Source organism: Porites lutea, chromosome 5 (genome assembly GCF_958299795.1).
Source record: "Porites lutea chromosome 5, jaPorLute2.1, whole genome shotgun sequence".
Lineage (NCBI taxonomy): Eukaryota > Metazoa > Cnidaria > Anthozoa > Scleractinia > Poritidae > Porites > Porites lutea.
In genome coordinates, this window is record NC_133205.1 from 7495470 (window position 1) to 7556417 (window position 60948).

The 60948-nt window shown below is 40.6% G+C and overlaps 3 protein-coding genes across 3 annotated transcripts in view; 1 reads left to right on the top strand and 2 right to left on the bottom strand.

Moving 5' to 3' along the window:
* LOC140938815 (uncharacterized) overlaps positions 1-11131 on the top strand; it is a 12079-nt gene extending 948 nt beyond the window's left edge. The window contains exons 2-16 of the mRNA XM_073388343.1: positions 83-216; positions 1126-1267; positions 1705-1794; positions 1876-2184; positions 2789-2952; positions 3587-3734; positions 4130-4576; positions 5324-5409; positions 5754-5774; positions 5901-5976; positions 6597-6901; positions 7768-7945; positions 8582-8718; positions 9854-10154; positions 10626-11131. Coding sequence (XP_073244444.1) covers positions 83-216; positions 1126-1267; positions 1705-1794; positions 1876-2184; positions 2789-2952; positions 3587-3734; positions 4130-4576; positions 5324-5409; positions 5754-5774; positions 5901-5976; positions 6597-6901; positions 7768-7945; positions 8582-8718; positions 9854-10154; positions 10626-10876 — 2789 coding nt within the window. The 3' untranslated portion in view covers positions 10877-11131. The remainder of the gene's footprint in view (positions 1-82; positions 217-1125; positions 1268-1704; positions 1795-1875; positions 2185-2788; positions 2953-3586; positions 3735-4129; positions 4577-5323; positions 5410-5753; positions 5775-5900; positions 5977-6596; positions 6902-7767; positions 7946-8581; positions 8719-9853; positions 10155-10625) is intronic.
* Positions 11132-16777: 5646 nt separating this feature from the next.
* On the bottom strand, positions 16778-40534 carry LOC140938681 (uncharacterized). The gene is made up of 9 exons (XM_073388180.1): positions 40271-40534; positions 38729-38818; positions 37376-38278; positions 35039-35296; positions 31711-32070; positions 30054-30314; positions 22644-23033; positions 20592-20633; positions 16778-19002 (listed from the first exon to the last, which is right to left on the bottom strand). The coding sequence occupies exons 1-9, from the start codon at positions 40383-40385 to the stop codon at positions 17192-17194; spliced, it is 4230 nt and encodes a 1409-aa protein (XP_073244281.1). The 5' UTR covers positions 40386-40534; the 3' UTR covers positions 16778-17191.
* Positions 40535-44184: 3650 nt separating this feature from the next.
* LOC140937832 (uncharacterized) lies at positions 44185-60664 on the bottom strand. The gene is made up of 17 exons (XM_073387407.1): positions 60580-60664; positions 59353-59418; positions 57985-58203; positions 57196-57307; positions 56252-56436; positions 55623-55873; positions 54457-54760; positions 52567-52685; positions 51701-51845; positions 50945-51268; positions 49972-50171; positions 49321-49534; positions 48156-49076; positions 47169-47498; positions 46180-46340; positions 45018-45528; positions 44185-44363 (listed from the first exon to the last, which is right to left on the bottom strand). The coding sequence occupies exons 1-17, from the start codon at positions 60662-60664 to the stop codon at positions 44185-44187; spliced, it is 4326 nt and encodes a 1441-aa protein (XP_073243508.1).
* Positions 60665-60948: the final 284 nt, after the last annotated feature.

The following is a 60948-nucleotide window of genomic DNA, read 5'->3' on the forward strand; positions in this document are numbered from 1 at the left end:
CCAACACAGCTTTGTACTGTGTATGAACTCCTATAGGATTCTCCAGTGGTTCTTTTAGCTTAATTGTCATTATATTTTAAAGGTATCACAAGACTGGTCAGCGGTGTCATTACACAAGGTGCGCGACATACGCCTGACTATGTAGCTCAATATCGCGTCAGCTACAGTCTTGATGGTCAGCGTTGGACTGTCTATAAAGAGAATGGCACAGAAAGGGTAATACAATTTATTATATGGAGGAGAGTGTTTTACTGGGAACTAAACCACTCGTAGATTCCATACGCCACTTCATCCGGGACCCGAGTGGCGTATTTTCTGTATGTCACCTTTGTGAGTGTCGTATCGTTCAATGACGTCACGATTCCCGCCTTTTGCTTTTGTTGAATTGGTTTCTCCATATAATAAAAAGAACATTACACGTTGGCTCGAAGATATGAATTTTATGTTCTCGTGGCAAGAACAATATCAAATTCATATCTTCTCGCCACCGTGTAATATCCTCTATATATGTACATGTGTCAATTGTGATCATATTACTTTAATGGGTGGATTGACTCTGGACCGCCCTGAATACTACCTCCCCAACCTTCCAGACGGATTATCTCATGAAGACCTGATGATCATTGATAAACTGCCCCCTCAACAGGCTTCACAAGGTTTAGCTGAGGAGCACGGAACAAGCAAGAAGCGCGAGAGGGGGATGATGGGAACTAGCGTAGAACGTGAGCGTGGAATGATGGGAAGGAAAAGAGAGAAAGACCTACGGATTTTCTGCCCTCCTCATTTTACCCCCGCTTTCCTTAATAATTAACTCAAATCCCCCCTCCTCGCCAAATGATCACGAGTGACTGAGGATGAGGCAGATTGTTAAATGTGTACTCAAATTACGATAACAGGGTTTCCGAATTCTTTATCATATATTTGCGGAACTATTGTTGACTAGTTCCGCGTGTTCAGCTTGTGGGGACGGGGCGAAGAGATGTGAGCAGGAAAAATAGCCAAGGAGCAGGGTAGCGAGCGAGAGCGAAGGATCCCTCCTTTCCCTCTACTCTCCTCAACTATCTAAACGCCTGAAACAGTCTATATTGATGTTTTTTATTTGACGGACATCTTCACTTTCATCAGCTTTTTCAAGGTTTCTACTATCAGTTCACAAATCACTTCCGTTACCGTGTGGCAGCAAGATACATAAGAATTCTTCCCCAGGCTTTTCGTGGTTATCTATTGTGCATGAGAGCAGAAGTAATTGGTTGTTCATTTAGTCAAGGTAAGGCAATCCTAACAAAAATTAATGATAACCTTTTTCAAGCTGACTAGTTTTGGCTTTTCAAACTCCACTTAAGTGGGGCGCGTCTATTAGACAGAGGGCGTTTATTGGAGAGGGGTGTCTAATACAAATTTTACATCGCAGGGAAGGCGTTTATTTGAGCGAGGACGTCAATTAGACCATTTACGGTACACCAAAGTTACTTTTCGCGTAATTAACACTCTTAATCTCTTTTTTTCCTGAAGCATCCCTAATATCCAAGCTAGAAAGTATTTTCTTGTAATTTATCAGACTGTGATGGCTAGGGGAATTGCTGGTTTTAACCACGTGACAGGATAACCATACCGGTTAACAAAACAACAAACGTTTTTTTTTTCTCGTCCCCCATCAAGCATTATGGGCTCTCTAACTAATTTTGTTTCGTTCGCCATGTTTAGTTAATCTGGCATTTAACCAGACAGCCCAGCAGTCAACCACGCAGGGGGACGCTGTAGCCTTGAAAGCCATTGATGGAAACTTCAAGGGTGGTAAGAGTTATATTCAGGATCTAAGAAACCCTAAGTTTCAAAGTTCTTACCGAGTATCATAACCGCTTTTTTCTCCTCTAGATTCCTGCTCCCTGACCCAGACTCAAGACAAGCCTTGGTGGCGCGTGGACCTGGGATACAGCACGACGATAAGAGAGCTCTATATCGCTGGCCCTCCAAATGGCACCGAATTAAAAGAATTTGAGATCAGGATTGGTGAAAGTTTAGAAGATAATGGAAATAAAAATTCAAAATGTGGCGAAAAGCACAGCGTAAGGCCTGGTGAGATTAAAACCATCAGCTGTAATTTGACTGGACAGTACATTTACATCCAGGTGCCTGAGAGTGGAAAGGCTTTGTCTCTTTGCGAGGTGGTGCCTTACGGGATGGGTAAGTGATATATCAAACAATAGACACAGTGTTTCATCCTTTTTCAAACACTGAAAACAGAGTTAAAAATAAGACGCACAGCGGAGTGATTTTGACGAACTTCTATTATTGTTTGAAATTTTAATGAAGCACTAGATCTCTCGTTTGATATGACGTTTCAATCAACGTGATTTTCAAAGAGACATTGAGGATGAAAAAGCAAGCGCTTTTCATAAGATATCCTGCAAGTAATGGCATTGTTTTCCTATTGGTTTTGTTTTATGAACTTCAACTCGAACTTGGATTCCAATTTGAATATTCAAACTCAAAATCAATTTTTATCTGTGCTGGAAGTGTAGAACTTTAACTCAAACTCAATTTCAAACTCAAAATCTAATAGTATACTCACTCAAAGTCGATCTCGATTGCGAATTGCAACCGTCGAAGTCAATGTAAACAAAATGCTGTAACACTAAGTCATCTCGAACTCAAAGTGAAACTCAAAATCAGTTAAGGTCGTTTTGTCTTCAGTGAACCTTATCGGTTGGATTTTTCTTTAATAATGGATTTCCTCAAATGACAACAAAAAATGTGTGCTGATAGTAAAAGTAAACGTTTTTTGCAGATCCAAAGACGGTTAACTTCAATCCTTACATAGTTCTGCAATACGTAAACTATGTTCGAGCTCAAAAGTATATGCAACAGCTTCGACTACAGCAAGAAAAATTACGAAACGCAACCTTAGAGGCCCAGAAAAAAGGTCAACAAGTCTTACAGCAAGGACAACAAGTAAGCTAAGCCCCTTAAGTTGGGTTTTGTGATTAGCTTCATCTAACCGAATTAATTGACCATCAAATGTCTGAAGGCAGGTTTGAAAAATGTAGCCATAGTTTGTAAACATAACCTGGGAAAGATTGGTAAAACAGCATTGTGAATTCCACGATTCTACAGCATTCCCAGCCCAACCAACTAAAATGAGGCTTATTAGATCAGATTATATCTCTGCCAGTACGTTTGCCGGTTTAAGTAAAGAAGTCATTTCATAAATAGGTTGAGCGTAATCGTCCGGGTGAGCGTAGTACTTAACAGGACTGTTGTTTGCAGTGAACGACGTTTGACGACCTATGCGGTAGTAATCTTTAGGGTCAAAGTGAGTTGTATCAAGTCCGTTGATGGTAATAAACTCTGGTTATTGACCTGATTGCTGAATAATGTTGCGATGTCATTGGTCGTCGGTCACTTAAACCTTGATGTTATTGGCAATGAAGACTCTAAATAAATGTGATTGATGCCGGCTTTTCGACCCGATTTTTGTCACAGTCTGACGGTCGTCAGGATATTGTTAGTCAAATTGTCTGTCGTTCAGTCATTCTATCGTTGTTAGTTTTTCTTGAGTACGTCAATAAGTTCTTTTCGGTTTAAGGCGATTGGTGGAGCTCAACAACAGGGACAGCAAGCCATCAACCAAGGACAGCAGTTGGCTGGTCAGGGTCAAGCTGCCATTGGTGGAGCCCAGCAACAGGGCCAGCAACTACTTGGGCAGGGCCAAGCCGCTCTTGGCGGATTTCGGAGTAAGTCATTAAGTACCACAGTCATTACATAGTTGAATTCTGTTCTGACGACGATATAGTATATAACTGAACAAATGACTTATGAAACTCACACACGCAACTGAACATCACCAACAACAAGAAAAATCAAGGAAACAACGTAAAAAAATCTCATATTTTGTTTGAAAAGTAAAGAATTGCTTGACAAAAAGTATATTGCTTTAGGTTACCTTATCTATTACCCACATTTTGCTGAACAGAGAACCGCTCGGATTTATTATTATTTTTTGCTATGCTTTTCCCTTTAAAGAACGAATGAAACCTTTCGATACTATTTTTAATTAATGGAAATGTAGATTATGTGTGTTAAACTTCATCTGAAATAAAAAGTCCTTAGTGGAAGTCTCTTGTTGTAGATCAAGGCCAGCAAGTCTGGGGACAAGCGCAAGGGGCACTTGGTAATGTCCAAGGTCAAGGTCAGCAGGCCTTTAACCAATTACAAAGTCAAGGTGCAGGCATGGCAAACCAGTTTCAAAACGAGTTTAACCAGTTCCAGAATCAGGGCGCTGGAATGTTGAACCAGTATCAGAATCAAATGAAGCAATTGCAAGGTCAAGGAATGGGTATGGTAAACCAGTTCCAAGGGCAGTTTCAAAACCAGTTTAATCAGTTACAAGGGGCAGGAATACTTGGCCAAGCACAGAACCAAATGAACCAGTTTCAAGGTCAGGGGATGGCATTGGCCAACCAGCTTCAAGGGCAAGGACAACAACTGGCCAATCAGTTACAGGGACAGGGAATGGGATTGGCCAATCAAATTCAAGGTCAAGGCATGGGTGCTGTGAACCAGTTACAAGGGCAAGGTGACTAAAAATGCTAACATAAAAAGTGAGATAGTGTAAAATCCTGCACGTTTATGTTTACTATTGTTTTCGGCTTGCTTAGGGGCCAGGGGCACGTTTCTCGAAAGTCCCGGTAACTTTTCGGGCCCGAAATCAAATATTCAAATCGAAATATAAAGAATAAGAGCGCGGGTCCTGGCTAGCAAACTACTCCATTTCGTTTCATTAACTGACAGTTTTATCATGTTAGATGCAAAACTATTGAAACCTCGATCTTTAATGTAAACGGCAACTGCTTACCGGGCCCGTTAATTATCAGGACTTTCGAGAAACGGGCCCCAGGGGATTAGGGACCAAAGTTTGTCTGGCAGAACGAGTGGGAATAGCCTCCTTAGCTTAGCAGGCGCTTGAAAGTTATGAAACAAGAAAGAAAGGGGTGTGCGAGGGAGATGCGGCACATTAGTTTGCACAAGCGCCTGCTAAGCAGGCTAGACTGGGAATATAGCCGGATTATAGACCCCGTTCATTTTTTACTTACCTCGTGTTCGAACCAAACGTTTTTAAAAATGTACTTTTATCAATGGATGCCTGTTTATCTTTAATTGAATTATAATTAGCACTCTTTTTAACTTTTTGATAGCTGATCAGTGTAAACCTCAGCTTGCACGTTTGCCTTAACTGATCAACAAACCGTATGCTAGCCAGGTGTTGTCTAGTCATTACCGTCTTGGTCCTTTATGCTAGCATGACATTAAAATTTTATTCCAGGTATGAATGCATTTAACCAGCTCCAGGGACAAGGGCTGGGAGTGGCAAAAGACTTAACAAAAACTACAGATGGTCTGACTGAAAAGGTAAAAACTGCATAGCTCATCATGATACACAAGTTGATAAGCCTACTCAAAATTTCTTACGAAATTTTATAAACCCAGGGGCTTAAACGGGGTTTATAACTTGAATTTTATAGCAGGGATCTTTTGTGAACCGATGAACCATTGGCCTTAGAGCCTCATTTTGACCAGCAGGTCAGCTGGGGGAATAATTGCTCTTGCTCTTTCTTCCAAAAGTGAGAAATACTACACTTGACGAAGGTTGAAGACTTTTACATTGGTATCATTACAGTGATTATTGTAAAGGCCGTATAATTTCCTTGAGATTAACTCTCACGACTGATAGAATTTTTTGGTTCTCTGCACAGGCTAAAGACTTTTACAAAAAGGTAGGTTTGAGTTTTTGATTAACATTGAGAATTAATTTTATAAAAGTATTTGTGATGTGTTAAATCAACTTTCATATACGATATATTTCTCATTTTGACACAACTGTTTCTACAATTAATCTATAGTTAAAGCCCTGGGTTACGAAGGCGGAGGACTTTTACAATGACAAAATCAAGGGACATTATTTTGACATGGCAAAACGTAAGTGCTTTAAGAATTTCAAAGCATTGTACACAATGATTGAGTCAGCATGTCCTAAAAGCAATGACAAACGGAAACAACTATTTAGTTTTATCAGACGCTGAATAATTCCTACTTGCAAGGTGAAATACTTAATGATTGTACAACTATTAAAATTCACTGTAAATAGAGAAAGTCGTTACGTCACGTTGCCACGGTAGCGAAATTTCTGGATGAAAACAAACTAAAAAAGTCACTTCAAAAGTAAATTCGCACTGTTTCAAACTTCATCAGTCTTATTCAGTTTCATTTAATTTGTTAAATGTTGGCAAAATTCTCTGGGGCTGAATCCGAACGGACCGTATCTGAGTGTAGAAAAACAAAAAGAAAATTTTTGTGCTGTGTTCACCAGGGAGCGGGTGCGTGAAATTAGGAAGTTCCATGTCGCAGTCGTGGAACGACGGCTAAGAAATGTACAAAAAAGCGTGATGGACTTAGGACGGGATTCTGATGCTGAAATATTTTGCACCAAGCATTTTTCACGCTAACTGTAAACCATAGTATGCAACTCCCGGTTTTGAATTCTTGCCGTGCCTTTGCACAAATACTTCTGAGTTCTTTGACACTTTTTTAAAACACAGAGTGGTTCGATCGTGGCAAAGAATATGGTTTGAAAGCTTTGAAAGTCTTTGAAGAAGCGGTCTTGTCGGAGTTTAAAGGACTGATCGGTGATGTTGGAGGAGAACTTTCGTCAATTACAAAATACGATACGGCCGATATTAAAGGCTTGTTGGTTAATGTGGATAAAGAGAAAATTAAAAAGCTTGTGGAGAGAGTCAGACCCCTTATTCCGGAATATTATGACAAAGCGAAGAGTATGGCTACAGATATTTTTGAACAGGGAAAAGAAGAGTTCGATAAAATCAGAGAGCAAGTCGAACAGGAGGTAGGATAAATTTTAAAATTATTTTACTGTTAGTAGGAGCGCAAAAAGGCCGTCGAATCACTGATAAGACATTTGCGGTAGCGATTACATTGTACTGCTCTTCACTATGTACGAAACTTTATGTTGTTAGCTTGGCTTACAATCCAGCCAAATTCCCCAAAAAACCGTCCAAGACAACATTTTTTGGAAAAAAAAATCCGGAGATAGCTGAGGGGATTAAAACAATAGGTTGAGAGGTTTGATATAATTTTTTGTTTTACTTTTTTAGTCATTTCGGAGTAGAATATAACTTATTTCCCTTCCCCTGAAGATTTAAGAAGGACATTCAACCATAAGCATTTTGGGGTTTTTAACATTGCATACTATAAACAGATTTTTCAGAGAGAGAGCTGGCTGTGCAATGTATTATAAATAGTATAAACATTTTTGCAATAGTGTTAGAATTTGAAAAGTCTAATTTAATGAGAAAAAAATGTTAACAAAGCCCGTGGCTACGTAAGGGAAGTTCGTATGGAGATGTGCCGCCGAGGTTTTCAAAGCGTTTCTTTCGTTACCCTGTTTGAGACAAACGATATTTTTTCATGAGCCAGATTCGTTTCGTTTTGCAAAACCTGACACCACATGCAGACCAGCTGTGCACAGCCAAGGTGTAAACTCTGTTCAAGGGCTCTGGTATAGAAAGACATCCTGTTCAAGACGCTAAATAGCGAAATTGTACACCCTGCTTAAGATTTGAAACCGGAAAAAACCGTTCTCTGTTCAGCGGCACATACCCATTTAGGCGAAATAAGGGAGCTTCTCCCGGGAAACAAAATTACCATTTTTTGTTAATAACTCTGATCGCTTTGAGTGCGCTCTGTTTATAGGTTGGTAATGCCCAGAGAATGGGCGAGGGCCTATCACAAGAGGCCATGGGTTTAGGAGGCGAACTTCAACAGCAAGGCATGAGCGCAGTTGGACAAGCACAGCAAGCAGGAATGGGTGCACTAGAAAATGCCAGGCAAACAGGGCAAGGACTTGTCCAACAGGGGCAACAGAGTTTCAGTGAGTAACGATTAATTTTGCAGTTTCGTAAGATCGCCGCCTCTGTGCTTTAAAGACATACCCATCGCCGTCTTCAGACCTTTCCCAAAGGAAATTTCCAAAGGATAACCCGGGAACGATGTTAACACGCACTACTTGCATTTATATGGGTCAGCTGAAGTTATAAAGGTCCGAATTATAGTACAAAGGTTCCATCAAACACTTGACTGACGATTAAGGTGCCAAAATTCGGAAAATCTAGCAAATGCTTTGTTCATTAAAGCAAAGTGAATTCTTTTTCGTGCGATCGTCCGAATAGCAAACAAAGCACGGAACGGAAGTACAACCATGAAATACATGTTAAGTACGTTTTTACAAAAGATTTACAATGTTCATCATCATTCGCCGCTACCGGTCGGTTATGTCTTATATTAACGCATAACCCTAAGCCTTGTGAAACTTTGCAGTTAACTTTTGCAGTAGTCGTCGTCCTAAATCATATCAATTACCTCTTTTTGTACTTAGGATAAACTTTTACTTCAAGCAAACCCCAACTGCAACACGGCACTTTTGTTCATCATAACGTTTTATTGAAAATTCTCTTACTTATCAAGTTTTATTTGTTCTTCCTTAAATTAACGTTTCCTTAATCGATAGATCAATTACAGCAACAAGGAATGGGAATATACGGTCAAGTTCGTCAAACAGGTATGGGCGCTTTTAACCAGATGAGGCAGCAAGGAATGGGAGCCTTGAGACAAGTGCAGAGTATGGGCCAGCAAGGATTACAGCAGGTACGTTTGCAAATGTGGCAGTCAGTTTAACGTAGGTAAAAGGTTAAGGCTTACATGAGCCAAAGGCCCAAACGGCCATAGGTTATCCCGGTTTCCTTAACATGAAGCATGCCTAGGAGTATTCCTACTCTCCCTGGACGGGATGCTAGTCCATCGCAGGGTTACCCCCAGCCGTATGTCGCCGGGGCGAAGGGAGACAAAGTGGAGTAAGGTTCCTTGTCTAAGGAAACAACGCGACTGGCGAAAACTTGAACTCCGGACCTCCAGATCTGCAGTTTGAAGTGCTCGAGTTCGGCCACACACGCCTTTATTTCAACGTGCTCTACCGTAAACTTCCGCTTATGAGCAACAGCCTCCCCAGTTACAGTCCTATCTACCTGTTTACCAAAAATACATCCAAAGCCCCCCTCTAGCTTGTATTGAAATGAATTTGTTTTTTTTTTTTTTTACCACGTTTTGAAGCTTAAAAAAGCGGCTAAATTCAAAAAGCGTTTTGATCAGCACTGCTATGTCGCTTTTGTTTTGTAGCCTGTTTTGAAACGCTTTTTTAATTAGGTTATAAGCTCCCCCCCTTCCCCGTTTATAATCCTCCGACACCCTACAAAGTCGTTAAGCCTATGGCTCATAAGCAGAAGTTAACGGTATTGTAGTAGAGAAGCCGGCCCTTCATTCTGTAATCCACCCTTTGCCAGGATCCGATTCACATTAATTGATCGCTGGGCGAACCCCTTTCTATAAAACCCACCAAACTAGTATATTTTGCCTTTTTTCAGGTTTATAAGAAGGTGCGTGTCCGTTCCTCGATCTGCATATGTATGGAAAACCAATAAACGCCTTCTTAAAAAAAAGGAAGCGAGAGCAGCGTACCATTTTAACTGCTTCATTCTGTTAGCTTCTATTGCTGCCGTTTAACCTTATGAAAAACCGTTTTAATGTTATGACACGCTAGTCTGTTGTGCAAAAATAGCTAAAAAATTTCCTCTCCCTTTAATTTCTCTGTTTCACTATAGTGGACTTGGGGAACTGTATACCGAACTTTTACCATTTCATGTTCACTCCTGTTAATAGTTGTTTCTTGAAAGGGAACTCCGCTTTCTGCAGTAGAGAAAATATCTTCAATCTTCCAATTTTATAGGCTCAAAATCTTCAAGGCCAACTAATGCAAACAGGACAGGGTTTGTATGGTCAAGCACAGAACATGGGACAGGGGCTTCAAGGGCAACTCATGCAGGCAGGGCAAGGTTTATACGGGCAGGCCCAGAGCATGGGATCTGGTCTACAAAACCAACTACTGCAGACTGGGCAGGGGCTGTATGGTCAGGCACGGAGCATGGGTCAGAGTGCCTTCCAACAAGGAAGGTCGCTCGGGAGTCAGCTGCAGCAACAGGGGCAAAACGCTTTCCAACAAGGAGCAGGAATGGCTCAAGGTTTTCAAGGTGAGAGTTGAATATAAAACACCATAATCCACAATATTCTTTCTGCATCGCATGTCACTTAAATTAAAACAAGCTGTATAGATGACTGGTATCAACCCCTTTGTCAAGTTTTAAAGCAACATGTACGAATAGTTTTAATACTGAGGTGATTTGAGACGAGCTATGAGAAGAATTCGACAAAGATCGACATTGCAAAACTATGTATGGTGGATAGTGGTCAGTTCACAGTTGTTTTTACTGAGCTTTTTAGCGCAGACGAGCAGGGAGGTCGTCACTGTAATATCGAGTGATCGCCTTTCTAAGAATTTAATCAGATTTATGATTTATATCTCAGGATACCTTTCTGCAATGTCGCATACACTTTTAAGCCTTCATAATCTTTTCCTTTTATGACGGATTTTGTACGAGGACAAAAAGTTGAGGCAGTCAAAGTCAATGAAGGCTCTAATGTAAATTTCCAACTTTTTGCAGGGATGGGTCAAAACTATCTTAGGCAAGCAATAAATATGGGTAACGCCTATCAGCAGCAAGGTATGAATCTAATGAATCAAGGGAGACAAATGTCGCAGCAAATGGCTGGCCAGGTACCAAGCCCCCAGCAACAATGGCAGCAGCTCTTAAGCATGGGACAGAATCTTCAGCAGCAAGGCGCACAGCTGCGGAGTCAGGGGGAGGCAATCAAGAAACAAGGAGAGGAGGCAGCTGGTGGTGGAGCTGTCTAAAAGGAGCGGAAGGGGAAAATATGAACATTTCTTCCTCCCCCGGGGATATACCAATTTAGGATAGGGGTGTGCCCCGCTGATGTTTAAAACATTTTCCTCTTCAGCCAAAGAGCACGAAAGGATCTTTCACGTGCGTACCCTCAGGATATTTCTCCGTCTTTTGCTTTTGTTTCGAGGTGTTGATGGTTTTGATAAAAATGTTTTGTTGTCGTTGCTGTATTTTATTTTTTGCCTGCTGACAAAGTGAAAAGTTGTTATCGCATTCTAACGGAAGAACCAATGAGCACTGGAAAGAAGAGCAAACAAGGAATGAAAACATAATTTTGTAAAGTATAGTTCTTGTTATTGCTAAGTAATTGACACATTAAAGTTACTTTTGCTTGTTTTGTACCTCTTTTTATCAGCATTCTTTCCTTATAAGAAAACCAAACGATAACATTTGGTCTAGCTTACAATGGTTTGTAGAAATATCAATGTCGCTTTTAATTTTATTTCAAACATTTTCCTTCCAGCTACCGTAAAAATGTGCTCAATGTCAGTTACCTGAAAATTTGTGTACTTTGTTGGAGTGACTCGTCAACACGTACGATTGCTTTCTAGAAACCCTAAAATTGAACAATTCAAGAATTCATATCCCTGCACCCTCTTGTTAGATCTTTGCAAAATAAAACATGGCATAGGGACACTAAGATTGGCATCTTGCATGCAAGTTCACTCTGGTCCCTGTAAATTTAGTTGGGAATAAAATAAAACAGTAAGTCGAATAACCAAGCTTAACTCTAATAACAGACTCACTCGTAAGCGGAAAGCTAACGGTGGCTTTTACTTCAAAACTACTTTTCATTTCTTAAATAAAGTCTGTATATCCACATTCCCGTGAGCAGCCGAAGCCGACACCTTTGAGAGATACGATTCAAGCCTTCTGTTTCTAAGTTCCCTTAACTGAAAAGTCACAACAAATAAAAAATCCTAATGTTTTTTTGCCGTATCAGTCACTTATTATACAGTAAGGGTTTTTTTGGTTTTGATCGGTCTCGAAATAACGAGGAAAGAACACCGTGATTAGTGTGAGTGAAGCCAGCCCCCACGGAATGTTTCGCCTTATCCCCTGAGTACGTACAACTCAGAAAGCCCTCTGTTGCATCTTTAATAGACAGTCATGTAAAATGTGGTTATTATGGCTTCACCACTATTCTTTATTTCGATATTACATCATGTCTATTTTTATACACACGTACTGCCTTAGTTTTATGACTATATAGCTGTCAACATTTTTTTTTCAACTATACAGTGAAAAAGACGTTACATTTTCCTAACTCTTACGTTCTCTTAGCTATGTAAAAAGACAAGGTGTAAAATTTCACCTGCTTCCTCCAAACACTACGTAGAGTGGAGTTAATTTGATTCAGTCTCGATCACTGTTTTCACTTGTCCTTCTTCCGACGGCCGCCCCGTCAGTACCTGAAACTAAGATGGTTTTCCGTTATAGTAAGCACAAGTCGTTACGATCTTACGAAAATAAGGAGACTCTTAAGATTCAACTTAACAATAAATGGTCGGTTTACGCAAATTCTGCCTGGTATTTTTCATTGTTATACTGTAGAAGCAAGACACGTTACTCTGGGACTATTTGAAGTCAAATCGAACTAATTGAAACAAAAGGATGTCAACCTTAGGAAAGACATGTTATACAAAAGTTTCATTACATCACTTGTCAACTATGGTAATATAACAGTAAAAGTAGTACAATTGTACACGAAACTACAAATACAAAAAGTTCAGTCAATGTTCTTTATGTTCTTTTGATACAAAACATAAACTTTCATTGCTTCTATTCATTATGTTGTAGTTAGAGTATTGTAGAATATCGATGAATCTGGTGATACTATTGCTTAAGAATCAATGCCAAGTGACCAAGCACCTGGTTTTCTACTTTGAAGTAATTCTTCTTATTGACTGAGCTCTATCTTATCGAAATGTGGTGATTAGATTCCCACGGACCGCTCGGAACAGCATTCCTGCGTGCAAATTTTCGTGCAATGTCTGGAGCAGATGGCTGGACACGAGGAAGTGGCGGTTACAGTAGCTTTAAGAAGGGGTGGCCCATGATGATAACCTTGACTGCCTGGAGTGGATGGTGTCTCCGACTTTTTCACGTGATGATCCCGAGCGCTTGCTAAGCGTCTTAGATTGTCAAGCACACTACTTTGACAACAGTGGATTGGACATGAGCCGATGCACTTCGTCCTACATACGACAGGACAAGAGGTAGGCCACGGTTGTTGTTGTGGCTGGAAGTAGCCCTGGGGCTGTTGCGAGTAGTATGGAGGTGGAGGAACTCCAGTGGGGGAAATGTACACCCTTCGTGTTGCTGGAATTAGCTTTGTGCAACAGGCAACTGGGCAAGACCCCATGCATACAGTGCCACACACCGCTGGACACGATGGGGGTGGTGGTAGCGCCATTGAGTAATTTGGTGGTGGAGCTGGTACAATATATGAAGGTGGAGGGGAAGATGGGTAGGGAGCCTGAATGATCATTGGCGGAGAAGGTGGTGGGAGTGGTGGAAGTGGAAGTGGGGGAGGGGGTGGTGGTGGTGGCGGTGGAGGAGGAGGGGGTGGTGGTGGTGGTTTAACATTGTGAATGACAGGCAAAGGTAGGGTGCAACATTCATCAGGACAAGTTGGTTTGCAGGAATGCGCACAGTAGGTGGGACAGGAACTTGTAGTGGTGCAGCAGTGACCAGGGCAGAAGTCATCACAGTTTGATTCACAGTGGCCGGGACAGGGCTGGTTCACGTGGAAATGAAGAATTTTTGACTGAGGTGCAGATCGAACTGTAAAAAATGGTACATTTGGGTAAATTATTGCAGTCAGGCCTTCTTTTCTTGCTATAACTTACTTAACTAAAAAGGTTCATTTGGGCAAGCGGATTGTCGATGAGAGGGCGAATGAATATTTTATATTGCCTCCAGCAGTTCAAAATGTAGTTAAGTGCTCAATACCCTATACTGTCGTTGTCATCTAAGCTTGGCAGGTGAATCACTGTCTTAATAAAGAGGAGAAGTCGTTTCGTTACTTTGCCATACTAGCAAAATTTCTGGATCTCCACAAACTGTGGTCCATTAAATATAGCAGGAAATAAAAAAGGGAGAAATTGATATTTATGACTTTCCTGTGCTTGATTGCACTCAGGAACAAAATGGTAGCCCATACTTTTCTTCCATCATTTCGACAATGCAAATAGCCGTCTCTGTCAAGTAAGATTGTTGAGTTCCAGAAATTTTGTCATCATGGTATCGTAACGTCACACTTCTCTCTTTCTAGTATCAAACAACTCTTTCTGTTCTAAAATACTTGAAACATATGGAGCTCAACTAACCTCTGGATTTGCAATAGCCCCAATGTCCGTCCGTGTCGTAGTTGTAAGTGGTACTGCACCATGGTCTTGCCTGGTTTCCATGTATACAATGGTGATAAATCATATTGTTGTAGGTGAATGGGAACTGACAGCATGATCCACCGGAGTTTCCACCGTGTGTCGGATGACAATCTGGAGACAAGTAAAGGAATACAGCACATCTAAAAACCTAAACACCCAAGCAGGAAGATACTCTGGGAAGTGGAAATAGGTGGTTCGTTCATGTGGGAGGTTGATACAGATGGCTGCAAAGCCGTGTTTAAGCTCATATTTTACTTTTAAGGATTTTAAATGTTGCATTGTCTTCTCTTGTGGGTCCAGTTTGATCAGTTTTACTCAGTTGCGGTCCAGTTGGACTCCAGAGTCTAGTTATACTACTGGACCACTGCTTTTGCCGTTCAACTCTAGCCCTTTTTTGCACTCAATATAAGCCTAGTTAAACTGTTTTGTCCATTTGCCGCCTACTTAGTGAACTTTGGTTGGTGCTGTTGTGGTCAAGTTGTAGTTTGCAGCCTACTTTTTGCCAATGTGAGCTGATTTTGATCTAGTGTTAGTCACGTTGTAACTTTATTGGTAGGTGTCTATTTGTAGTCAGGGTGAGGTCTAGGAAGACTTCACCCGAGTTACTTTAAAAACCGTAATACTTTTTTGTCTACACAGAATTAATTGAGTCCCAGTTTTGTCCAGCTGGACATCCCTAAGTTTAAGTCAGAGTGGGCTTTTTTCTGAATCTAATGTTATTGCATGGGGCTTAAACCACATTCACAATTCCCTTTCCACCAATATTGGCTGAGAGAAACACAAGTAGCCTGTAAAAGGCTGCGTCTGATGTCTGTTATAGCAATTAACTGAAATTAAGTAACACAACTCACTTTGACAGTATCCCCATTTTTGATCGGCGTTGTAGTCTCTCGTGGTTGAACACCACAGCTTCCTGCTGTTAACATCGGTACAACTGTTGTACTGTTCTCCATTGTACGTATAGGGGAACATACAACAGGCTCCTTCAGAGTTTCCACCGTGAGTTGGGGAACATCCCAGCACTAAGAGACAACACGTATAAAAAGCAAGGAGAAACTTGCATTGAACTATAATTGTTACGTTCGAGTTTATGGAGCTAAGATCTCGTTCAGAATAGGTGTGTACCACGAGGATTCTAAGGCCCTGGTTATTGGGAGCAGTTTGTAGTCCCCTTTAATTTTGTTAATATATATATATTTTTAATCGATATGGTAATACAGTTTGGTACCAATGAAGTTGTTGGCCCTAACCTTAAAAAATGAAAAAAAAAAAAAAAATGGAGAGGGAATACCACTTTTACTGTCAAACTCGAAAGAACCATGAGCACCGGATTGTTTATTATGTCGTGACCAGTTACAACGGAGGTAAAGCAATTTGGTCGACTTTGGCCTACACAAAAAATGGCCTACATGGAAAATGGTCGTCCATAGAAAATAATGTAGCAGATAGAATTTGACCGTGATTTGGAAAAAGTGAAAGGAGCCATTGAAATTGAGTGAAAAGAGAATTTTATTACAATCACCTTTCTAATGCCTTTTTAAATTCAAACGCGGCAATTTATAGAGCAGGGATATAGGTTTTAACAATGTAAGGCGAAATTGTCCTTTTAAGAGGGCGTGGCCCATGTAAAGACGTACAAAATTCATGTGAATCTGAATGAAAAATATGAAACTCGAACTTTAACTCTAAGTCCAATTTGCTGTCCAAATGAAGGTCTAACTCGAACTCGAATCCAAACTCGATGTTTCCGGACTTCTCTTCAAAACAAAGATCAGAAACCACCAACAAGCCACGAACCACACACTAATTACCGTAGATGCTGGTGGTTTAGTTTTCCGATGCCTAATTGGCTTTTTTCTCTCAACAAAATAGCAACCCTGACATAGTTGTGGTGCTCACAGTTCTGTGAGTTTTACAGTATAAGGACTAAATTAAAAAATGGCACCATCTTAAGAAGAAAACCTGCACACAGAATGTATTGATCATGTCGTCTTTATTTGACTATCTTTCCTTTAGAACGATATTTGCTCAACACTTTGACGGGTACAGAGGACAGAGGATAACAGAGGTACAGGTCTTACCATTTAGCCGATACAATAAAGCCAAGAAATTATTGAAGGTACTCTGATGATTTCAAAAACTGCGTAGCGAAATAGGGTAAAGCTAAACACGTCATTGAGAAGCTTTGAAAGGGTTCACAGCTACCAAGAGCCATTGTTGATAACCTTAATTCGATATTGGAATCTGCTTTTTATTGTGACCAACGTCAACCCTCTAATACAACCGCAGGCATCATGTTCACTTATGCTTTTGTGGCGTTTACGACTGCTTAAGTCTGGAATCTGGCTGGTAATTTGACATTAAAGTGGATATTTTATTTAAGTTCCTCAATGCTTTGCAGTTGTGGACCAGACCTTACCTTAATTATGCCACAATAAGGCTTGAGACCAAGGTAAAAACATTATAATTGAACCGCTGGCCACAAATTTTCATAGACGCCTATTTCATCAGACTTCTGCAGATGTATGAAATTTACATCTACACTATGAATGTTCATTTTAGGCTTTTAATCATTTAATAACAAAACCTAACAGCAGCTTGACAGTTGACAGTAGCACTTTAGCATATTCAGTAAAACTTGCCCTTGTCTCAGTGATCCGAATCATTGATGCATGGACGTACAGAAAATACCCGAAACTAGAGGCATTCGATTACAATTATGACTTTGCGTCGTTATGGCATCGCTATTTTTATTCGTTGTCTATTATTGTGAACAGCGTGGTATTCATGCCAAGTTGGCCTACAATTGCTGGTCATTGATTGGAGCTACTGTGGTGAAATATACTTGAAGAGTCAAATTCCACCTTCATAGCCTTAAACACGGTTTTCCGTGTTATGTGTCAAGTCTCTAGGTTTGTCTTTTATCTCTTTTGTCGTTTTCTCTGAGTCAGTGATCAGATCATTTGGATGCAGGGTCTTCTTTTCCATCACCGCATAACCTGGCGCAATACCTTCCTCATCGTCGCCTTTTTCTAACAAAAAAGCACCTTCATTATCATCTTCGCTTACCGACCTATCAGCACTGTCTCTTCCGAGCAATGAATTTTGTAACCCTTGATCATTTAGGTCACTGCGATCAATTTCCACGGGGATATCAGCGTCTTTTGCATAAACCGAATTTTCATTTCTCCGATTTGACTGGCCTTCCTGAGAGTTTTGGAAAAACACGTATTGTTCATTATCATTGGCATTGCCTTCCTGGGAATTTTCATCGTTTTTGAACATGAGCCTCGAGAGCAGCCGTTGTAACTGGCCTAAATAAGTCAAGGGCGGAACTGACTCCTCGTTCGATGCTTCCGGTGCCTCTGGGGATAATTTGTTCTCATAATCTGACTGTGTTTCAGGGACTTTCGTAGCAGCATTAGCTGCAGCAGCGGTGGAAGCAGCACCTAGGGTTTGTTGTAGAACAAGCTGAATAATTGCTTTAGCTTGCTCGTAAATAGCCTGTTCCTCCTTTAACTGGTCAGCCAGCTGAACTTGCTGTTGGGAGAGGGTGACTTGTTGTTGTCGAATCTCTTCTATCTGCTTTTTGATGTTTTCAATTTCACTTAACGTTTGCTGGTTGATAGCCACATTTGCCGGAGCCGTTGTTGTGGGAGGAGCTTGGGTTGCGTTAGAGGTGGTTATTGAAATATTGACATCATCTTTGTGCAGATGGTGCTGCTCAGTTTTTGCTAAGCCGGGAGTGGCAACCTTTTCATGAATACTGCCTTTCGTTGTTAGCACATCTTCTTGTTTGGTTAGTAAATCTTCTAAGTGTTGCTGCTGATTAGATAGGTCCTCTTGCTCCTGCTCTATTAGACGCAAAGTTTTCTCTTTTTGACGAAAATACTGGTAGTTTTTCAGCATTTTGCTGATAAAACTAACGCGTTGATCTCTTAATGGTTTATTTTTGCTAGTGTGTTCTTCATTTTTCTCTCCTCTCTGGACACCGGCATTATATTCCCTTATCCATTTTGTAAACAAATGCTTTATTTTCTCCATTTCTTTTGAACCAATGTGAGGACGAGAAAAAGCTTTTCTTTTTTTTTGGGAATCTACATGATCGGAGATTTTGTCTTGTTCTAAAGTTGTGGAGTTCTCGTCGGGATGACACGTACATTTTTCGTGGCATTTTTGGTTGTCTTCGTCCAATACGGCTCCATCACAATCCATGAGGCAACTGCAGCTCTGCCGAATGACCTTTGATCTGTCCTCGACCGGTGTTACCTCTATATTCGAACGCTTTGCAGACTCAGTGGAGAGCACCTGTCTGTTTGGAACTTTCACAGACTCAGTGAAAGACATCAGTGTTGTTTTTATTTTTGAACGCTTTTCTGTCTTAGTGGAGGATACTGGCTTTGTCTCAATGTGTGAACGCTTCACAGAGTCAATGGAAGGTACGGGTATTGCCTTTCGGTGCTTTTGAGACTTAGTGAAAGGTATCGACGCTGCCTTTGTGAGTTTTTTGTTTGAACGCTTTTGAGACTTAGTGGGTGGTGCCAATGCTGACTTTGTGTTTGAACGCTTCACAGACTCGATGGAAGTTGTCTCGAATCTTTTATTGCAGCATGCAATAGGGCAAGGTGGAAGACATGGTGACTGAATTTTGTTACACACGAGTGGACAGATGCTACCGATATGGCCTGCAAAAAAATTAAATAGAATCAGAGATTGCAGAACTTCTTTAAAGCTACAAATCCAAGCAAAATAAATTGAATTAAGGTTTGCCATACAGTTAACGAACATCTTACCTTGCATTCTTTGCCTCCAAAACCATTCTGTGGAAACTGCTCGATGCAACCGCGAAATCCAGCTCTACTAATCAAGTTTCTTCATTTGTGAAAATATTTCGTTGTATAAAACAACTCAGTTTTTTTGGATTATCACCATTAATTTTAAGCCTCATAGAGTCTCGTGCTGTTCGGATTCGCGACATTGTATAGGCATTGATCAAAATATCCCAGAAGAGCTATTTCGCAGCTGAGCCGGTCAGTTTCCAACAAATCTTATATTGATTAATTTTTTGCTTCCCACGCGGTTTTTAGATGCATAGCACCACAGTAGGTGACGCAAGCCCCTCACAAAGTCACGTGCCTACAACACGAGATTCCACTTAGTCATACTAAAAATTGTATATTAGGCCTCACTTAATTTATTCCGTAATACAAAAAGTGTATCTTCGGTAAGTTATATCAATGTTTGATTCTTTTATCCTCTAATTATGGGTTGTTTTTTGTAACCGCTTGCTTTTGTTTTGATTAATAGCCCATTTTACAGTTACAGATGGAAACGAGACTGGAGTTGACCTTGTTTTGATAACTGGAGTTGACCTTGTTTTCTCTCTTTGTTATGTAAATCACAATGTTTTTCTTTGCAGCAAACTAGTATTTTTTAGGCATAGGGCGCTTTCCATTCAACCAAAACGTCCGCTTTGAATTTTCAGCAACTTCAATTAGCGAATAGAATAACATTTTCCAAAATTTCCAAAAAGGGGACAACCTCGCGAGGTATACCCCAATTTTCGAAACAATTTTCCCGGATGTTTTCCTTCCATTCCACTTTGCTCCTGGAATTTCTCGAATTTTTGGTTAAATGCTTCGCGTTTCGGAAATTCAACAGTTCTCGGAATTTCTTGAACCTTTTCCGGAAATTTCTGTACCATTTTGCCGCTGTTTCCATATTTTTCGAAAGTTTTGGTTGAATGGAAAGCGTCCATAATTTCCATAAGAATAGGAAGGAGGTTTGTACCAAAAGAAGGGCTATCCCATTTACATGGGCATACGGGTTGGTTCACGGTTTGGGTAAATGGTAAGCAAAATCCAGGACTGGTGAATTTCGTCCCGGAATGGCGTTTACCATTAATTTGTACCAATCATTTCCTTTCTCAAAAAACGGCAGCGAAAACCCCGAAAATGGTATCAAAGGTGGCCTTGAAGAAATGGAACACGAAATCCATTTGAAACATTCCGTCCAGAAAAAGAGGACTACCTTTTCAGATATTCCGTTGCTCCTGGAAATTTTCCGCTCGAACGACCCAAAAGGTTATGTTCCATTGACTCTTCAACCCATTTACGGGAACTAATTGTAAATGGTAAACAACCAGGGTCAACCTCAGCCTCCGTTCCCTCAAAGGCTAGGATACTAAGCCCGAAACTGTAAATTAACCGATTTGTTTCTAGATGCTGCGGATGTGAGTATAAACGCTCCATTCAATCGTAAATATTAGTCTTACCGTCAGGATGGTAGTGAATATGATAGTGTATTTCTTTTCCACCTAGAGAACGATAAAAAATACATTAGTATAGTTTGACTGTCCAAATAGAAAATAGCGACCCTCAGAGACGCGTCCATGACGTGATAAATATGAGATCTTTCAGTTTGTTATGATTCAGGTCGATTTAAAGCGACGGTACGTAAACAGGCAACAAAAACTCGCAACTTGTTTGGCAAAATTGCTGCAAAACGTGTTGAACAGCGATGTTGCACGTTTTAGTACCCACGAATCAAACCTGTCTTGCAGCAACTCAGCTTATCATCAGGTTACACTTTACGAAAAAGTGTTGCAGAAAGTAGAGAGTAGTTTTTTTTTACATCAAAATCTGTACATATCGTGCGTTTACCGGCCCAAGACAGACGTTTTCTATAACAAGTGTCGTACCTCCTGTGCACAGCGTGATTCCCGCGTAATTGTGTCCAATCAGATGCCAGCAATCAAGCAGCTTTCCGAACAACTTGATTTGTTGCCAGAGGTTTGAATCGAAGATGTTGTAAAACGAGCAACTTTGCGTTTTAACTCGTTTTGCAGCAATGTTGCAAAACAAGCTAAAGTTTTTGTTGCCCGTATTGACCACTCCAAAAAATACCATAACATACCATAATGCTCTTTGTTTGTCAACCCAAATTTTGCATAAGCATTGTTATCAGTTTCTCTTGGCGCCATTTTAGCTCCCAAGAGAAACTGAAGACAATGCTTATGCAAAATTTTGGAGTGAAAAACAAAGATCATTATGGTATGTTATGGTATTTCTGGGGTGGTCAATTACCGTAGCTTAAGACGCTATGGTATTAGTCATGTTGAGGTTGCATGTACGACCGGGGGGTACTGCCAAAAATGGGCTATATAGGTATGTGCCGCTGTGAAGGGTATGGTTTTCAAACAGTGTACTCTGGGATAGAGTATATAAATCAGAGAGTTTGGGTTTAGAATAGGGTATCATTTTCCAGGAAACTGATCAATTGGTTGAAGATTTTAGTCTAGACTAGGGAAACCGGGAATTGGCCCTCCAAAATATAAAGAAAAGTTAAATTGGAAAGTTTAAATTTACGCAACTCAGCCTAAAAGCTACTCTAGGATAGAGGGATTTGGGGAATTTAGTGTAGTATAGGGTAACAAAATTCAGCTGAACTTGCTCTGGTATAGGCTAAGGGTTCCAGGGTTTCCAGCGGCACATCCCCACCCAAAAATTCCTAAAGTATTCCCCTCCCGGGCATGTAAGACCGGAGCGGCGTTGCACAATGAGACTGTTTTGGGGACGCTATCGCTTCATCAACCAAAACACTCCATTATCCATTATGCAATGAGACACAACACCGACTTTGTTTCATACTCGTCGTCAAACCCTTACTCTTAAATGAAAGGCAGAATCACGCAGTGCCATAACTGAGATTAGTTAATCTGTTAGACTTTAGCCAATCAGTAATGCGTCAGAGGTGAATGGAGTTAAAAAAAAATCAATCCCAATCTTACCACAATCCAGCTAGCGCAATTCTCAGTTAAATATTAATCGTAAAACTATTTCTTACCCTGTGATGTCGTGCCTCCAGGTGGAGGGGGTGCTGTAAGAAATAATATATGACTTAGCCAATTTAACCCTGACACTAGCGAGAATTATATTATCCTTCCAGTTTCCCTTACCGTGGTGAAGAGAATTCGTGAGGCAATTGTTCGATCATTTTCTTTATCCCGTTATTGCCTTTATAAGCTTATTTAATAACTTAATGTTGATTAACGCGAACTTAGATGTTGATCACTCTCTGATTTCTGGTGGTATAGTTTCAGGCTTGTATGCATTTAACGAAACAAAAAAATTAAACTTTATGAAAGACTTAACGACACTTACGGAGGATTGTTAGGATTCGCACCTGAGAAAACGGTACAACAACCTTTGCTCATTTTTATTTACTGCCACACTAGCCATCACAGAAAAACTATCACTTATTTCTAGTGTATTCCTTTTGTTATAGATTTTCAGTCTCGTAAAGAATTAGAATTAGATTTGCTTACGTGTTACAGGAGGTAACGTCTGTGGTGGTGGGACACCAGGTGCTGGTGGGGCAGCGGTGGGAGGCTTAGCAGGAACCGGTGGCGGTGCTTGAGGCTGTGGTACGGGAGGTGGTGGTGCTGGTACTGGTGGGGCTAGGCCTGGTGGCAGTGGTGGGGGTGGAGATGGTGGAGGAGGAGGCGGAGGAGGTGGAGGAGGTGGAGGAGGTGGAGGAGGTGTAGGAGGTGGAGGAGGTGGAGGAGGAGCCGGGGGAGGTGGAGGCGGTGGTGGTGGAGGAGGAGGAGGAGGTGGTGCCGCCGGTGCCGGTGTGGCCGGTGGTACAGGTGGAACCCCTGCTGGTGCTGTCGTGGTCTGGGCAACTGGAGGTTGCACTGTAGGAGGAGGAGGAGGCTCTAAAAAATAATGAAAAGAAAAATGGGGAGAAAATTGATGGATTTTTATAGTTATAAAGCAGTACCGAGCTGTCAAGTTAGATGATACTGATTATTCTTCTTTTATTACAGTATCTGTAAAGACAGTGAAATTTTTGAAGAAACAATAAAAACTTCAAGTCATACTTAACAAATATCCAATGAGGCTGAGTATCATCTGAAAAATTATATGAGGTCGATGAGGGGAGGCCTCGGCGGATAACATCCTCGATCTCCATAATTCTTCAGATGATACGAAAGCAGAATTCAATAATTGTGCATGTTTTATTATTCATTCAAAATAATTCCCAGTTTGAGTACAAGCTAAAACATACTTACCCGCATCGATGTTAAGTTTATGTTCGATAATGCATGTTTATCGGCAAGTTTAGGAGATAGAGGGTTGTTTAGTTCTGTATATGTTCTCCAATTAGTAGATGTCCGTCAAGTTGTCTTCTTACTGTTCTTGCTATGGTTTTAGCCAATAGTTCGCATATTTCTCCTCGTGAAACGAGTGAAATGTTCCTCCATTTTGTACTCAATACCAAAACAAGTCAACCTCACCCCAGGTCTTCTCGGTTAACTGTTCAATAAACTGGCAATTGTGCTGCACGATTGACGTCATTTTTCTCATATGACATAATTCGTCCAAATTTCAGGGGCACCCAACGACAGTTTTCGGAAAATTATCTGTTCGGAAGAAGATTTGAGGTCTAGAATTTTCGGATCATTTTCTGACAAATTTCTTGCTTGCCTGCCTCTCCTAGGATTTTCGAACTTCAAAAAAATCGTAAAATTGCCCATTTTTAACAGATTTTTACCCTAAAAAGGTCACCTAGAATTTTCGGGAGCCTTTTTCTGGCTGAAATTTTCGAAAAGGTAAATTTTGATCCCTATAATTTTCTGATCACTATACTTTCAGCTAGGAAATCCGAACAGATGAAAAATTTTTAGGGGATAAAAATAAGCGTTTATCTACCGTTTAAATACTAAAGTACGTTCAACAATGCTATGTTTATGTGGTTTTGAACTATAGTCTCGTTGGGTGCCCCTGAAATTTAGTCGCTAATAGGCGGTTATGATGAATTATGCGTGGAATTTTAGCCAGAAAAGGAGAAATATTTAGAATGAATAATAATTATAATTACATACATTACGCACACAGCAACAAGTTACAGAGCGGCCTTTAGAAGCCCCGCATGCTGAAAGTGGCTGAGACTGATGTGAATTAGATAAGTAACTAATAAGATAATTAATAAATTAATCATTAATCATAATCACTACCTACATATAGAAAAAAACACATATTAAGTTAGAGTACACTCTGAAATTAAACTAAAATAAAAAGAAATAATAATTTTCATCATACAATAACTTAAAGAGGAGAAGGGCCATTTGACCATTTTTATAAAAGTTTCTGCTTTATTATACGTGAGGAAAATCCATCAGTTACTGTTTATTAAGAGCCATTTTCTGAGAAAATCGAGAATCGCAAGACACTCGTCAAAAAATCGAATTTTTTTTTTATTTTGCCAAAACATCCCTTTTAGTGACCTAATCTAAGGAAAAATAGTTTTGGGTTCAAACGATTCATTTTAAAGGAGAAATTAAAAAAAGTTTGAAAAAATCGATTTTATGCTTGTTTTTCGCACAAAACACGGTAGGATGCAATGGTAACTTCGAGAGAAGGGTGAACGCGTAAGAAACATTCCTTGACATTGAAACTTCACCGAATTATTATTTTGTTCTTACTCTTGAAAAACTTAAAAGAAAATTTGAAAAACAATGTTTTATATTTTTATAATCGACAAGTCTAAAGAGGTCATATTTGTGACGTTAGACGTGCTAGAAAATGAAGGCTAACTTTGACTATTAAAAAAGGCCTCTGGTATATGCCGCTTGATCATAAAAACAATATAAAATGGAACCTTGGCTTTTGTACTAACTTACTGGAAAGTTTTAGCTCTGGAAATCAAATACGATCCTGACACTAAAGCAAGCGGTGAGAGCAATTGAATTGGTAAATTTATGCAAATTAGACGGCTTGCCGACGGTTGTCAAACTAAAAGAAAAGTTTTACATGAAAGGATTACTCACCATTGCTCGTAACACATTTTTACAGTAAGGAAAGTTATTTCCAACTTCTGTTGCGTCGTTTTGAGTCACAAAATCCATAATTTTAAGCCAAAAGGTCCAAAAGACAAACGTACGTTTGCTCACCGACTGCGCCAGAATCCGGCCGTGAATCGAAATAAAGTCACAACACGTCACTGCGGTCCTTTAGAAGCAAGAGTTGCAAGAGTTTTTACTTCAGTCAGGAGGCCAAAAGATTGAAAATTCATCGCCAACTAATGACTCTGATTTTGAAAACCTTTCATCACTTCAATCGTTCGTGGCTGATAATAAACATCGCACAAGATCGTATGACCTTTGGCGTGTGACCGGAAATCGGTCACACGCTTAAGTCACGTCAGCATACTGTCACGAATTTTAATACGATTTTTCACGTTTGCTTTCGACAAAAAATAGACTCATCGAAATAAAATCAGCCTTGCTTTATTTTTTTTATTTTTTTAAATTTCTTTTATAGCCTGCAGAACTTGTTCCCTATGCATCCATCCTCGGAGACCCAGGGGCAGATAGTGGAGACGAGCTGGGGAAAGTCTAAACGGGCGGAAAAATATGGCACGAAGAAAAGTAAAAGTACTTTCCCTCGCCCCCTTTATCTGCCTCTGGGTCTCCAAGGATGCCATGCATCGCGCGTGTCTCGCGCTCCAAGTCCGCTTCGCAGTGCTAGAGTGAAAAGCGCAAAAAACTGAAATTGGCTCCTGTTCTGCAGTTGATTTCTTTTATAGGTATTGACAGGCTGTGAAAAAAGTGTATTTTTGTTTTATTATTTGAAGTGCTACATCATTTTCCTATAAATTTCAAACGTGACTGCTAAAAGACTGTTTGCAACCCATGGATGGAGAAAAGCTGTGCCAGAGAGAAGGTCAACCTCCCAGCTGAGCCAACTTTAGCGAGCGTTTATATGAGGAAAAATTGGCCACTTTGTCCGAGTCAACAGTGCTTGCGCATGCTGTCTTTGTCTAGCCTTGACTGTGTTGTCCCAGCTGGCTGGGCGAACCAAAAAGGAGAAATGTTAGCCGGGCTAGAAGGGTGAGCCTACCACTACCTGCTCAGTGGTGGGCCGACTTCCGGAAGCACTAAACCCCGCCCACTACTGGTAGTAAGGCGTCTATCCGAACCAACCTTTTTTTTCTCATGTAAACGGTTTACCAAGTTTTGTAAGGAAATGGGGGAAAAGTTGGCTCGCCCAGAGTGGCTTGGGAGGTGTGTAAACACCAGATAACCCCAATAATAAGCACAAACTTTGATTGTCAGTTAAATGTCCACTATTTTAAGTAAGTCACCTGGCATGTGATTGTCGCATCCATGCCCCCTTCCAGATCCCCTTTATTATCGGTAAGCCTCTTATAGGTCAAAGTAATACAGTCGTACCTCTCGTAAGCGACCACCAAAAATGCAAAGACTTAGTGGTCCCTAACGGGAGGAGGTCGTTTAGAAGAATCGGACCACATAGGGTCTATTCCCAGAAGAGGTCCAGGCACATTCTATTAAATGACGGTGTAACAAATTCCTGGCAAATTATCATATTTTACCTCTTTTGACAAATACAGCTTTTAAATCATGCTAAATTTTAAGAGTGATTCAGGTGAGTGAGATATAGACTAGTCTAGAATCACAACTGAATCTTCACTTTGTTGGCTACATCTACTAAGTTAGGATATGTGTGGTTCCACGATGTCACTAAAGGTCTTCATATTTTCTAAGGAACATAGTGTACACAGAAAAAATAGAGAGCAGAGAATGCGTCAGCTGGTCGCTTATGGAAAACATTTAACCGTGAGGCCCAAAAAGTGGTCGCGGTCACTTACAGAAGGTGGTCGTTTACTAGAGGTTCCAACTGTAAAGCTTTGACTGGGAAAATTCGGTCTTTTGGATTGGCGGTCGCTTATGGGAGGCGGTCGCACATGGAGGTTCTACTGTGTTAGGTATATTAGAGTATAAGCCACCATCACCTCACTGTGAGTGACGAGAGCCAGGAAAGTATATACACTCCCTTAGGATACACAATTTCGTTGTTATCGTTGTTTTGAGGTCCCGTTTAGCGAAATGGATCATTCAAGGGAGGTGCTGAAGTCCCATAGTGAAATTTATAAGGTTTATGGGTTTTTAGTGCAAGGCGAAACACAGTCACTCTCCTCCGCAGACTTACCCTGGTCGACCAGGATAGGGGAATATAATACTCGACCTTCCTCACATCATCGCGAGAGCCTATAGCCTTCACTTTCTTTTGGCTCGTCCTGCAATCCTACCCAACGTTCGCGGGACAGGAACGTCTGCGTGCGAGGCTTGGGAATCTAGGGAGACTATGGTAGCATGGTGAAAATACCCGGGGTGAGCTACTTTGTCCACACGAACCAAGAGGATTGGGTCGGCTAGAAGAAATCATGTGTAGCTTTCTGTGCTAAGTAATATTCCAACAGTATAGGATGTTTGAAGCCATTTCACAATCACTAGTTTCCGCGTACCTCTACCGGCGAGTTGTGGTCAAAAGCAGCTGATAGCTGTATGCGACCCTTTTTTCCACAAAATGGTTTCTGGGTTTTCGTATTCGACAGTGTCATGTATTGGTTTTTTTAAAATCTTAATGGAGGTCTTTTTCATTATGCTCTGTCTGTCTGTCTGTCTGTCTGTCTGTCTGACTGTTTCTTTGTGTTTTTTTCTTGTAATAACTGGTTTCATAATTTGGTCGTGGTTTGGGTTATGGGCTCCTGGTCGTGAGCAAATCGCGAAAAAATCAACAAGCAAAATCAAAGTAAACTATAGCGTTGAGTCCGTTGGCCACGGAGAATTGGTAATATTCTGCAAGCTCTTTGCTGCAGCAAGAGAGTATAGCCCCTTGACTATCGCGATTGTTATAGTTGGGACATTGGGCTGGGGGAACTTAGTATTTTGACCCGGCATAGGGGAGGAGGGGAGGGGGAGGGGGTACTCTGGCCAGATTCCAAGTCACGGGGATGATCGAAGTATTTTTTTTTCTTGGTTTGAAAATTTTATGAACAAATCGTTTTTTTAGCTGTGGCTTTACCTAAGTATTCAAAATATTCTTTCTTTTTTGGTCTTAATTTTCGCTTCCACGGATCACCCCCGTCACTTGGAATCCGAGGTTCCCCTTCCTGTTTGGTACTTCGAAGGCAAAAAAGCTGTTTCAAAGCCTAGTAGGTGTCTATAAAAGAAAAATAAATATGCATGGCTGTTTCTACTGCGATGAGAGGATTTCTTGTCAAAAAATGTGAAAACTGTATTAAACTACGAAAATTTCGTGACAGCATGCTGACGTGTCTAAAGCGTGTGGCCAATTTCCGGCCACACGCCAAAGGTCATACGATCTTGTGCGATGTCTATTAACAGCCGGCGAACGATTAAAGTGATGAAAGGTTTACAAAATCGGAGTCATTAGTTTGCGATGAATTTTCATTCCTTTTGCCTCCTGACTGAAGTAAAAACTCTTGCAACTCTTGCTTCGACGTGTTGTGACTTTATTTCGATTCACGCCCGGATTCGGACGCAGTTGCTGAGCAAACGTACGTTTCTCTTTGGCTAAAAATTAATAATGGCTCTTAATTGCTGTATATGTTTGATGCAAGAAGCATTACATCACTTCCGTACTGCAATGTCTGTATTTTGTGCCTTCAAGTAGTTTAAAATGAATACAGTGTTAATAGGGCAACAGCTGTTCAGCCGTCCGACGAATTCATGACCAGTTTGCGAGCGAACAAGCAGATGTTATGTAACGCCGAGTATTAATTTTATCTTCGACTTTATGATGATCAATTGTGCAAAATTACAGTCAGGTGATACAGTCGACTCACTCTTAACGGAAACCTCTATAAGACGGACACCTCTGTAAAACGGACACTTAGAGTTGGTCCCTGCCTTTCTTTAATCCTTTTATTTGACTCTCTATAAGACGGACACCTCTATAAGACGGACACTTAGTGCGGGTCCCAAAAGTGTCCGTCTTAGAGAGAGTTGACCGTATAGAGCTCCCGGCTCTCCGACTTGCCTTTAGCTCCGTTTGTATGGGGAAAACCTGAGACGTTTCTGGGAAACTGCCCACCTATCCCTCCCATAAGCCGACATTAACATTTACTTCGCACTTAAGGCAAAATGTTGGCTAGGAGAGGGGTAGGTGGGCAGACTCCCAGAAACGTATACAGTCAATTCTCTCTAAGACGGACACCTTTGGGACCGGCACTAAGTGTCCGTCTTATAGAGAGTCAAATAAAGGGAGTAAAGAAAGGCAGAGACCAACTCTAAGTGTCTGTTTTACAGAGGTGTCCGTTTTATAGTGGTCTTCGTTAAGAGAGAGTCGACTGTAATGATCCACCCGCCCTGGGTAGAAGGGTCACCCCTGCAGCCGAGTCAACTTTAGCGAGCTTTTATATGAGAAAAAAAATTACACCTTTGCCAGAGCCAACATGATGCTCTGATTTTCTCGCTTTGACCGAGTTGACCTGGCTGGGCGGGCCAAACTTGTCCAAAGTGTTTATTTGGAAAAAAAAGTTAGCCCGGCTAGGAGAGTGACTCTACCATCCAAGCTAGGCGGGTTGCCCTTTTAGCCTTTTTAACTTTTTGTTTCTTATGTAAGCACTTATCCACGCTTTGTAAGGAAATGCCAACCTCGTCCCCAGGGCTTTTCCCTTTAAAAATGGGTGGTGCGTGCATGAAAAGTTGGTTCACCCGTGGCAGTTCTGGTGGGTGGGTCACTAGTCTACCCAGAACAGCCCGGTTTTTCCACGTAAGCGGGACTCCAGATTAAATTACTATATAACCTTGCACAAGTGTAGACACTAATTTTTGGTCAAAATTCAAAACGGCTGCGCCACTTGCAAACTGCAATCGTTTTGACTGGCACAAAAACTTGATCCTTACCTGCTGTTACTATGACTTCTATGTAGTGATCACAGTTATTTCTGGGCATAACGGAGATTGTTTTGTCACCATCGAGGTGAATAAGGTATCCGTAGGGATCCTCCCCACTGAAAGTGATAAAACTGTGAAACTGAGGGTCTTTGAAAGTTAATCGTATTCTCAGCTCATTTCCCGAGACATCCCAGCCCTCAACTTTTATTGGTGAAGATATGTGAAATCTATGGCCAACCATGTTCTTGAAACGAAGCGCAATACATTTACCTGGGGAGAAAAAGTTGGTTAAATTAAGCTTGTAGAAAGACTTTGTAAATTCAAGCTACTCTCTGATTAATTTCCAAAGTCGCATTTACTTAATTAGTAGGCATGATCCGGATTGTGTTTAAGTTTCTGGATAGATTTCTTACTATGTTAGCCTTCGGCGTACATGGGATGCATTCCCACATTCTTTCTTTTAAATCGACTCTCATTCTGCACATAGTAGGTTCCTTGGTTTGTAAGTGTGACGTCGTAAGTGGCATGAGTTAGAGCCATTTTAAAGCAAAAACGATTTTTACTAATAAGAGCATTTACCGAACTGACAGGTAACTAGCCTAATTATGAATTTAAAGTTTGTAAAATCCAAGGTGGTAGCCTTCGCTTTGGATAACGTCACAGGTTAAGAGCAGAGCTATATTTTCCCTTGAGAGGCAATCCAAGACAGTATTGGATTCTGGACTCCACGCAGTGGATTCTGGATTCCAAGTACTGGATTCCAGTCTTTGTTAGTGGAACTTGGGTTCTAGATTTCAATCGTTAGCGGGATTCCGGATTCCTTGAGTTGTATTCCAGATTCAAAGCCCAAGATTCCGGATCCCGCATAAATATGTTCTCGGATTCTAGATTCTACAAGCAAAAATTTTACCGATTCTGGAATCCGGATTCCCTTATATAGTGCGCCCCTTTCTCCCGGGGTTGGGGAAAGTTTAGGTAGAAGTGTGCCGCCGAGGTGTTTTCTTTTTTTAACCCAAATCCTGCTTAATACCAAATAGTTCATTTTGTTACCCTCTTAAAGATAGTAGAATGAAGTAATTTTATAGAAAAAAAGATGACATAAAGAATTTTCTTTTTTAACAACAAATTGTTTGTACCACATACACTTGAAGTCCACGTGCTCACAACGTTCACACCCTGTCCATGGCTTGTTCAGAAAGCTCAACTCCCCCCTCCCCCCCCCAAAAAAAAACAACCTTGTTTGGTGACACATTTTATGGTTTGTTTGTTTGTTTGTTTTTGTCTTCCTTTAAATAAAAGCAGGCTCTTCAACTTTCTTCAGGAAAGAAGATTCATCAGATTTCGCTTCCTTTTTAACTTTGCTCAAAATTAAGAATGGTAAATTCCGATTCTTTAGATTACTACAAAACTTGTGTTCTAAAATTCTATAGAACTCAATAATTGGTATTTACTCTCTAGTAATATCCATTCTGCATCACTTTGGTCAGGTAATATATATTAATGAAGTATTTAGCGGTTATTACGACTGGTCGTCTTTTTTTAGCTAGCCACAATAGTTCATTAGGTCATAAGAGAGTGCAGGTATTTGCAACAGAATACCATTAGAGTTTAATTAATTCAAAATTGATTAATAAAGTAAAAAGTTTAGGCAAAATATGATGATTACTTCCTGGTAGCAAGGTGGGAGGAACGGGCGGTGAAGGTTGCACGGTGGGCGGTGGTGGTTCTCCAGGTATACTGGGTGGTCCAGGGGGTGGTTTACCAGGCGTTGGTCCTTCAGGTCCCTCCGGCTCTTGTGGGCCTATAGTATCACAGTTTTTGAGTGGATCATCCATTGTGTAGGGTACAACAACAAAAGAACTTTCAATGGCAAATTCACTTGTTTTGTTGTCGAAAGCAGCCACTGTCTTCCAAGAAGAACCAACTTGATTCGACTCGGTGATGTACCAGCCTTGATGAATAAGCCCGAAGGAAAATGTTCCTTTGTGTTCCACTCGGTGTCCAATGTAAAACGTAGCGTCTTTAGCTGCGGAATCGTATAATATGTGGAAATTACGTCACTTACTTAAAGTCGTTTCAAGGATGTGTAGAAATAACTGATTTACGCGGGCAGTATAATAGCAGTACTGCACAAGTAAGGCCAGCCTGCAACTTTGACAAACTGGGTACCATGGCGCCTTGGTGCTCAACTAAATGAGGTTAAGATATATGGATATTGGTCAATATACAGCCATCTTTACCGAACAGGTTGGGTCAGTAAGAAACTTGCTCTCGCAGGACTAAGCTGAGAAATTGCAAACCAAACCGACCAAACCAAGCAATGATTACAGTTGATCCACGAGAAATGAAAAACAAAGGTTATAACGTGCATTACGGGAAATATTGAAGTAGCGAATGGGTTGTATCCTTCCCACGTGCACTGCAGGTCCCAACATTGTTGGCCCGGTTTGCACGTAGCTTTAGCCCTGCCTTACGATAGGTACAGTCGACACAAGACCCTTTTCCCGAAAGCTCTGCTTGGGGAATAACTTGGGTTTTTCTCGCTCTGTGTTTTGATCTTTCTTATGTTTGCGGCTGCACGCTAACAAAGTTGCACAAGGGGAAGAAAAACTCAAACCTTGTAAACATTGAAAATTGACGCAAACAGTAAAAAGTTTTGACCAGTTAAACTTTTTTACTTAGCAACAGCGATTCAGGACCTTATTCTGGGACAACATAGAAAACATCGACGTCATTTCCCGCTTTAAAAAAGACAAATTGTCGCCCGCCACTTAAAGTGCAGGTCCCCAGAATTGGTTCCAACGATTGCTTACAGAAACAATATTCTCTGATTTTTAACCACTGATGCAAAGAAACTTCCTAGTGTCTCAAGGTGCTTTTGAATTAATAAAATGAGAAAAAAATCACAGTAGCGTCCAAAATTCTGGCGCTCTCTTCGATCTTTTCTATTCCTACCAGTTGCACGTAAGACACAGCGCCAAGATCAACACAACCCGTGATTCTACTTTTTGCAACATTTCACTTTCTGGTGATTGGTTGAACCGCTTTGGGTTCTTATTAACTCATAAATGTTAGGGCCTGTTTACATTAAGGTGGAGGACCTCAGGTAGGTGAGGTACCATATACTGGGTCACCCACCTAACATGTAAACGTGATCACATTAAAATGAGAGATTATATGGACGGCAGGTTACCCCACCTAAGCGGGTTACCTCACCTACCTGGGGTCCCCCACCTCCATGTAAACATTCCCTTAGTTCGAGAACTGTCATAAGGAATTCTTTTATTCTCTTTGACTTATCTATAGAATTCCCCTAAGCAAGAGAGAATGATCTACGAGATCGTATCCCCCATACATGACCCTCTTCCCATGAAAATAATCTATTCTTGGTTCTGTCTCATACTGCATAGATACTTTAAGGACGCCACCTCATTGGTACATTAAAATGGCGTCATGTAATTTTAAATGGGTGGGTGGGTTTTGGCGGGTAATTCATTTTACTGCCGCCCACGCACAGCAAGCGATACGACGTGCAAACCTGCATTGGTATTACCTTCGCCGACGAGTCAAAATATTTCTCAACCTCGTCCCCAGGGCGCTTCCCCCTGCCTACAAAGCCAGGGAAAAGCACCCCGGGGACGAGGTTGAAGATTCTACGTGGAAAAATCTTGCCAGAGTAGCTGCCGATGAGCAAAACGGTCCTAGCGTGCGAGAGTCGCCGGAGAAAGTTGTTCCGACTCGACGACAACTTCTCATTGGGGTCTTCGCTACATCAGTATATAAACAACCAACAGCCTCGAGTAAGCCACACTATAATTTTAAATGACCATTGTCTCTCCTGGCGAAATCCACGTAAACCCGCGAGCTGTGATACCGTCGTTTAGGATCCAAACTTGGTCAGGTAAAATGAAAATAGATTCTATGTGGGTTCAAACACGTCATGTTTGGCAGCTAAACATTTGAATTTTGAGAGGGCGTTAGCCAAATGTTAAAGAGTAATGTAGGCGCACCGCTTACTATAAAGCATTGACCGGAATCGGAAACCGCGTCTCTGGCGTCCAGGTTAGCGACTGTTTAACAGCTTCAGGCATCTGACCTGATTTGTGCTCGCACAGCGAAATATTCATAGAAAGTATTGGACGCTGAGAAGAAGTAATGCAGTTTAAAACTCTCAAGAAGAATTCTTAAAAGCATCATAAAAGCAAGTGTGCTGTATCTGAACGAGAAATATTCCTGGAGATAGAGAAAAAAAGATCTTGCACATTTGCATAAACAACTGAAGCCAGCCGCTATTTAAGGTTTCGTATTTCGCCAGCGACAATTTTTGCCTTTGTTCTCACGATGTGTCAGTATTCAATATTCGATACTTTAAATGAGGCTACCTGCAGTTAGCAAATTTCAATCTTTTAAATCTCAATCTTTAATCTCTTTGACTCCAATACTGCTATCCAACTTAGTGAAATTTATTCCTAAATAATGAGTGGAACGCGCTGATAAAGCACATGTCAACAACTTAAACCTTTAGTGCGATAATTGTTGCAATTGCTGTCAAACTTCAAAGGCTTGGCGGCGAAACATGTTGCGTTCACGTAAAAGTAGATAGCGTGGGTCACGGAAACATTAGCCTCCCACACAAGCGTTTTTAGGGGAGCTCGTCTTTCACCCCTCCCTAAAAAGGAGGGATGAAAAATGAACTCCCCTGAAAACACCTGCGTGGGAGGCTACGGGAACATCAGACAAATATAACCTTCGTCGCAAGCGAGTGAACCTATAGATTTCATATAATTATCATGGGGCACAGGGGCTCGCTCTCCTAGCTCATTCTCTCTTGTCCGGGGCAAATTCACCATATGCATGGGAAAATCGGTCACACACTAAAAGTTGTTTCCCCGTGTGTAAAAGCGTTTTCTCCAAGGGCAAAATGGCTAGTGTATTGAAATAAAAAAATAACAAAAAATTCTATGTTATTGCCTGTATCCAAGAACTACACTTGCCAAAATTTAGGCTTGCATGCGTCGCTCTCAGTATGAAACCATATCTCTTTTGTCGTAGGAAGTAGCCTCGTTTGCAATAGGATTCAAGGGAGATGGTGTTACGATCCCGACTAAACCCAGGAACATGTGCAATGAAGTACTGGCAAGTTGGACCCAACATCAGGTCTTCACCCTTGACGTAAAAGCAGGCGTTGTTCTGGTAATCTCCTATGGTAGGATGGTTTACTGAATACATCATATAAAGAGCTCCATGAAAGACTGAATATAAAGAAAATGTTAAATTAATTTTAGTTTTTCTTCGTTATTGGTCTGAACATCGCAGACCTGCCGGCACACCTGGCAGACCATATGATAGTCTATCAAGTGTCATCGCGGGGAGTCACTTAACATTTTCAAACCTGACAAAGATATCTTCAAAGGCATACAAATGAAGGAGTGGTGCATTTTATAAGGTAAGATCCTGGAATTTAGCAAGCAGTACAGTGTAATACTGTTAAGATTCCTGTGGTAAAAGTAACCTTCACTGTCATAACGAGTTTATGTCGCCTTGACTTTTAAATTGATCTTTAAAAAAGCCCAAAAGCAGCACACCCGTTTAAACGTTTCCGTTAACTTGGAATCTTTGAAACTAAGCAAATAAATAAACGGAATATCGCTGTCAAAAAGGGCCTTCGATCCAGCTATAAATCTGTAGCGGAAAAGTGGACAACCTCAAAGATACAAGACTTCGATGGGCAGTGGACCTATTCCGCGATTCCATCGTGTGAGAAGAGTCATCAGTTACCCAATTTTGACAGCTGTCATGATATGGATGGCGTATATCACTTTCTACCAAGTTGATTGCGACAGGTTGACATTTTCATTCAAGGCACACTTACAGGGACGACTTTGTAAACATAACCTAAGACACGCCCTTGATCCCAATTTCAGTTCTTAGAAGTCGTAATCGAAATACTGAAAACGAAATTGAACAGACTGCAACGGAGACAGTATTTCCAGAATTTATTAGAGAACATTAAAAACAAATTATGACAAGCCATTTTGAGTCAGCAAACAGTACAAATTCTCCATAATTTATGAATTTTCAAAGCATGGGGGTGTTTTAGAGACGAAACAAAACAAAAAAACTAAAAAGCAAAGGTAATGCAAAAAGCTTAATTTTCTATTCATAGAAATTTTGTTCACTGAATTATCTTCATTTTGTATGTCTAAATATTTAAAATGACTTTTTCATTTTTTTATTATTCGTCATTTTGAGCGGTGGCATGAGATAATTAGTTATGCAATGCTTTCTTGTGTAATATCTTGAATGTCCAACCTGTGTCTTAATTTTTTAGTATACACCGTCTCTTGAAGGGTTGTGGTATCAGGTCACGGGTTGGATCTTTTACGGTATAGCACTCAAAAGCACCGTATAAAAACTCCATAAAAAAGACAGCATATGTTTCATTTTCATTTCTAGGAAGGTACATGTTGTGGGCGGACGTAGAGGAGGTTGGAAGGTTACTTTTCATACTTGATAGCAAATATTTGTCCGAAAGAAAGCCACATTTTCTTTCCTCTGATGCTTCGCGTGCTTACCTTAAGCGCGCAGCGCTCTGTTAGGAATATAATGTATTACTGAGAAATTGGATAAGAGTATCGATTAACCAACAGGCATATAGTTTTCCAGCGCGCTACCCTTTCGGACAGTTATATGACGATTTTTGGTTGCTGCCATTGCTCCATACAAAAAATGTTGATTTTTGACACTTGTGACAAACGTAAAACGTTATAAGTATTAAAATGATTGCCCGCTGAACTTTGTAAGTGAAAAAAAAACTTTCAAAACCACTTTTTTTTCACCTTAATAAACCCCTTTTCGCTTGCCCAAGTACGTGATTTTGATTTTCTTTAGGGCAATTTCAAGGGCAATTCGTTATAACAGTGGACGTTTCCATTAAACCTGTAATAGGTGGTGTTAAATTTTACATTTGACCCCACTTACTACTGCATAATAAAGTCTATATTCTGACTTATAGTCTTTCTCTTAGGTTCAACCTAGAGCTAATCGCGTAACACTTTCACTAAGGTCTTCTGAGTATGAATTATTTATGAGTTCTTTGAAGAAGATGTAAGGATTCTTCTTAAACATATCAAAGGGAACTTCTTCCTTCTCTTAAGAGATTCTTCCTCCTCGCTCTCAATCGTCGACTTTTCTTCAAACCGCATTCTGTTTGAAAGGTTTTGAAACAAGCAGATTAAACACACAACTGCAAATGTTTAATCTTAGGTTTCTTTGTTATAGGCAAAGAGTTAAGTATTTAAGTAAAAGAAACGAAGCAAATTTCAACTCACATGCAGTTGCCGCTCCATTGCTGTTAACTGCTGCAGCAGCCGCGGCGTTAGCTTTAGCAATCGCAGCGGCGGTTATTGAAGTTATCAGTCCAGCCGCTCCTCCGGATTGTGCCCCTGTTCCAGCTATACTACCAGCTCCACCCATAGCCCCAGCACCAGCACCAGCACCAGCACCAGCACCAGCACCAGCACCAGCAGCAGCACCAGCACCAGCACCAGCAGCAGCACCAGCGGTTGCAGCTGCAGCAGCCGCAGCTCCAGCAGCAGCTGTGCCACCTCCACCCATGACACCACCCACTATAGGCACACCAGAAGTTACGCCCGCTGCCCCTCCGGCTCCGGCTACGGCTCCGGCTCCGGCTGCGGCTCCTGCCTCGGCTCCCGCTTCGCCTCCAGCACCAGTACCAGCAGCCGCCCCACCTCCACCTCCTGCTTCTCCTCCAGCCTCTGCGCCAGCTGCAGCTGTCCCAGTCGCTGCTCCGCCACCACCTGCGGTACCTGCTGTGCCCGCTGTTCCAGCAGTACCAGCTGTCCCAGCGGTACCACCTCCGCCTCCAGTCCCAGCACCTGTCGCTGCCCCGGCTGCAGCCCCGGCCGCGGCTGCTGCCCCTGCTGGCTTCTCAGTGGGGTGTTGCCCGAAGATGTTGAAAACGTGACCACTCTGCATCTGCGCCATAAGTATTTTCTGAAGTGTTTCTAAGGCGATGACATGAGCAATTCGTTTTCCAGCTTCTTCACCAGCTTTTATTCCCGCTTCCTCGCCAGCTTTGGCACCAGCCTCAGCTCCAGCCTTTGCTCCGGTCTTAGCTCCCGCTTTAGCCCCACTGTGGGCACCTGCCTGGGCACCTGCGTACGCTCCGACTGTAGCGGCATGTACCACGGAGTTGTTTCCAGTGATAACGGCTGAAGAACGAAAAGCAGCAGATGAACATTTTGCTATTATCTATTGCCCTCAAGAACAATTCTTCTTCCTCTCTTTATTAACGATAGTAGACAATTGTAAGGCGCGAATACCTTCAGGGTCGTTTACGCTACAAACGTTTTCCCTTAGCTTTAGTCTTTATTTGTGGAAGCCAATAAGATCAACATCTAAGTGAGAATTGTCAAACAAACGAAATCCATTATGCACATTAACCATGATGAACAATATCCCTCATGACAAAAACATATTATCTTTGGAAACAGTTTCTGACAATTGAGTAGGAGGGAAGGAAATTCTTCAGCCCTCAAGTACGAGTTTTGAAAATTGATTCATTTATGGAAAAAAGGTCTTAAAAAATATATCAGTTATTTTCAGGGGTGGACCTGAAAGAGCCTGAAATAGTTTTAATTCTAAACTGAATGTTTACTCACGGATGGTGCTTGCATTTCCCGCCGGCGCTGGAATAGAAACACCCGGTATTCCTGATGGCAATCCGGGTATTGAAGCCTTCTTATCTTTTGCTATGAAATCAAATATAAATTGAATTAAAATTATTATTATTATTATTATTATTATTATTATCATTATTAATTATCATTATCATTATTATTATTATGTTATCATCATTATTATTATTATTACAGAGTTGCAAGCTTTAAAGGAAACGGTAGTGTTCTGTCGGAGTTGGCCGAGTTTATAAAGTAAATGTAAGAATTCGCTTGGGCAAAGTACTGTCACTCGAAGCGTCAATCTAGCTCAAGTTCACTACTCAAAACGGTGAAAAAATTCTCTTACCAGACAGTTAGTCTATAAAACAATTCTTGTGTGTCAATGTAGAGGCCCAGTAGTCTTTCCAGATAATAATAGTTAAGTAACAAAAAAATCAATAAAAATCCACTCTTTCTTCACCTAATTATATGTAATCGCGAACTGAAGAATTTAAACGTTTAGTCTCTTGATGCTACAGGTGAAGCGGTCTTCTTGGTGTGTGTGGGCTCCGTTTAGCTCATGGGCTTCTATTTTTTTCATAATGCGCCGGTTTAAATAATAGTGTAGAGATGGGTGAATTAAATGATTACACTTCTTGATTCACATGATTGGAGTTATACATGATGATTATAGTAAGATCAATCATTCTATACTTTCCAGTTTTTAAAAAAGGAAGGTTAGGTGGTGGTAAGGGGGGATCAACCCCCTCGGCCTCCTGCGCTAAATCCAAGCCCGCCATATATTTAATACGTGCTTGTTCTGATAATCTATCTGCATGGAAGTCGTATGCTTTGTGTTCTTGATTCTGAGTTAGATTAGTTTACACAATAATAAATCTTGCGCACTTGAGCTTTTTGTTTTAAAAAGCCATGCACCATGTTCCATTTTCTAAAGCTCTCTGTCTTATTCTGGTAAAAAAAGATAGGCATTGTGGGGAAACAAAATATAGTTTTCTTTCTTGGCAGTCTTGTTGTTCAATTAAAGTTGCGACCTTTTTCAAATGTTTCAAATTCTAACCTCCAACTCAGATAGTCATTTTGCATTACACGTGGATTTCCTTCTAACTACGCTTCTACTTTACCTTAGAAGCTTTTTGTTTAAATTAGCACTTGACGATTCCCTGGAAAATGTAGATGGGAAGATCGAAAGCAATACTAAGCCAGTTATAAGCTTCTTAACCCCATTAACCCCAGTTGCATATCTGAACATTTAAAGCCTCAGGCGCCCATTTTTGTGATGAGCTTACTAGCAATTGACGAGATCTATTCATTTACGTCTCTAGTAATTAGTACCTTTCACAAAAACAGACCAAGAAAGGTAAGAAAGCGACAGTTTATCAATTTATCGCTGTTTAAATGTCACTTAACTTAGCTGATATGGCTCAACTGCAATGTATTTGTTTTATTTTGGTTCACAAGTCTGTATCCCTTAATTTCTAGTGTAAGAAATAATTTGTTCATCCAATAAAGTGAAATTTCACCTACCAGCTACACGCTGTGCTGCTCCACTGATTCTTCGTCCGATATTGAACCTTCGTCCATCGCTGCTCACGGCCGTCCAGGTCAATAAAAGAACAAAGAAAGCTAGAAGATTCAACATATCCGCCTTGCCTAGCTACTCGCGAAAAGCGTCGATGTACAGAACACCAACATCGAAATTTACAGAGAGAGAAAAAATATTTACGTTGAAGCTGAAAACAATTGTTTTCCTGTCGGTAAATAAGCGAAGTTGTCACCTGCCGAGGGCAACTTTCTTCTTCAAGTTCAAATGACGTAATGACCAGTGAGTTCAATTCACTTCTTTTTTACAAGCATGGATTTTCACAGACTACGCTATACCTGATTCTCCCGAAGAGTCAAACAATTTGAAGTAAACTAAGTCACTTCCATCCTTTATCTTCGGAAAAAACGCGTTTTGTTTTTCTTTTTGAGCAATTTTTTTGGAAGAATTTTTTTAATCAAAACTCTCCAAATTGGTCATTTTGACAGAATCGTACGTCCTCCATTGTTATATACCTGCTGTGTTCTCTTTATGTCCTTAAATTATTCAGCACAATGGAAGTTATTTCCCAGACAAAACAGCAGTGGACCGATCGTCTTTCTTCTATGTTTGTGATGGCTAAAATCATCCTTACCCAGATTTTAAATTTCTTCTATTGACTGCTGAATAAGGCAAACCTAGAGTATAACAAGATATTAAATACTGGAAAATAAAACGATAAAGGCAAGAAGGAAAATAATTGCCAAATTAAAAAGGCTTTTTTATCATTTTACCAACAAATCAATAAACAATATAGTACCTTTAGTTAGCGATAAGAATCAATCGAGGGATCAAGAAGTGCATAATTTACTGAAGTTTTTTTTGTCGGTTTTTAAACTTAATTAATTATCGCACAGCTAAAATTCGATTGGTACTGTCTTGACCAAGGTCGTCAACATTATCTCTAACCAAATGAACTGGTACCATGTGTTCTTGAAAAGTGACAAAATTTACTCAGATTCACCCTGCGAAGGAAAGTAAGCGAGTGATGTTGCTGTGACTATGGCGACTCTGTCCAATCAAGTGTGTAACTCAGTACCAAGCATTATGAAGGCGATTCCTTTCCCTGTTTCCCGGTGGGGGGTTACTCGTTTAATTTTCGGAGTCGGTGTGCGCCGCTCTGGGTGTTAAACCCTGACCGTATTTAAGGATCAGACAAACGAACATTGATACCGTATTTGAGGCCCAAACCCGAAAAATAACACCCCATCCAAGGGAAAAGAAATGGGAATTTGATAGCTCACAAACCTTCAGCAAATGGCTTTCCTAGCTCAAAGGGGTAGCTCAATTTTACTTTTAAATTTGTTCCTCATTTAGCTGGTCACCTAAGCACTTAAATTCTTGAATTTTACTTTGAGTACCCCCCTTCTCCACCTTGGGCAGGGGGGTGGGGGCTGTATTTCATTGAGATCAACCGATTTCGGTTTTTCTGAAATGTTTTATGAACTTGATTGATACCCTTCAAAATGATGAATATTGTCCATTGATCCTTCTCAATGAAAACCAGCCTTTGGAAACGAGAGGAAGACTGGGCCGAGTTAACTATCGCCAAGTATTCTGGGTTGAAGAATTGACCAATAGCTGACCGGCGCGTCCCACTAATGGTCCCAGAAACAATTGCGCGACGAACTTTGGCTCCAGTTCCCTTCTCGATTCTTAAGTGGCGAACAACAAAGTCGGCCTTAGGGCCCCCTAGTGGTGTATGCCTATTACCGGTAATTCCCTTTCAGAGGCTAAATAAAACATTGAGCGATTCCTGAACAGCTCACGTTTGATAAATGTAAATTCCCATCGACAAAATCTTATATATCGATTTACGGGAAGAAATTGTATGTGCTTAGTTAAATTGTCTTTCAAATGCCAGTATTTTATTTATTAATCAGCTTTGATTAGGTTAAATATTTTTTAAGGTGGTCCTATTCATAAGCCTTACTGTCTCCCTTGGACTCCCTTGCCTCATCTCTTTTTCAATTTTTTGCATATATTTAACTTATGCGGAAAAATGATAATAAGACAATAATTCAAAAACAAAGAAAGCTCTCGTGGGAACTTTAAGAAAGATCTTCCTGAGGCATGATAAAAGAGGTTTACTTTTGTCAGTTCAAAGAGAAAAGAAAGGAGATTGAAGAAGAGTGGAAAAATGCTTAAGAGGGAAAGAAAGCTCTCTATGTACTCTTATCCGGGCCCAGCTGTTCAAAAGCAGGATAGCGCTATTCACAGGATAAATCACTATCTAGTGGATAAGTGTTGGGGAGTAAACCAATTGCGTTATCCACTGGATAGTTAGTTATCCGGTGGATAGCGTTATCGAGCAGTACAAACAACTGGGACCTGAATGGGTGAATGTTAGGCCGGTATAACAGACCCTGAACATTCAAGGTTAAACCTTGCAGAAAAGACCTGAAGTACATATTTCAGACAGATAATCATTCAAAATAACAACATTTAATGAGAACAGTTTGAGTGAATGAATCACGGTGTTACTCTGTGTAATAGCACACAAAAGGCAAAACTTTATTACAAGTGATTTTGGTTTGTCTCTTTACAAGAAATGTCGTCTAATACATCACGACTAGAAATTCTTATTTCTGCAAAATTTAGGTTTGTTTTAAGGGTCCTGGTATACAAGGAAATGAAAACTAGACAAGGATTGTATTTTTTTCTTTAGTGTGTTTGTGTCGTTGGTAAATACAAAGGTGTTGCCCTAAAATGCCCTGATGTATCATTAAATGATACGTTTTCATATCCACTTAGTTCTCCCTTTCACAACGGTTTTTCAAGCGCATAGTGTTGCTGGGTTACTGCAGAATTTACTTGACTAGAGATCTTTACCATTTCGGCCTGTTTTAGAAGGTAATATGTACATGGGAAACACAGGCCGATAGCGGAAAACAGTATTAGCGCCTTCCCTTCGACAATAATAATAGCATTGTGTATCTTAATGATTGACTTGATTTGTCTGTCTCTGAAAACCAAAAAAAAAAACAATGAAAAAGAATGATGTTGAGACTTGCTTTAGAAATTAATAGTACCTGTGTTTGGTTAATTTCTATGACGGGATACAATCTATTTTACACTATCTAAAGCACTGAGAAGCGTGCCTTTTAGAACCATAAACCCAGGACCTTTTTGCCTGGATGTGGGGTTAGAAAATTGTATTTACCAGTCAGTAAGTTTTTTCAAATTAAAACTGAGAAAAGTAACCATCATGGTACGATTATGACGAATGGTTCGTGTTGTCAGCATACATATGAGGTTAACCATCACAGTCACCAACAATGCTCGTCAGATAATTGTAATAATATGGTAAAAAGGTGGACCAAGCACAGATTCTTGAGGAACACGAATGTGCCTCTGAGTAAGCTGGAACGACAGTCACTGACATTAATATCTTGAGCTGAATTCTTGATCCACCCGCAAAGTTCCCCTGTGATTCCGATCCCATATATAGTGACTTTTGAAGTAACAGAGGGTTAGATATGAAATCAACTTCAGGCTGCGCTTGACGAGGCACTGACCCGGATAGAGAGGTCGCAATTAATCTCTTCCATCGTCGTCATGTTGTATATATGATTACAACTTTTTCAATTCCATGTGTTTGTGTTTTTTTTTCTTATGAACAGTTTGATGAAATAATTAATTACAACAAACCAAATGAGGAAAAAAAAGAACAATTTTTTCACCTCTCTGTGGTCATTTGAAACTGTTCGAAAGAATACGAAAGCGCCGGAACACGATTAAGGCGAGAAAAAGCATGTAAAACATGAAGTACTGAGTAAGTATACTCGGATGAGTTACAAACACACTCTCACCCGTTCTCTTTGTTCATTATCATTTTTAACCTCCACACTTTGCTTACTTACCATCCACAGTAACCCCACTTTCTGTCGATGTCAAACACTTTTGTCACAGAACACCATTCCTTGGCAGCATTTTCATTTGTGCATGTCCAGTGAGCCACGCCTTTATAGATGAAGGGGAATTTACAGCAAGCTCCCCTGGCATTACCTCCAGTTGTAGAAACACCATTTTTACATTCTGAAAGGCAAATTAAAGAAAAAAAAAAAATTAAACACAATTCAAACTGAGAATTTGCAGTAAATAAATAATATGATTTAGCTGTCTTGTAATTGGACCGACGTCTTGAAAGTTGTGGTCACTACCTTCCACCCTACCGTACTTGAATAGACCTAAAGCAGTTCTTATGTACAAGTAAGCTAACGTTCAGCATGAAAAGGTCACTTTAAGTGGACTTTCACTGATACAAACGTTTTTGTTGGATTAACCACAGCTGCAGTATTTAAAGGTTGTGGTTCGGCCATTTAAAAACGAGAATGCAAGCACGGTTAAAGCGAACTGTACTATCACCTGTTACGCTATGCGCTAGTTTCGAAGCAAGTTCTTGAAAATGGAATACTGAGAACATTGCGTTTTAATACACGAAATTCAGCTAACCTAAAGCAAATACAGTCAAAAGTCTGTGAGACGGATTCTTTGAGATTTGCATTATGTGTCGGTCTCAGAGAGATGTTTTTCTTATAGAACGACAACTAAAAGAAGGAATCAAAGAAATGCAGAGCAACTCTAAGCGTCCATTTCAGCGAGGTGTGGGTCTTTCAGAGGTGTCCGTTAAGAGAGAGTTGATTATATTTCTTAAGATGATTATGCCTTAATGCGCCAACATTGTATTACCATGATCAGGAACTTGGGGACGTTTATTCTTGGGAACGTCTCTTTCACTACCAATTCTGCAACAGTGTTCGGCGCATTCTTTGGAGCAAACGTCGTAACACGTAGCGGGACAAACTAATTTCGATCTAACAGCAATCATTGCCGATGGACTTCGGCTCAAATCTTCAAGTGAAAGATACTTTTTTGATTTATCTATTTTATTCTGGCAACACTGAGGTGGACATCTAGCAAAGCAGTTCGTAGAGTCACAATCAGCTGGGCAAAGTTTGGTGAGGCTGAACGATGGAAATGTTCGAGTCCAAGCTTGAGGCGCATTTTTGCAACATTCTGCTGGGCAGGAGCTGGAGCAGAAGCTGGAACAGGTCTGGGTACAGTAAACTGGTGAAACAGATGGGTTTTCATAGGGAAGAGGATGTTTACAACAACGCATTGGGCAAACCGGGACACAGGTTGTGACGCAGATGATTGGACAGGAGGAATATATATTCTGAGTTTGCGGTAGTTGGTAAGTCTGGAAAAAAAATTAAAGACGTCTGGACAGCAGGAATCTCGAGTCGCACAAGAATATCATAAACTCAAGGATTTTGAAATGAGCAAAAACGTTTCGGCAAAAACTTTTGCCTTCTTTAATGCTCGAATATAACTCATTTAGTGTCCTTAAAAAGGTAGAAGTCTCCTCCAAAATAGCCTTCGTGATTTAAACACGATAAGATAAACGTTAACTTATAGGGGCGTGCTGAGGCCTCATATACTTGCTGTGTTTGATTTAGTTGACTGATGTCAACGTTTCAGAGCTAACTTGGCAATTAGTACAAGGAAAATTCACCCTCATTGGATAGTTTTAGAGTCGTGATGGCTAACAGTAGGTTGAGTACGTTCCGTCCCGTGTGCGATGGAAGAGGTCACTAACACTATTTTGCTTTAAGTGGGCTAGAACAAAGACGTTTTTGAGCGACACAAATCAACCGGAAGTATATGGGCTGTGGTTTTTCCACTTTTTTTGAAGAGGAGAGGGGGTGGGGGGGGGGGGGGGGGTGGTGGCGGAGCAAATCGTGTCTATAAGAGTAAACAAGCTTTAGTAGCATCAAGATATACAAAATACCTTTCCTTGACCTCTCTTTTGGCTAATTCTTTTAACGACAACTTTTATGCCTATTATTACCTGGGAGGAATGAACAATCTCAGCTGTTTGTCCAGTTTCTTTTCTTATCGTTCCTTTTACACAACAGTAGTCTGGACACATGTCGACACATTTGTTATCACAGTCTGGGGTGCATGGTGGGAAAGTAATCTTTGGCTGAGGAACGGAACCAGGGGCATCGCCTAAATGGAAATGAGAATTATTTGTATAAATCGTTCTTGTAAACGAAGAGAAATGCAAAGAAAAAACAGAGAAAATAATTAAATCTTTAATTTTAGTTTTTTTAAAACTATCTTGTACAAGACTAACGTGAATTAGTAAAATCCAACTAGGGGTCTATTATCAATGCTGCGTTCTGATTAATTGAGCTACTACTAGGCTAGATGTTATAGCCCACTAGTAGCGAAAAACGCCGGCTTTTTGGCGGCAAAAAAGGATCAAAGTCTACTAGCTAATTAAAAGTTGTTTTGTCTCGACATTTCTGAACAACTAGCTGGATTTTACTAAAACAATTATTCCTCTCGCCCTCATGGCCTCTGAGTCATAGCGCATTCGGCCTTCGGCCTCATGGGCTATTGACTCAGAGCCCATGCGGGCTCGAGGAATAATTGTTAATTAGTCAACGAAGCTATGTTCACTCTATACCAGGTAGCTTTTGCGCTAGCACAAGAACCTTACCGGATAAGGGCTTCTGTTCACACAAGTAACGATGATTTTGGTGCTATTTCGGACGCAGCGAGACTGCGCTGCGCTGATGTCTAAAGTGGAGAGTCATATATCGCACGGGTGTCCATACTATAGCGGATAGCCTTTTCCTTGTGAGAGTAACCTAAGAGGCTGCTGTTAGCGATGACACGAAGAAAATTAAATTACATGTAACAATCATATGACGCCGTTCTCTGAGAAACATCGTAAAAGGGCTTCGAAGTGACGTTAACGTGATATATTTATAGGAGCTATATAGGAGCTATATAGCAGTTTGTTGTGTTAATTAAGAGACTTTTTCCCACCTCCACAGTAACCCCATTGTTTATCAACATCGTGGTCGTAAGTGGTGGCACACCATGGCTTGGTATCATCCTGAGTGGTGCAGGTCGTATACATTTTCCCGCCATATTTGAACGGAAAATGACAACAGTTCCCATTTGAGTTGCCGCCATAGCACAAAAAACAGGAAGTACAGAATCCCCACTGTTTATCTGAGTCATAATTAACAGTGGTAGAACACCAGCGATAGCCGCGTTCGGCTCTTGTGCATCGGTGTTGTAGAGTTCCGTTATAGATAAACGGAAACATGCAGCAAGCACCGTGCGAAGTCCCTCCATGGGTGGGCATACAGCCTACGTAAGAAAAAAAACAGAACGGTACACAATTAATGTGCCGCTCATTTCGCTCTCAAGATCGATTGGATTTTCTCAGACTGATTACGTGAACATGCTAGCCACGAACACATACATCACAAGTTTCGACTGGAGAGGCTCTTTCTGATGGTTGCTTGCTAGCCCTAAAGGACATAAGAAGTTTTGATCTTGAGCTTACCTGCAGAAAAGTTCTAGAACTAGCATCAAATACGAGTCTGTAAACGATACCGGACGATATTCTTTAATTGAACGCGAAATGAAACTCTCAGAGCAACCAACTTCTCTAAGAAATTAACCAGTGGGTAATATGGGTGTTTTAAAGAGAGTTCTTCGTATGCTGTGAAATTATATTATCAATCAATTTTATTTCGTTAGGAGAAAGAGAATATAAAAAGTATTGAAAAAGTATTTCCTGCAATTGTCTTAATTTCAACCCTTATTACTGGTCAATTCAGGCAAGAAGAAAGCGTTAAAAATTATATTTGGTCACAACCAAGTCCCTATCGCCAAGGGCCTAGAAAAAATCCAGAAAAAGTCCCACATGCACAAAGATTTTCAACTCGTCAATATATATACGTAGAATTTTGAATTTTATGCGGATGTATAAGAATTTTCTTAAGATAAATCGAACCTTACCCGGAGCTGAAATCAAAGGCGGGGTTTGTACTGGAGGTAGTGTTGGTAAGGTAACTGTGACTACTTTTGGTGGTTTGGTAGAAACCGGCGGTGGTGGAGGACAAGAAGGGACTAACCCAGGTGTCGAAGGTTTTCCTGGTGATGAACATGATGGAGGAGAAAGTGGAGGGGGAGTTGGCGTTAGAACGGGAGAGGGAGAGCTAAGGGAAGGTTTGCAAGGTTTAGGTCCCGGGGGAAAGTTGTTAGGATTGGGAGGACAGGGTGGAAGTGTGGTATATTGAGGCTTAGTGGTTGGTTTGCACGGTCGAATAGTTGTTGTCAAGAAAGGGGCCCTAGTTGTATTAGGACCGCAAGTTGGAAGTGTTACTGGTAGAGTGGTTGGTGTTGTCACGGATGGTGCCGAGGGAGGTGGTGGCACGGGAGGCTGAGATTTGGGAGGTAAGGTTGGGATAGACGGTTGTGGCGGTGGCATGACTGGTTTCGTGGGTGAACAGGGTCGCACTGTTGTAGTGTAAGGCGATTTTGGTGGTAATCGTGGAGAACATGGCGTAGGAGAGGAAGGATAAGAAGGAGGAGGAATAGGAGGAGGCAAAGGTGTAGGTGTAGAAGGTAAAGCAGGGGGTGGGGGAGGGGGAAGAGGAGGTGCAGGCGATGGAGGAAAGGGTGGAGGTGGAGAAGGGGGAAGGGGTTCAAGTGGTGGAGGAGGTTGTGGTGGTGGTGGTCGAGTAGTAGTAGGTGGTGGTCGGATAGTAGTAGGTGGTGGCGGTGGTGGTGGAGGAGGAGGAGGTGGTTGTGAGGGCGGAGAAGGAGGAGGAGGAAGAGGAGGGGAGGGAGGGAAGGTTGGAGGAACTGGCGATGCTGTAACATGAGTTGTTGAAGGTGGTGATTGTGTAGAGGTCGTTGGCTGCGTTGTTGACGTGCCTGAGAAAAAGGGACATCGAAATTAATTCTTTATAGCGCAAGTTTAAATAACCCATAGTATGAGCAATACAGTTAGACCAATAGAAAAAGAACAACAGAAGCAAACAAACAAACAAAAAAAACGCTAAACTAAAATCGTGTCTTAAAAGTATATAGAGGAGATTATTCAACGCAGCCTTAAGTCTGCTTGCTAAATTACATAACAGTGTTGTTAAATAAGGACTAAGGAATGTTAAACGAGTACCCATACTTTTCTTGGTCCTCGAAGTCAGTGTGACTTCAATAGAAGGATCACAGTCAAGACCGGGAATGACATATATTATCTTTTTTCCATCAATGAAGACTTCACGTTTTCCGGTTGGATCTTTAGCCCAAAACGTAATTATTTGACCTCCCAATAGCTTGGCTGAAGTCTCGTCAAGGTAAAGATGTTGATTTTTTCCTGGTACATCCATGTCCTGCAAATTATCGCAAAGAGTATTGATAACTATTTCGGTAGCGGCCAAAAAGGGCTGTCTCCATAATATGTTACTTTAAAAATAAGCTACATGGAATCTCCGTTACTTTAATAGGCTCGAGAAAACAAAGAACGCAGCCAGTCGTGCATCATTTGTCACTCTTAAGCGTTCCATTTCGTTTTCAGTGGACTGATACTTTTTTTGCGAAAAAAAAAAAAATTTGGCTGATAAAATGTCGGTTGCATTGTTGCACTCTTGAGGGGTAAGGACGGAGAGGAAACCCTGAGAATGGAGGTCAATTCATCTTTGCAAACCCAACCCTGGCACATTAGGTCCTTGTATTTTTACGGCCATATATTGTTCACCTAGTGAAATTTTTGAAATAACAATGGCGTATCTACTTTTGAGTAAACTGATCTTTTTTTACCAGATCTTACCTTGGAAGCATTCTCTCCTTGATCACCTGAAACCCTTGATTTCTTCCGCATCTCTTTAAAACCTACCGCTCGACCTTTTTTTATAACGTAATGAAGATTTAACTCGTGTCCTGTGACCAAATAACCTTCTGGTTTGAGACTGGAATATAGGATGATGGGTATATCAACCGTGTTGACAAAGTGGACGTATACGCAAGGACCTGAAATTAAGCAAATTCAATGAAAATTTTGTGTTTATCCTTAAAATAAGTGGTTAGCAGTCTGGAGAACGGCTTGAATACGTACTCCAAAAACGCGCTAAAAAGCGAAAAAACCATGAGCAGCGTACGCGTCACTTTTATGTATGCAGCAAAACTAGTCTGCACGCAATGAAAGTTTACAACGAGAATTTTTCGAAAAATCATTTGTAGTAGCTCGAACAGGAGCAAACTCGTGACGTGTGTCCAACAGGTCATCCGGAATTCATAGGCTCCATTCCGATTCTGTTTGTTTGACTACTTACAACATCCTTAAGCTTATTTTTTTCTAGTTAAGATTATTTCATCTTTTTCTTACATCCAGTCACAGTTAAAACTTTCGCCCACTTAAGGTAATCCAGATTTAGGTATTCCGCCAACAGTTATAATCTAGAATGCAAGTGCCACTGGAATCCAGAGCGGGGAATCCAGTCTGAATCCAAGTCTGTCTTGGATTACCTTAAATGGGCAGGGGCGATTAATTAAACTGTGTGAAGTGTGTTGGCACTTGACAGGGTGTAGGCATCATTTGAAAAATTGATGCCTTTTGCGGTTATAAACCCCCTCCGCGGATAAAAGGCCCTCCGTTTATAAGCCCTCCTAAAACTTAAGACGAAGATGTATAAGCCAAGGGCTTATAAGCGACAATTTATGGTAATATTAATAAAAGCCAGAAGAGTGAGTTCTGCTATTACGAAAAGCCTTCATTTCTACCAATCAAGGATTATGCTGATTACCTTTAGGCTTGTGACTTGTCGTTGGTATTATTGAGGGACGGCTGGTTGGTTTTGATGAAGTTGCGTGAGTCACCGAAGGCTCTGGCGTTGTAACCATGTTGAAACAATTCATCAATTGATTCTCTCCATCTTCAATAGGTCTTAAGGCAAATGAGCATCGCCTAAACCATTGCATGGACGCCATGTTGAAGTCTGTGACTACATCCACTCTGTGATAGTCCTTGTCCTTGCTATGGCAAATATACCATCCCTTTCTCATTAGGCTGAACTGAAATGCTCCTGGTAATGAAAATACCTGGTGGAAGGCTGCACTGGCATCAAAATCTGAGAGTCAAAGTATTGAGCATATTTACTACAGTTTACAGTATAGACCCATGTAAAGGAATCCAAGACAGTCTTGGAATCTGGATTTCACGTCGTTGATTCTGGATTCCAGGTACTGCATTCTGGACTTAAGCTATGGATTTTGGAGTCCGAATTCCTTGAGCTGTACTCCGGATTTCAAAGCCCAAGATTCCGGATTCAGCGAGCAAAAGTTTTCCAGATTCCCTTACAAAATATTACTTTTGAAATTTTTTTGTGCTTATTACTTAGTCGAGAGCAGGAAGCAAAATGATGGCGCAATTTCTCCTCTATCATGCCCGTGCCTTTTTCGAAAAATTGTGGCAAAAAGGTGTTCAAAATTTCTCACGTTATTGCAATCAAAGAATGATCGTAAACGTTTGAAGTGGTTTGGCACCTTTGAATTTCACTTACCAAATTTTGGGTCTCCTTTTGTTCCCAAAACAAACTTATAGTTCTTTTGTCGAATATAGTGACCAGGCGCACATGCTGACTCAAATGATATTGTCTGAAATTCTCCAGTTCCCTTCATAAATCCGGGAATGTGGGCGATGAAAACCTATCCATCAATTGCAACAAGATAAGTATACCTGGATTTTTGAAAACTGGGTTAGCGAAAAAATCAACTCATTCTACTACTTGGCAATTTAAAACAATGAAAACTCATTCAAAGGCCGATGAAAAGCCTTTAACTGACACCAAGCAGTAAGTTAGTGGTCCCTGGAAGCATTTCACCGAGTCCAAATTTGAAAGATCGCAAATTTTAGAGCAATTTTATTCACTCCGCGAAGTTTCAAACCAGTGTCATTTCAGTCTAGAAAGTTTACTGAATTATCACTTTCTGACCTGCAAAAACCGGCCTCTGGTTCGAAGCCAAAAGCCCGCTGAAACTAGGTCAAACTAGACCTAGATCCAATTTTCCTGAGTCGAGAATCGTTTTCTAAGGCACAATCACCTGTTAATTAATCTTCAATGACGTTACAGTTAACCCTACCACCACCACCACCACCACCACCGCCATCATCATCATCATAATAATAATAATAATCATCATCATCATTGATATTACCCTGACTTTCCCTTCCTACCCCTAAACAAGCGATCATCGATCCAGCCGTGTACTACGAATCGAATCTGAATGCAAAAGGACTTCCAACCATGCTGATGAGTCCTCAAAATTGGGAAAGTAATAGCTGTCCACGAAGCCTAACTCTACCCACCGTATACCTTTTAACAACCACGGTCAGATGGGTTATTATCTCATTAACTACAGAAACAACCTGGCAGTTTTGGGTCATTTCCAGTTTCCCGTTAGTGATTCGCCAGCAGAGATTTTCTAGTGGATTCTGAGTTGCAGGAACGTCCAATGAGTGGAAAACATACAGACCTCCATGTACAACTGTGACAAAAAAATCGGATAGATTTCAAGTTATAAAACAAAATAATAGAAAAATTGACTGTTCGTACATCTAAGACAGGTATATTATCATGGTAAGACTACACAACGCCACAGTTACAGTGAAAACGATTTAATATCATTTTTAGGCGACGCTCTCTCTCTCATTACAGAATATAATCACGCAACGTTTTCTTTCGGATGGTACTGCATTTTTCAGAACTAAAAGAGAATGCATCTAAGCTAAGAATTCTACCGTTAAAGAGCTTCTACACATTTTTTCAAGTTTAGCCGTTTAAAAAGGCCTTGATGGAATGCTGCAGTTTTTCTTGTCCAATTAAATTTCCCTGACATGATGAAAGCCACATTCATACTGTATTTTGTACTTACCTACAACCAGGAACTTTGAAAGGAAAATAACGAAAAGCAAATGACTATCTCGATTTGGTTAGCTAAAATTTGCTTAGCGATTTTCTTCAGGCTGTTTGCAAGACCAAAAATTAATTTTTTGCAAAGGTTTCACAGAGGCGGATTCAGGAATATAATTTATTGAAGGGTATCAGATGCATCGGTTCTTCGCTAGAAATATACTGTTTGCCTGCGTGCAGACGTCTCCTATTTCCTTTGTTGCACGCGGAAAAGGGACGTCTGCGTAACGCCGTCGCTAATCGTGTTCCAGCGTCCCGCTGGCAGGGTATTCTATTTCGCATAAATTGTGAAACAATATCCGGTTAGAAATAAGAGTTGACAGGCCAAACAAAACATCATAAGCTCGTGATACTGGCGAAACGTGACCTTGAGAGTCGGCTTGAACAGAGATTTTTCTTCTTTTCTCTCTCGTGCGAAGATTACTAGCACTACACAGTGCATGTAGCAGTCTAACCTTTGACTGAGTAAATCTCATTTTTGCCGCGCTAAGTCTTCCATTTAGAGGTCATGAAGCAGGTTTGTTACATGCATACTGAGTAATCATTTCCTGTCGTTTATTCTTCTGTGGGTGTTCCCGATAGGATTTGATTTCAGATGCAGTTGTAAAGGGTTTAAATTTTCTTGACCTCTGTTTGTTACGGCTAAATAAAGATTTTAGTTTCTCTGGCTGGCTTTCTCCGAAATGCCTGCCTGGTGCGAAGTTCACGCCGCTTTTGTAGTTTTCTCAGACACTGTTTACAAATATGATGTGATGTGTCTTGCACAGTAAATTGTAAAGAAATAATTTCCTCGTACACGTTAAATTTTCCGCTTCCCCGCACAAGATTTCGATCGCTCTGCTTTTCGATCGACGAAAAACACTGCACACAATCGTACATGTTTTGATTTGTTTTGGTTAGAAAACCCCGCTTACATAAATCATTTAAATCACCGCATACATTATCAGACCACATTCGATAACAACCAATCAGCGTTAAGTCAAACAATGCGCACTGTGTGTCAGCCTATCACAGCGTGTTCCCAAGATCTTGGGAACCCAGCAGGACGCTGGAACACGATTAGCGACGGCGTTACGCAGACGTCCCTTTTCCGCGTGCAACAAAGGAAATAGGAAACGTCTGCACGCAGGCAATATACTGTCAGATTATCATTTTCAATTTTCTTCACCGTCAAAGACTTTTTTTATTCTAGTAAACTTTAACTATGAACAACCTTATATTTCAGAGCACCTAATCAATGACTTAATTTGAAATTTCTTGTTTGAGTGGAAAATGTCACAGGATCCGAAGCATTCCGTCCAACCACCCTTCTGAATCTTAGGTTTGGGCTTTTTCTTTCAACTTACTTACTCGGGCGTATCCCCGTTGGTCCAGAAACTGATGATGTGTTGCTCTAATCCGGACGTTAGAAGAGCTGCCTGGGAAAATGTAAAATGGTTTTTCTGGGTTGTAGGAAAAAGAACCACTGATTTTGCCAACATGGCTTGACGCCTCTACTTCAACTCCCGCGTGGGCTTCCCTTTGTCCAGTTTGAGCAATTTGGCCACTAATTTTACCTTCTGCCGTCGTAGCACCTATTTCACTTCCAGGTTTGGAAGAGGCAACTGGACGAGAAATCACACTTCCGTTTGCCGTGTAGATATTAAATACCTGAGAACCACAAATATGAGAAATATTCTTGGTTTGTTAGCACGTGACGAGGCGGCCATGTAGGTGGTCAATACGATATTTTTTTCGAAAATTTACATGAAAAAGGAGTTTATTTCCCAGCAGAGACAAATGCCAATTTGTTCTTGATCACCAACATGCCCGCCGTGACGTCAAGTGCAAACCAGCAAGAAACAGCCATCATTGACTCTCTGCAGGGTTTAAAGCGCAAGGCTACAATGTCTGGGTCGGGCAAATCAGTGATTTTAAAAAAATAGACAATCAGTAAACTTTATGGGCCAGATATTTAAACGGAGTTTAGGCGGTGTTTAACAAAACCGCGTCCCAAGCCGTTTCCAGTTTGCCAAACGCTTTTATGTTAACACCATTCATCGCGAACAGTTTCATGAAAGCATATGGCGTAGACTAGAAAAGCATTTGTCTCTCTAAGGAGAGATCTGGAGGTTCAAAGATTTTCTAAACCACGGTCTAAGCTAGACTTCCTTTAAATAACCGACCCTATCATTTTAAAGAGGGCTGGAAATTATCCATCACTGGCTGGAAGCTGACCAGTTAGCTCTTTGCGAGGGAAGACAAGGAGTTCTGTTTTAGGACCGTGAGTAAAAAGCCAATCGTAAGCTAGTGGTCGGAACAACGTTTGAACTCTGGTCTCCGGATGACAATTCCAGTCCGCTGACGAATCAAGCACCGTACCTTTAAGAAAATAACGTTTTCAGTTCCAGTGGGACTGCAAGTTAAAAACGACGCTTTAATTGTTAAATAATTTTCATCCAAGTGGGAAAACAGTGGCAAATATAGCAAATATGACTTGTTTGAAGGACGGCGTCATATCAGTAACACTCACCGGTTTGCTCAGTTTTGTCAGTTTGAGCAAGGCCTCTTTCAGTGTTTTGGTAGCCACTTCTGTTGCAGCCTTAGTTGCAGCTTGAGCTGCTGCCTCAGCTCCAGCCTTGGCACCGGCTTCAGCACCTGCCTCTGCCCCTGCCTCTGCTCCACTTTTTTGGGCTTGAGCTATCCCGAGAGAAGCACCAGCCTTGGCTCCCGCCTTTGCTGCTATTTTTAAGAGAATATAGGATGAACCCTTCGCAACGTTCACTGGAAAGAAAACAATGGAAGGTAAAATTAGTCAGGAAGAACGAAAGGTAAGACTTGTGACTGAGTTAACTGACAAAACTTTGCTTCCACAAGTAAGATTTTGGCAAAAATGGAATCGTTGTAGTGTAAGGATAAATTGCTTGGGTTATTTCCGCACAATATTTATTATAACGTATTACATTTCTTCATTAAAGCGAAAACAAGAAAAATATGGAGCTACAATCCATGCCTGCTTGTCTACTTGAAATTCCTGGGAAAGTTGCGTGTAGAGTGTTGGTTATGTATTATCGGTTTCCTCAGATAAAGTTATTAATGCTTTAAGTACTAAATTGTTCTTTGGTATCGACAGAAACACGGTTAGTTCTATGGGGTGCATACCTGAGTTTTCAGTAGGCGAGGCCGTCCACAGGAACTGGGAAGGGATGGGTGCATAGGTTTTGTTATCGGGGGTTTGTACGGCGGCTGCCAAGGAATCATTGCCATACTGTTCCTTATGAAGTGCCTCGATGTAGTAATAAGAACCTTTTATCAAGCTGATTGGGTAAGACTTCTGTTCGGGGTACCTTAACAGTCCAGAAATTCGAAATCAACTCCCTGATTTATTCAAATTAACTTTCTAAGTGCATGCAATGCGTGTGTTTGCAACCTCCATATTGCATGCAATAATGTACAAGGAATGTAACTCAGCAAGTAGACGATTCAAAATGGGGCAAATGCTTTTATCTATTTTGAAGAGGGAGCATTTAACTCTAATTACAGTCAAGGCACAGGCTAAGAGTTCCCCCAAGATTGTATTAATGAACTGATTAGTTGAAAAATAAATCTGTTAGTCCTTCCCGTAACTAGTGTCAAATTCAAATTGGCATTCCTGCATGCGTTATGAGCAGTGAGTATTTTACTAGAACTTCTCTGTATTTGGTCAGATTGAAAATCTTTGAATGGATAAAATTGCTTCGAAGACATTTTTACATCAAATGAGCGAAACTGACCTGGTAGAAATTTCATAACTTCCTCGCGTGTGAATTCACGGCTCATTACGGGTTCAACTTTCGCATAATAAATTCATTAATGGGATCTTAAGGGTACGCTTGACCTGGTTCGACTGTAAAAGAAGCTTCATCATAAATGACTGTTTTGACATTATTTTGTTATATCAACTTCATTTATACAAACTATGTTTATGATGCAAATTTATGTCAAGCTTCGTTTGCCAGTTTTACGCCTACTGGTAAAACGCTAAATGGAAAAGAAAGAGGAAAATAAAAAAGAGAAAGAAACTAGAGAGGTCCCTTTATACTAAAAAGCCAGGCTGGACGTCTTACTTTTTGAACTGCAGCGGTAGTGACTCGTGGTCTTTTTGAACTTTGCAGATTAATATCTTTTTGTCTGGGTCAAGTGTGGTACTGAGAAATAGCTGGCCTTCATTATCGCTTTCTTGAAGAAAATGTAAAGGAAAAAGTAAAATCAATAACACAAAACGAGAAAATGCACACAAATGTAATGTTACCAAAAAGCAACTACATTTGAAGCTTTATTAAGCGGCCAACCTCTATTAAGCAGCCAGTAATCAAAGTCCCGAAATAACTGTAGCCAAGAATGGGAAATTAAACCTCTATGAATCGGCCACCTGTTAGCCGTCCTAACGAGAGTTCTGCCATTGTTGTCACCTCTATCAAGAAGCCATCAGCCGCTTGAAACTCTTAGTTTGGCTTCATTTAAGAATGTGAAGAAGGAAAATACAGGCCGAGATAGAAACTGATGATTCATTGTGGAACAGTAATGTTTCTTCCGTGGCGCGTTTGTTTCAAAATAAAGTGATGTTTCTGCTTAAGATTATGCTGATTTTTGACGAACCTCTATTGAGCGGCCAGTTGCCGGTAACCCGAGGGCCGGATGGCCTCTTAATCAGGTCAAACTGTATATTATGGGATTTTACCACAGTCCACGTTAATTGTAATAGAACAATAATAATAATAATAACAATAATAATAAATATTTAATTCTATTATTGCTATTGTAATCATACTCTTCTTATAGTAAAAATTTTAATCATCATCGTCATACCTATTTTACAGCGTAATCTAACTGTTTATTGTTTGCAATTGTAATACCTATGAAGAATACGTGTGGTCCAGTTTGTTTAGGCACAAAGTAACCCCTGATTCGCGATCCATAATTGTTCCCCCAGTCTCGTGGTTCCTCAAACGTCGGTGATGCAGAGACATATGTTGGCATGTCAGGAAAACGTGGATTTTCCAGTAGTTTTTTAATCAGATAGCCATCGATTCCATCCCATCGCTCAATAATAACTCCTGGTTGCCTTTTAATCTCTAAAGATTGACAAGTTTAGTTTTTGTGATGAACAAGGCCGTCGAGGTCTAAAACCCAATCCAGCCCAACAAATAACAACATAAGCTGCACATCAAAATAGCCAATCACATCTCCAGAAAAGCATCTGCATCCAAGGACAGAAAAATGTTTTCAGCAATTCACGACAATGGTCGAGAAGATTAATTGAGACTTAATCAGAAGTCAGTTGTGGCTAATTTTTTAAGCCACACACGAAGCTTTGTGCTATGAAATCACCTGACAATATAAAAGCAAGATCACTTTCGGGACTCAATTGAATAGCCCAATAATGAGAAATCTTAGCAGAGGTGAACGACCTGTTTTAGTTGTTTTTTTGCTACAGTCAAATTTGTAAAATTAAGTTTTGTTATCAAAATTGTTTCTTAAATGTTTCCAAGAAGGAAGAAGGAAGTAATTCTTAGCCACTTCTAGGAGATTTTACCCGTCATGGGTTCGTGCAGATTCAAGATCTTGGCTATAGCTAAATAAACAGTAGATTTTGTTACGTGTCTTCTAAGCAGGATGGGCGTAGCTAGGATTTTTTCAAAAGGGTGGGAGGGAGGGGGGGGGTGGGGTGTCACACCTAAGGTACTTACCAGATTGGCATGTCCACATTCACGCCATGTTTTACTAAAAGTGACATTTTTTCGGATTAGAAGTGAGCCTACAAAACAGCCGCATACATAACTTGAGTTCCACGTAACATAAATCACTCTATTTTGGTCTCACTACTCATTAGTCAAATTATGTCTTAGTAAAAGGGCGACGTGGATGCTGAGTGGCAAAGATGTCAACGATCTTATCAATGTCAATCGCCCTACCATGATCAACTGCTCATGTTCGGTTCTGCGAATGCGGAGTGTATGTAACTATCCACCACTGGAAAAGATTTATTGCATGCTGATTCTTTCGATTCGCTTTTTTTCGCTGAATAACAGGGATATAAAACAATCATCTCACAAAAGGGGTGTCACGGTTACCCCAGGACCCCCCTAGCTACGCCCTGTCTTGTAAGTAACAATGCACCGGCTTGCGATATTAAAACTCACTTGTTATAAAACATGGAAAACTACCTTCTGGAGACCTCCTCTTAAAAGATTCCCACTATATAACAAACAAACATTATATACCCTGGCCAGAAAGTCGTCGCTTGGTTATTTCTTCTCTAGAGGCAACGTAAGCGCTCCCCTCTGTTTCTGCAGGAAATTAATTAAGAAAGAGCTAATAATAAATACAGCTAATTAACAGAAGCAGACTGGGTAACTTTGAAAGGATAATTAGTGCTGTCCAAATTCAATATCTCTGAGAATTAATGCATCAATCCCTTGTTGTTATTGCCTTCTTTTTGTCTTGATGAGTTCGACTTACGCGGCGATCCTTATTAACGATGGATTAGTCAGACGGAATTTTTCTATTTCAGATTTAAATCGTTCATGTTCAGACAACAATTTCAACAATTTAGAGATATCAAAAGAGGTTTTTAGAACTTATACAAGATACCTAAGATCTTGATCTTGATACTGACTGGTAATTTTAATTGCACTTTTTTACAGTTTTAGAATAATTGACAATTTGGACCCGAGGGAGCCAAATCGACTTTGACCTTTGCCCAAACTGTACAACCTCAATCGCTCTGGATCGTGTTGAATCTTGCTAGTACAACAAATTCACTTAGAGTTCTTTGTATGAAGCCGCTAGGAATAGAATCGGATGTGCGCTTCACATCAATAACTGGTATTCAAGATTTCACTAGGGTATTTTATGCCATTTTAATCGTTTTCTCTAATAAACCGTTGACGTAATAGATCATAAGAAATAGAAACTAGTAATCTTAATAAAAATAGGTCTTTCCCGAAAAACATGGTTTTTACAGCTGTCTTCAAATAGTTCCTGAAAGAGCCAAACTCAGAAATCCCTCTCTCTCATATGTCAAAATACCAGTCATTTCAGATAAAATTACAAGCATAAAACTTTCCTGGTCCTTGGTGAAGAAAATGAATACAGGAGTGTACTTCCTTAGTTGAATATGAAGAAAACCTTTGCGAGAAGCAAGTGACGTTAATTCTATTTGAGCAAAACATAGTCTATGGTTCTGATTGTCTTTTTTCTGTAGTCCTGCCTGCTGCGCATGTCTTGGTGAGTGTTGTGAGATGTTTCGAGTTATAAATGGGAAAGGGCGAGATTCATCGTTACTGAAACGTACATTTTCACAGAAAACAGCTTTATACTAATGGATTAATTATGCGAATTAGTTTAGCCTCAGATGCAATTCAAGTTTTTTTAAATAAATCTCCTATAATACTCAAATTTGCTGATATCGACAACACTCAAGCTTGACGGTTCAAAGCGTAACTTACCTCTGTGTTTGGTCTCCTCAGCTAAACTCAGTCCACATATATCAATCAAAGAAATTAGAGGGAACAAGATTATTATCCTTCCCATGCTGCATGTTCATTGCACGGGAATCGTTTTGGTTTCAATTAACTAGTAGCGTCTAAAACAATTTTGTTTTATGTCATAAATTGTTTAAAAAATCTTTAGCCACCTGCTTTGTTACTCGGTCACTCCAGTCAACTTGTCATCATGTAATTCAAGTGGAACAACCCAACAGAAAAAGGCGCGAGAAATGTGTTTACAATGTAATTGTAGCGGCATTGCTTTGATACTTTTGGCAACACTGCTATAATGTTTTTTTTCTTTTCAACCATGTAGGGTATATACCTCTA

Bases quoted from the DNA above. Each gene is read 5' to 3' on its own strand.
- LOC140938681 (XM_073388180.1), bottom strand. From the start codon at position 40,385: ATGTTGAATCTTCTAGCTTTCTTTGTTCTTTTATTGACCTGGACGGCC. The intron at 38,279-38,728 runs GTGAGTAAACAT...TTCGTTCTTCAG, and splicing joins GGGAAATGCAAGCACCATCC to CCGTTATCACTGGAAACAAC. The intron at 20,634-22,643 runs GTAAGCAAATCT...ATCGTTCTCTAG, and splicing joins GACGTTACCTCCTGTAACAC to GTGGAAAAGAAATACACTAT.
- LOC140937832 (XM_073387407.1), bottom strand. From the start codon at position 60,664: ATGGGAAGGATAATAATCTTGTTCCCTCTAATTTCTTTGATTGATATA. The intron at 55,874-56,251 runs GTATGCACCCCA...TTTTCTTTCCAG, and splicing joins CTCGCCTACTGAAAACTCAG to TGAACGTTGCGAAGGGTTCA. The intron at 46,341-47,168 runs GTGGGAAAAAGT...ATTTCCATTTAG, and splicing joins ACAATGGGGTTACTGTGGAG to GCGATGCCCCTGGTTCCGTT.